Raw genomic sequence first — 72,089 nt, 5'->3', positions numbered from 1 at the left:
AAGGTATGAGCAGAGGGAAGAGATGATAGGATGGAAGAGGAGAGAGTAGCGGGGGAGAGAGAGCGAAGGTTGGGACGGCGCGATACCATCCGAGTAGGGGCAGTGTGGGAAGTGTTGGATGAGAGCGAGAGGGAAAAGGATACAAGGTAGTGGTCGGAGACTTGGAGGGGAGTTGCAATGAGGTTAGTGGAAGAACAGCATCTAGTAAAGATGAGGTCGAGCGTATTGCCTGCCTTGTGAGTAGGGGGGGAAGGTGAGAAAGTCAGTCTGTGTCACACATTATTGTATTAGAAAAGCTATTTGGGTGATTCCTGAAGAAACTAGAGCAACAACAAAAAAAATCATTATTTTGTGGATTTTCACCACATGTAATCCATAGAAGGGTCTGTTGAAGGAAGGATTGTTGACATATATTTTACATTTGTTTAACTTTTTTTTCGAGGGGGGTTAAATGTTTTGTTTCACAAATATTTTGTTCCACCAGCAGGGCTTTTATTTTGTATCTTTCTTTTGACATCCCCTTTTAGAGTTTTCTGTATTATTATGGACTATTACAAAACATACTCGTATCATAATGATATTTGGAAAATTCTCCATATCCTTTAAGATACCGTTTCGTCCGAGTACTCAGTACACCCTTATTCGACAGTATTAATTGAAGAATGGTTTAATCCACATGGAACTGTTAGACTTGAAAGTTATCGAAACAAATTTGTTTAGAATATCTACATAAATTCAGCAATCACATGTTTCTCATATTACTCTGTAGGCTTCTCAGTCTGAGAAGTGTTCCATCCTCCTGCTTCTCATATTACTCTGTAGGCTTCTCAGTCTGAGAAGTGTTCCATCCTCCTGCTTCTCATATTACTCTGTAGGCTACTCAGTCTGAGAAGTGTTCCATCCTCCTGCTTCTCATATTACTCTGTAGGCTTCTCGGTCTGAGAAGTGTTCCATCCTCCTGCTTCTCATATTACTCTGTAGGCTTCTCAGTTTGAGAAGTGTTCCATCCTCCTGCTTCTCATATTACTCTGTAGGCTACTCAGTCTGAGAAGTGTTCCACCCTCCTGCTTCTCATATTACTCTGTAGGCTACTCAGTCTGAGAAGTGTTCCACCCTCCTGCTTCTCATATTACTCTGTAGGCTTCTCAGTCTGAGAAGTGTTCCATCCTCCTGCTTCTCATATTACTCTGTAGGCTTCTCGGTCTGAGAAGTGTTCCATCCTCCTACTTCTCATATTACTCTGTAGGCTTCTCGGTCTGAGAAGTGTTCCATCCTCCTACTTCTCATATTACTCTGTAGGCTTCTCGGTCTGAGAAGTGTTCCATCCTCCTACTTCTCATATTACTCTGTAGGCTACTCGGTCTGAGAAGTGTTCCATCCTCCTGCTTCTCATATTACTCTGTAGGCTTCTCAGTCTGAGAAGTGTTCCACCCTCCTGCATCTCACATCTGCATGTAGTTATTGTACTCTGCTTGTAGTTATTGTACTCTGCATGTAGTTATTCTACTCTGCTTGTAGTTATTGTACTCTGCATGTAGTTATTGTACTCTGCATGTAGTTATTGTACTCTGCTTGTAGTTATTGTACTCTGCTTGCTGGACCCATGAAGCAAACTGTGTCACATCCCAGATGGAATGTCATGTTGTCCATGTTCTCCACCCCTCCTGCCACCTGACTACACATGAGAGCAGCTCCTACATCTCAGCAACGCACTCGACAGCTTTCATCTGTGCAGGGGACACATTGACTCTGTACCGGTACCCCTTGTATATAGCCTTTCTACTGTTATTTATTTATTTGATATTTTTCTATTTATTTTTTATTTGAGTTTTTATTTATTTTCTACTTCAGTTTATTTGAGTAAATACTTGCTTAACATTTATTTTTCTTAAAACTTAATTGTTGGATAAGGGCTTGTAAGCATTTCACTGTCTACACCTGTTGTATTCGGTGCATGTGACAAATAACTATTTTTCATATTCTTATGTTACCGTCATAAACACAAACAAATTATATTTTTGTGATAAAATATCTGAAATGTATTAATTACACTGTTAGAATGTTGCAGTCAGAATGGGGGAGGATCCCTCAAGACCTAGCGGTTCTAGTAAACTGAACAACCTTCTATTCAACTCCTTCTATTCAGCTCCTATTCAACTCCTTCTATTCAACACCTTCTGTTCAACACATTCTATTCAACTCCTATTTAACACCTTCTGTTCAACACCTTCTATTCAACTCCTATTCAACTCCTTCTATTCAACTCCTTCTATTCAACTCCTTCTATTCAACACCTTCTATTCAACTCCTTCTATTCAACACCTTCTATTCAACACCTTCTATTCAACTCCTTTAATTCAACACCTTCTATTCAACTCCTTCTATTAAACTCATATTCAACACCTTCTGTTCAACTCCTTCTATTAAACTCCTATTCAACACCTTCTGTTCAACACCTTCTGTTCAACACCTTCTATTCAACTCCTATTCAACACCTTCTGTTCAACACTTTCTATTCAACACCTTCTATTCAACTCCTTCTATTCAACTCCTTCTATTCAACACCTTCTATTCAACCCCTTCTATTCAACACCTTCTATTCAACTCCTATTCAACACCTTCTATTCAACCCCTTCTATTCAACTCCTTCTATTCAACACCTTCTATTCAACCCCTTCTATTCAACACCTTCTATTCAACTCCTATTCAACTCCTTCTATTCAACTCCTTCTATTCAACACCTTCTATTCAACTCCTTCTATTCAACTCCTTCTGTTCAACACCTTCTATGGAACACCTTCTGTTCAACACCTTCTGTTCAACACCTTCTATTCAACTCCTTCTATTGAACACCTTCTGTTCAACACCTTCTATTGAACACCTTCTGTTCAACACCTTCTATTGAACACCTTCTGTTCAACACCTTCTATTCCAACACCTTCTGTTCAACACCTTCTGTTCAACACCTTGGCTAGGAAGAGTCCCCTGCTCCCCCAGAGATGCTTGTGTTCCAAAAAGCTTGGCTAGGAAGAGTCCCCTGCTCCCCCAGAGACACTTGTGTTCCAACAGCTGCAGCTGAAGGGAGGTTGTGGGATTCCAGTTTTATTGATGTTCTCTGTTATGGACTTTACTTTTCTTGTCCTTGACTGTGTCTTCCTGAAATCTCTGTTGTTTTTACATTTGAAAGTCTAAAATTAAAGCTTTCCAAAAGAAGCAGGTATTTGACTGGTCCGTTTAATGGCCATATCAGTTATATGTCTGTTTCATATATGGTCACATCCTCTGGTGCACAGCTCAAATGGCAGCAGATCTACCAATAAACCAATGTCAAAATACCTGAGATATATTGCTGTGGAAGCTGGATGTATTTCTGATACACCCATTTCTGAACATGGCCATGTTGGGATTGGAAATGATCTGTTGCTTTGGTACACTTGTGACTCTGCCATCGACTGTATGGGATCAGATTGGAGGTTCAAGAACAGCTCAGCAGGTTTGATACCATCTCTATGAGGCAGGGTCATAAAGTAATCCTAAACGACTTTAGGCTGCATGTATTTCTGACACCCATGGTTGGAGAAGGTCACTGACGGGGGTAATAATTTGGACTACTTGTTTGTCCAAAGATCTGTACAGCTTGTTGAAAAATACAATAACTCCCCATTTAATCCGAGTGTTTCTCCTTGTAAATGTATTAGATTCATATTACATTTATCCCTCCGTTGACTTCACTCTGCATGCTGAAAGGTGAAGACCTCATACCTTTACTGTGGACCACAGAGAGATCCGATACAGGCCAGCACATTGTTTTGACCACCGTAGTCATAGACTGTTCTCTCTGCTGCAGCACGGCAAGCGGTACCGGAGCACCAAGTCTAGGTCCAAAAGGCTTCTTAACAGCTTCTACCCCCAAGCCATAAGACTCCTGAACAGCTAATCAAATGGCTACCCAGACCCCTCTTTTACACTGCTGCTACTCTCTGTTTATTATCTATGCATGGTCACTTTAACTCTACCTACATGTAAATATTACATCAATTACCTCGATTAACCGGTGCCCCCGCACATTGACTCTGTACTGGTAGCCCCTGTATATAGCCTCCACATTGACTCTGTACTGGTAGCCCCTGTATATAGCCTCCACATTGACTCTGTACTGGTAGACCCCTGTATATAGTCTCTACATTGACTTTGTACCGGTACCCTCTGTATATAGCCTCCACATTGACTCTGTTCCGGTACCCCCTGTATATGGCCTCCACATTGACTCTGTACTGGTAGCCCCCTGTATATAGCCTCCACATTGACTCTGTACCGGTACCCCCTGTATATAGCCTCCACATTGACTCTGTACCGGTACCCTCTGCATATAGCCTCCACATTGACTCTGTTCCGGTACCCCCTGTATATAGCCTCCACATTGACTCTGTACCGGTACCCCCTGTATATAGCCTCCACATTGACTCTGTACTGGTACCCCCTGTATATAGCCTCCACATTGACTCTGTACCGGTACCCCTTGTATATAGTCTCCACATTGACTCTGTACTGGTACCCCCTGTATATAGCCTCCACATTGACTTTGTACCGGTACCCCCTGTATATAGCCTCCACATTGACTCTGTACAGGTAGCCCCCTGTATATAGCCTCCACATTGACTCTGTACTGGTAGCCCCCTGTATATAGCCTCCACATTGACTCTGTACTGGTAGCCCCTGTATATAGCCTCCACATTGACTCTGTACCGGTACCCCCTGTATATAGCCTCTACATTGACTCTGTACTGGTAGCCCCTGTATATAGCCTCCACATTGACTCTGTACTGGTACCCCCTGTATATAGCCTCCACATTGACTCTGTACTGGTAGCCCCCTGTATATATCCTCACTATTGCTATTGTTATTTTACCGATGCTGTTTAATTATTTGTTACTTTGATTTATTCATTTTTTAAAACATAACTATTTTTTATTTAGCATGTTTTTTATTCTAAATTTCTTAAAACATTGTTGTTTAAGGGCTTGTAAGTAAGCATTTCACTGTTGTATTCGGTGCATGTGACAAATACAATTTGATTAGATTAGTCGACCATGAGGTCCTGACATTGCTGACACCGTAATAGATTTATAGTGAGATATGTGACCTGGAAAATAAGATCTGAATGAACCGAGCCAAGACTGGTGGTTTTGTGGATCCATGCAACAGCATCTGACCTTTCATATCCAGATTTAGATTTTTACTGGCTGTGACATTTTAATGGATGAATCATGTAAAATAAATGCTGACGTGAGCCAAAGCTCTGGGGTGTCTCGGGGAAGGCTCTGGGGCGTCTCAGGGAAAGCTCTGGGGTGTCTCAGGGAAGGCTCTGGGGCGTCTCAGGGAAGGCTCTGGGGTGTCTCAGGGAAGGCTCTGGGGTGTCTCAGGCAAGGCTCTGGGGCGTCTCAGGGAAGGCTCTGGGGTGTCTCAGGGAAGGCTCTGGGGTGTCTCAGGGAAGGCTCTGGGGCGTCTCAGGCAAAGCTCTGGGGCGTCTCAGGGAAGGCTCTGGGGTGTCTCAGGGAAGGCTCTGGGGCGTCTCAGGCAAAGCTCTGGGGTGTCTCAGGGAAGGCTCTGGGGTGTCTCAGGGAAGGCTCTGGGGTGTCTCAGGGAAGGCTCTGGGGCGTCTCAGGGAAGGCTCTGGGGCGTCTCAGGCAAGGCTCTGGGGCGTCTCAGGGAAGGCTCTGGGGCGTCTCAGGGAAGGCTCTGGGGTGTCTCAGGGAAGGCTCTGGGGTGTCTCAGCCAAAGCTCTGGGGTGTCTCAGGGAAGGCTCTGGGGCGTCTCAGGGAAGGCTCTGGGGTGTCTCAGGCAAGGCTCTGGGGTGTCTCAGGCAAGGCTCTGGGGCGTCTCAGGCAAGGCTCTGGGGCGTCTCAGGGAAGGCTCTGGGGTGTCTCAGGCAAGGCTCTGGGGCGTCTCAGGGAAGGCTCTGGGGCGTCTCAGGGAAGGCTCTGGGGCGTCTCAGGCAAGGCTCTGGGGCGTCTCAGGCAAAGCTTTGGGTTGTCTCAGGCAAAGCTACGTTGTGAGGACAGACTGAGTCATTTTTACGGAACAAAATGAATTGGATCAGGAGTTACTATCTGATCCTCCCAAGGCCCTGCTAAAATACATCAAATATGTACAATAACAGTTTTATAATGACAGTTTACTCAACTGCTTAATGACATCTGACAGTTGATAACAGTATATCAGGGGGCTTCAACTCCTGTTCTGGACAGCCCATCCACATGGTTTAAAGTTTTAATGTCACGTGCACAAGGACAGTGAAATGCCTTTCTTGCAGCTCTAAACACAACGATATAGTAATCAATATACAAATAAGAAATAAGAACACGACCAAGTAAGACATCATCATATATACAGGGACAGTTCCTGTACCATATTTACAAAGTGCAGAGATACTGGAGTGAAAGAGGTTGATATGTATAACGGTTAGTTGACAAGGCATCAGGATACAGTACAGGGCTTTGCGGGTGTTGACCTGATTGAAGACCTTACACACGTTGGCCTCAGAGAGTGATCACCCTATCCTCTGGGTCAGTGGCGGCCCTCACACCCTGCACCATGTTCTTATTGACCTGACTGAAGACCTTACACACGCTGGCCTCAGAGAGTGATCACCCTATCCTCTGGGTCAGTGGCGGCCCTCACACCCTGCACCATGTTCTTATTGACCTGACTGAAGACCTTACACACGCTGGCCTCAGAGAGTGATCACCCTATCCTCTGGGTCAGTGGCGGCCCTCACACCCTGCACCATGTTCTTATTGACCTGACTGAAGACCTTATACACGTTGGCCTCAGAGAGTGATCACCCTATCCTCTGGGTCAGTGGCGGCCCTCACACCCTGCACCATGTTCTTATTGACCTGATTGAAGACCTTACACACGTTGGCCTCAGAGAGTGATCACCCTATCCTCTGGGTCAGTGGCGGCCCTCACACCCTGCACCATGTTCTTATTGACCTGACTGAAGACCTTACACACGTTGGCCTCAGAGAGTGATCACCCTATCCTCTGGGTCAGTGGCGGCCCTCACACCCGGCACCATGTTCTTATTGTCAAAGCGTAAAATGCATTACGTTTGTCTGGTAGAGAGGCATCATTTGGCATATCATGGCTGGGTCTTCTTTTGTAATCCACAATGGACTGTAGGCCTTGTCACATTCGGTGGATGCTTTTTATTTTTTCATTTATTTAACTAGGCAAGAGTCAAGAAAAAAATTCTTATTTATAATGATGGCCTACCCCGGCCAAACCCGCCCCTAACCCGGTTGACGCTGGGCCAATTGTGCACCGCCCTATGGGACTCCCGATTACAGCCAGTTGTGATACAGCCCGGGATCAAACCCGGGTCTGTAGTGACTACGGTGCAGTGCCTTAGACCACTGCTCCACCCGGTCCCCTAATTGTGCTGTGTAATATGATTCCACCTTATTCCTATTGTCAGAAGGTGGGTGAAGCTGGTGCATGAAGTCAGGCACGGGAGAGCAGAATGAGTGAGCAATGTACTTTACTCAACAAGGCAACAATTATACTTGACTAAAATGGCAATGATAACACACGGGTGACCACAGCACCCGTCAAAAAAAAAAAACAGCCATCAAAATAAACCTAACTGAACATGTAATAATCCCGCACAACACCATGGGTGAAACAGAGGGTTTAAATACAGGAACATATAATTGTGAAATGGAAAACAGGTGTGTGAAAACAAAGACAAAACCAACGGAGAAATAAAAGTGGATCTGCGATGGCTAGTAGACCGGTGTGGTGGCATATTTCTGCTTTACCAAATGAGGAGAGTTACTAACTACACACCAGCCAGAGATATACTTAAACTACATCTTTAATAATAATAATAATACACTTTGCGATAGCATTTGACTTTCAACAATTCACTATTTCTAATGAACCATTTAGAAATACCAACAGAATAGTACAAAGATCTTTTATAGCCAAGATACACCACCCTCAACTTACATGACGAATCACAGATCTTAGGAACTGTTCACAAATAAATATTTTTTCTTCCCTTAGCCAGATAACATTCGCTAATAATTATCGTTGGGTTTGGTCCCTCAGACAAGGTTCTAATCTTATTCCTGGTACTTCATAGTACAAAACACCAACTCATGCAATGGCATATATCAATTATCAACTCCAGATACTCCCATCTCAAGTAAAACCCCTCTTGACCCCACTCCTGGACAAGCTCACTGAAGGGAGTGAGCCTCTAGGTCATACACCATACACTTACCAGGATAAGTGTAACATCAGAGATGACATCCAATGGTTCCAGACTCTGCCATACACCTCCCCCCAATGGGAAAAGGAGGGAGTGACTGGCGCACAGACATTGTGGAGACAAGTAATTGGTTCCCCATTAATCACGCCATCCCTTCCCATGGTTTAAGAATAGTTAAAGACACATTCACATATGAAGACAATGTTCCATTCTGTCCTCTTCCCTTTCTGATATTCTGCATAGCACCAGGGACATGTGAAAGACAAGCCTGACCTCTCCTCTCTAGGCCCCAGGTGACTGAGCCCCAGCTGAGGGAAAAGTGCAACTGACAACACTATAGTCCAATCTATGCATGGTCAGTAGATGTGCCAAGCTCATAGGTATGTCTCTATGAGCTTGGCACATCTAACCAATGGGATTTTTGCCCATTCCTCAAGCCAAAACTGCTGCAGCGCTTTGAAGCTGGATGGGTTCCGCTGGTGTAGAGCAATCTTTAAATCATACCACAGATTCTCAATTGGATTAAGGTCTGGGCTTTGACTAGGCCATTCCAAGACATTTAAATGTTTCCCATTCAACCACTTAAGTGTTGCTTTAGCAGTATGCTTAGGGTTATTGCCCTGCTGGAAGGTGAACCTCCTTCCCAGTCTCAAATCTCTGGAAGACTGAAACAGGTTTCCCTCAAGAATTTCCTTGTATTTAACGCCATCCGTCATTCCTTCAATTCTGACCAGTTTCCCAGTCCCTGCCAATGAAAAACATCCCCACAGCATGACGCTGCCACCACCATGCTTCACTGTGGGGATGATGTTCTCGGGGTGATGAAAGGTGTTGGGTTTGTGCCAGACATAGCATTTTCCTTGATGGCCAAAAAGCTCCATTTTAGTCTCATTTGACCAAAGTAACTTCTTCCATATGTTTGTGGAATCTTCCACATGCCTTTTGGTGAACACTAAAAGTGTTTGCTTATTTTTTTCTTGAAGCAATAGATTTTTTTCTGGCCACACTTCAGTAAAGCCCCTCTCTGTGGAGTGTGCGGCTTAAAGTGGTCCTATGGACAGATACTCCAATCTCTGTTGTGGAGCTTTGCAGCTCCTTCAGGGTTATCTTTGGTCTCTTTGTTACCTCTCTGATTGATGCCCTCCTTGCCTGGTCGGTGAGTTTTGGTGAGCGGCCCTCTCTTGGCAGGTTTGTTGTGGTGCCATGTTCTTTCCGTTTTTTAATAATGGATTTAATGGAGCTTTGTGGGATGTTCAAAGTTTCGGGTATTTTTTGTTATAACCCAACCCTTATCTGTACTTCTACACAACTTTGTCCCTGGCCTGTTTAGAGAGCTCCTTGGTCTTTAGAGTGCCACTTGCTTGGTGGTGCCCCTTGCTTAGTGGTGTTGCAGACTCTGGGGCCTTTCAGAACAGGTGTATATATGCTGAGATCATGTGACAGATCATGTGACACTTAGATTGCAAACAGGTGGACTTTATTTAACTATTTCTGTGACTTCTAAAGGTAATTGGTTGCACCATATCTTATTTTCAAGCTTCATACCAAAGGAGGTGAATACATAGTATGCACGCACCACTTTTCCATTTGAAATGTTTTCGAATATTTTACAATAATCCACATAAAAATCCATTTAAATGACAGGTTGTAATGCAACAAAATAGGAAAAATGACTGTTCCTGTCCTTACCCGTAGCCTAAGGGTTGTCTGCAAAAACCCTGTGTGTGTGTCTTGTTCCACCCCAGCACTCAGACAAACGGGTTCAGCTGGGGGTTTTCCAGACTGAAGGGATTTAATAGACTCAAAAAGTTATTGTTCTGTAAGTTGGTCTTCGCACACTGATCTTTTTATACAGTTTCATTTTTTTTGTATTATTTGGAAAGAATTCCTTACAGTAATTGTCATTAAGAAAGAGACAGAAAAGAAAACATCTGCTTAAAATATTTAGCTTCCTCTTTTAAAATATAATTTGCAGATTCAATTACTAATGCGTTTCTGCAAGTTATTTTTGGTAGCGTTCCTGTGTTGCAGATTCAGGAAAGATTTGGTGCATTTTTCTCCATATTCCATCCAGTTTGCTTTATTTTTGTAATAGATTACATTGGATCGTTCTTGAATAAGTTACTCCAGTTCTTTTTGTTTTTCCTCTAACTTATTTCGTATCTCTGTGGTATCGTTTTTGATACAAAAATATTTCATGTATGGTAGAGTGGGACCAAAGTAACATGGTGGCAAAATGAACCCCCATTTTCCTCAGAAGCTAGAATGGCGTAGCAAAGTCAGTACATTCATAACGTGGAGGACATCCTCCCTGCAAGAAAACAGTACAGTGCGACCATGTTTTGACAGATTTTTCAACAAAAAGTGGTTTTGAGCCATGTACAGTAAGTAAAAAACAGACCCAGAAGTATTTTTTTGTGTTGTAGAGTTGTTTAGTTGTTAAATGGTCTGAACTGTAATTTTCTTAACCCATCTAGTGACTCAATGACAGCATAGGTTTCAAGTATCATGTTAGCTAGTCTTGGGTGTTAGCCTGGGAGAAGTTACAGGAGAGACGGGTGGGACGAAAATAACACCTCGTAAACCGATGACCTGGAATAAAATACATGTTTTAGCACAGGCCATTTTCTCCTCTAGTTCATATTGCTTTTATAATGTTAGCAAAATATCAAACAGGTCACTGAATGTTTTACAATTATATAGGACTTCATTAGAATTATGCCTTAATCAATCGACTTCACGAGTCAGCTTGTCACGTAAGCTTAGTGGTTAAAATTATCTATATGATTCTGGTGGTCACTTCCCTTATGTTAAGTCATGGAAGCTTAATGATGATTTTGCGTTTGTGTTAAGGATAAAGATTTTTTTCTATCAAAACAAGAGGAGCGAGCACAGCAAGGAACAGCTGGAGCACACCTGATTGGTGCGGCTAAGCATGAATATTAATTGAAAATGGTAAATAACATTTCCTACTACATTACCATTAAAGCGAAAAGAGAAAACTATGGTTAATATAGCTATTATGTCATCTGTTTTTGGTCCGATTTAATATTGTAAGGCAAAATATTGTGGTTGCACAACATTGCGATGTTGGCGTATGGATCATATTCATAAATCACGAACCCAGAGCATTAATTATTCAAATCAACACAAACATGAAATAATGATTGATATTACATTTGTTGAAAGTAACAGCATTACAAACCAGAAGCATGGAGATAAGACAGCTGTTACTTCTGTCCCAAGGCCGTGTTACTCCCTTCCCGGTAGTGCTGTTCTCTGTCTATTTAATTTCAACTCATTTACCCTAGAAGTGAAATTACAGTTGCTATTGGTAGATGACATATATAAGTTGTTTGTCATAAAATATGGTGTCTCTGTTCGATCTCTAGTTAGGAAAAAAATAAAAGTGTTACTTTCGTCACGGCTTTTCCCTACAAAACCACAAATATCTTGATTCCAATGAAATGCTAGACTCAAATAGAGAGAGAGGCCAAGTCTTACTGATATAAAGAAGTGGTTCACTACACTCAGTTAGTGGAAATGTCAGACTGCATTTTACTGCACATCTAATAAAGTGCCAACACCAGTTGTACACACGTGATACGCATCCTTGATAAGTCACACTGCAAAAGGGGAAATTATTGGCCTAACCAACTACATGACAAGCTAATGTCTCATGGGAAGTGGTTTGTCTAATGTTTTAAAATACTATTTTATGTTTCTATACTACACTGAACAAAAATAATAACGCAACATGTAAAGTGTTGGTCCCATGTTTCATTCACTGAAATAAAAGATCCCAGAAATGTTCCGTACTCACAAAAAACATATTTCTCTCAAATTTTGTGCACACATTTGTTTACATCCCTGTTAGTGAGCATTTCTCCTTTGCCAAGATATTCCATCCACCTGACAGGTGTGGCATATCATGAAGATGATTAAACAGCATGTTCATTACACAGGTGCACCTTGTGCTGGGGACAATAAAAGGCCACTCTAAAATGTTCTGTTTTGTCACACAACACAATGCCACAGATGTCTCAAGTTTTGAAGGAATGTGCAATTGACATGCTGACTGCAGGATTGTCCACCAGAGCTGTTACCAGAGAATTTAATGTTAATTTCTCTACCATCGTTTGAGAGAATTTGGGAGTATGTCCAACCAGCCTCACAACCGTAGACCTCATGTATAGTGTTGTGTGGGCGAGCGGTTTCGCTGATGTCAACGTTGTGAACAGAGAGCCCAATAGTGACAATGTGGCAATGGTATGTGCAGGCATAAGCTACGGACAACAAACAGAATTGCATTTTTATCAATAACAATTTCAATGCACAATGATACTGTGATGAGATCTTGAGGCCTATTGGCATGCCTTTATTCTGCCGTCATCACCTCAGCATGACAATTCATGGGTCCATGTCACAAAGCTCTGTACTCAAAGCTGAAAATGTCCCCGTTCTTCCATGGCCTGCATACTCACAAGACATGTCACCCATTGAGCATGTTTGGGTTGCTCTGGATTGAAGTGTACGACAACGTGAGCATGCATGACCGACAGCATGTTCCAATATCCAGCAACTTCACACAGCCGTTGAAGAGGAAACACTCTACAGGCCACAGTCAACAGCCTGATCAATGCGAAAGGGAGATGTGTCGCGCGCTGCATGAGGCAAATGGTGGTCACACCAGATACAGATTGGTTTTCTGATCCATGCCCCTACCTTTTTTTTAAGGTATCGGTGACCAACAGATGCATATCTGTATTCCCAGCCATGTGAAATCAATAGGTTAGGTCCTAATGCATTTATTTCTATTTATTTCTATTGAGTAGTAGCCAGTCGTCCTCACTGAACCATCTGCCACCGCAGCTCTGGGCGCCAGAAAGCTCTCCACATATACAGTTCAGAGTAGTAGCCAGTCGTCCTCACTGAGCCCTCTGCCTCAGTACTACATTCCTACTGGATCTCCTATTCCTCTCAAGCTTCAGGTGACTCCTCAAATGAAGGAACCAGCAGCCAGGTGAAACAAGAAGCTGGTACTGTGTCCAGATGCATCATTCAAACAAAAACAATAGCCAGCAGCAGAACTCGGCGGTCCGGTTCTGTGAGCTTGTGTGGCTTACCACTTCACGGCTGAGCCGTTGTTGCTCCTCGATGTTTCCACTTCACAATAACAGCACTTACAGTTGACCGGGACAGCTCGATTAGGGCAGGTCTTTGACAGTGCCACGTTGAAAGTCACTGAGCTTTTCAGTAAGGCCATTCCACTGCCAATGTTTGTCTATGGAGATTACATTGCTGTGTGCTCGATTTTAAACACCAGTCATCAACTGCTGTGGCTGAAATAGCCGAATCCTCTAATTTGAAATAGTGCCCACATATAGTACCAGTCAAATGTTTGGACACACCTACTCAAGGGTTTTTCTTTATTTTGCTATTTTCTACGTTGTAGAATGTAGAACAGTGAAGTCATCAAAACTATGAAATAACACATGGAATCATGTAGAAAGCAAAAAAAAAAGTGTTAAACAAATCAAAATATATTTTATATTTGAGATCTTTCAAAGTAGCCACCCTTTGCCTTGATGACAGCTTTGCACACTCTTGACATTCTCTCAACCAGCTTCATGAGGTAGTCACCTGGAATGCAGCAAACGGAAATGGATTATGAATAGGTGTCACACCCTGATCTGTTTTACCTGTCTTTGTGCTTGTCTCCACCCACCTCCTGGTGTCGCCCATCCTCCCCATTATCCCCTGTGTATTTATATCTGTGTTCTTTGTTTGTAGGTTGCCATTTTGTTTTGTTTGTGAAACCAACCAGCGTTTGTTCCCCTGCCTGTTTCTTGCTCCTGTTTTCAAATCCTTCCCTGTTTTGACCATTCTGCCTGCCCTGACCCCGAGCCTGCCTGCCGTTCTGTACCCCACCTCTCTGGATTATTGACCCCTGCCTGCCCTGACCCTGAGCCAGCCTACCGTTCTGTACCCCACCTCTCTGGATTATTGACCCCTGACCCTGAGCCTGCCTGCCGTTCTGTACCCCACCTCTCTGGATTATTGACCCCTGACCCTGAGCCTGCCTGCCGTTCTGTACCCCACCTCTCTGGATTATTGACCCCTGACCCCGAGCCTGCCTGCCGTTCTGTACCCCACCTCTTTGGATTATTGACCCCTGACCCTGAGCCTGCCTGCCGTTCTGTACCCCACCTCTCTGGATTATTGATCCCTGACCCTGAGCCTGCCTGCCGTTCTGTACCCCACCTCTCTGGATTATTGACCCCTGACCCTGAGCCTGCCTGCCGTTCTGTACCCCACCTCTCTGGATTATTGACCACTGCCTGCTTTTCACCTGTCGTTTGCCCGCCAGGTTTTAGAAATAAAAGTTTGTTTCTTCAACACTGTCTGAACCTGAAACCTGAAACATGATAATAGACTCAGAAAGAGGAAGCGTTAACTACCTGAGAAAGGAAGGTTAGCTAGAAAGTCACAATCTGTACGCCACATTATTGTAGCTATTAGGGTGACTCCTCACCAAACTAGAAAAAATGCCTTGATTTGGGGGGATTTTCACAACATTTAATCCATAGAAGGGTCCTTTGGAGTTTGGTAGGATTGTTGACATATATTTGACATCTGTATCTTAAAGCATATTTGAGAAATAACATTGTGACCTTAATGACCCTGTTAAAAATCTGGTATGTGGTTCTCGTTAACGGCTGAACAGAACATGATGAGAGGCGGGCAGTGTTTTGTGTAACTCCATACAGGTTAATTTGCTACATTTCATTGGAATTGTCGACATATTGACTTAGATGTGATGGTAGAAAAATGTTTTATTGAACACTGAGCATTGATCAACGCTTCATAAGCAGCCGGTGGCCGCCAGCTTCTTACTGTTTTGCTACACTGTGCCTAATGAACACAACCCTGATTCTGATCCAACAAGTTGAGTACAAAATTATTTCGATGATTTCGATATTAAAGTTGACCGTGATTATGACTGTTTGATATAGTATGTATTGTTGGTACCTGGCCCTGTCTGTGGGATAAATTGCAGGACTATGAAGCAGAGGTTCCTACTACAGAGATCAAGGCTATTACCAAAGCAGCAGTAAACTGGGCAAACTTATTTTCAACACCTATTCAACTCATTCACATTATTAGCAGTTGATGTTACTCTTCAATAACACAGACCCCAAAGCAAATCAGGGGAAGAAAAATAGGTTTATTCAAAGAGGACAAATCATAGATGTTATGCATGTTCATTCTTCCCTGTCCTCAGTGATTCTCTCCTCAATGATTCTCTCCACAGAATAAAGGGACAGAGTGTAATGTATAACCTCCAACCCTAGCCTGTGGTTGACCAATTAGAATTCCTGGCAGTAAAACTGGGCTAATGTCCAAATAACAAGTATCCTGTTTCAGGTTTAATATATAGACCATTCAAACCAATGGAAACTTTCCACATGTAGCGATGAGTCCAGGACTGATATTCCTACACAGAGTTTGAACTGAAAAACAACTATTTCCATTGATCGTAAATTCCCTATTGACCTCTAGTCCTCTGTGTTGTGTATTATCTTAAAATATTCTTACAACATGCAGACGCACAATACTGGCCCAGCGTCGTCCGGGTTTGGCCGGTGTAGGCAGTCATTGTAAATAAGAATTTGTTCTAAACTGACTTGCCTTGTTAAATGAAGGTTACACACAGACAGGAACACTTTCCATTTTTCCCATGATTTAAATCAGTCTTCCAATTTGGGGACTAAATGTGAAGTGTTCCCACTTCTAAACATCGATTATTGGTGGGGCCATCTAGTGGAGTTTGTATGGTCATATCCTCTGGTGAAAATGGCAGCAAAACTGCCAAATAAGCAAAAGCCAAATACCTTAGATATATTGCTGTGGAAGCTGGATGTATTTCTGATACACCCATTTCTGAACATGGCCATGTTGGGATTGGAAATGATCTGTCGCTTTAGTTTGCTTCGACTGTATTGGGATCAAATTGGAGTTTCAAGAACAGCTCAGCAGGTTTGATACCATCTCATTGAGGCAGGGTCATAAAACATGAAGAAATCCCAAACTACTTTAGGCTGCCAGTTTCGGAACACGGTCATGTTTGGAGAAGGTCACCGACGGGGTAATAATTGTGGACTTGTTTGTCTAAAGATCTGTAAAACACAACAGCTCCCCATTTGATCCAAGTGTTTCTCCTTGTAAATGTATTAGATTCATATTACATTTATCCCTCCATTGACTTCACACTGCATGCTGAAAGGTGAAGACCTCATACCTTTACTGTGGACCACAGAGAGATCTGATACAGGCCAGCACATTATGTTGACCTTATTAGTCGACCAGAAGGTCCTCACATTGCTGACACCGTAATAGATTTACAGTGAGATATGTAATATGGAAATTAAAATCTGAATTAACCGAGCCAAGATTGGATGTTTTGTGGGTCCATGCCACAGCATGTGACATACCACATCCAGATTTAGATTTTTTGTGGCTTTGACATTTTAATGGATTGAATCATGTAAAAAAAATGCTGACATGAGCCAAGGCTCTGGAGTGTCTCAGGCCAACTACTTCACAGGTCATTTTACAGAACAAAATGTATTGGATCAGCAGTTACTATCTGATCCCCCCAAGGCCCTGCTAAAATACAAATGTACAATAACAGTTTGATAATGACAGTTTCCTCAACTGCTTAATGACATCTGTCAGTTAAGAACAGTATATGAGGGGGCTTCAACTCCTGTTCTGGACAGCCCATCTACATGTTGTGCAGGCTTTTATTCCACCCTAGCACTAACACAGTGGGTTCAGCTAAATCAAATTATCATAACCTTCAATTTATCCCTTAATTACTTGAAGTCAGGTTGGGATTCCTATGAGTTGGGAGCCATCAGCCAATGAAGAAGAATATAATTGACTACTCTAAAATGGAGATAGCCTCAATGGCACTGCCCATGATGTCACAGCCACTATTATGGCACAGATACGAATATGAGTCCTCTATCTATCTGTTGTTAACACGTGTATCCGCCCTCTCTAAAATAGTCCTGCCTAATCTCATCTCCTCCCACCTGCCTTTCATCTTTGAGGACTCATGTATTTCCATTGTTAGAGTGGTCACTCGAATATCTTGTCAATATAATACACAATCTTTGGCAAAATCAACTTGTTGTGAAGGGTCATGCCACCTAGTTAAACGAAGGTTACACACAGACAGGAACATTTTCAATTTTTCCCATGATTTAAATCAGTCTTCCAATTTGGCTAACTGAATGTGAAGTTTTCCACTTCTAAACATTGATCATTGATGGGTCTATCTGGTGGAGTCTGTATTGTCATATCCTCTCTCTCAAATGGCAGCAAATCTGTCAATGAAGCAAAGCCAAATGACCTTAGATACAGTGCCTTGCGAAAGTATTCGGCCCCCTTGAACTTTGCGACCTTTTGCCACATTTCAGGCTTTAAACATAAAGATATAAAACTGTATTTTTTTGTGAAGAATCAACAACAAGTGGGACACAATCATGAAGTGGAACCACATTTATTGGATATTTCAAACTTTTTTAACAAATCAAAAACGGAATAATTGGGCGTGCAAAATTATTCAGCCCCCTTAAGTTAATACTTTGTAGCGCCACCTTTTGCTGCGATTACAGCGGTAAGTTGCTTGGGGTATGTCTTTATCAGTTTTGCACATCGAGAGACTGAAATTGTTTCCCATTCCTCCTTGCAAAACAGCTCGAGCTCAGTGAGGTTGGATGGAGAGCATTTGTTTTCAGTTCTTTCCACAGATTCTCGATTGGATTCAGGTCTGGACATTGACTTGGCCATTCTAACACCTGGATATGTTTATTTTTGAACCATTCCATTGTAGATTTTGCTTTATGTTTTGGATCATTGTCTTGTTGGAAGACAAATCTCCGTCCCAGTCTCAGGTCTTTTGCAGACTCCATCAGGTTTTCTTCCAGAATGGTCCTGTATTTGGCTCCATCCATCTTCCCATCAATTTTAACCATCTTCCCTGTCCCTGCTGAAGAAAAGCAGGCCCAAACCATGATGCTGCCACCACCATGTTTGACAGTGGGGATGGTGTTCAGGGTGATGAGCTGTGTTGCTTTTACGCCAAACATAACATTTTGCATTGTTGCCAAAAAGTTCAATTTTGGTTTCATCTGACCAGAGCACCTTCTTCCACATGTTTGGTGTGTCTCCCAGGTGGCTTGTGGCAAACTTTAAACGACACTTTTTATGGATATCTTTAAGAAATGGCTTTCTTCTTGCCACTCTTCTATAAAGGCCAGATTTGTGCAATATACGACTGATTGTTGTCCTATGGACAGAGTCTCCCACCTCAGCTGTAGATCTCTGCAGTTCATCCAGAGTGATCATGGGCCTCTTGGCTGCATCTCTGATCAGTCTTCTCCTTGTATGAGCTGAAAGTTTAGAGGGATGGCCAGGTCTTGGTAGATTTGCAGTGGTCTGATACTCCTTCCATTTCAATATTATCGCTTGCACAGTGCTCCTTGGGATGTTTAAAGCTTGGGAAATCTTTTTGTATCCAAATCCGGCTTTAAACTTCTTCACAACAGTATCTCGGACCTGCCTGGTGTGTTCCTTGTTCTTCATGATGCTCTCTGCGCTTTTAACGGACCTCTGAGACTATCACAGTGCAGGTGCATTTATACGGAGACTTGATTACACACAGGTGGATTGTATTTATCATCATTAGTCATTTAGGTCAACATTGGATCATTCAGAGATCCTCACTGAACTTCTGGAGAGAATTTGCTGCACTGAAAGTAAAGGGGCTGAATAATTTTGCACGCCCAATTTTTCAGTTTTTGATTTGTTAAAAAAGTTTGAAATATCCAATAAATGTCGTTCCACTTCATGATTGTGTCCCACTTGTTGTTGATTCTTCACAAAAAAATACAGTTTTATATCTTTATGTTTGAAGCCTGAAATGTGGCAAAAGGTCGCAAAGTTCAAGGGGGCCGAATACTTTCGCAAGGCACTGTAACTGCATAGTCCCCGCCCCGCATAGACCCCCGCCCGTAAGTTTCCTTGATAAATCACACTGCAAAAGGGCAGACAATATATCACCTTAAAACACATCATTTGTATTGCTGCTATTTAAAAATGACATAGGATGTTGACAGGTCAACAATCACCGGTTATGTGTCAGTTGGTGATAACTAAGTTGTTGGATTAAATGTGGATGTATTTTTTATAAATGATTAAACTTGTATTTAATGAGCAAAAAGCATTCAGTCATGTCCACTTTGATCTGTGTGTAATCTAGATTTCTGTTTCAGGAAGGAAAAGAGTTCAAAGATGCAGACATCTATGAGATGAACCCCCCTAAGTACGACAAGATTGAGGACATGGCCATGATGACCTACCTGAATGAAGCCTCTGCGTTGTATAACCTTCAAAGTCACACCGCTAAAGGGTAGACTATTGGCCTAACCCACTAAATGACAAGCTATTGTCTCATGGGAAGTGGTTTGTCTAACATTTTAAAATACAACGACACAGTGCTCACTGCATTGTGAGAAGACCATGGCTGTAAAGTCAGTTGAGGTCTTTGTGGCCAAATGCACAGTTGTCTAGTTGGGTATGACAGCTGCACATATACCAGAGGGTAACTTCTGCCCAGAGCATGTTTGGAGCTTAGAGAAACATCTTCCTCAAATACAAAAACACAGGTCATATATCATGCAAGATCTTTGCACATTAAAATAACTTAATGTCATAAACGTTTAGTTTGCATGGTGCTAATTTTCTCTCCACCCACAAACACGGCAAGTAAATATATTGTCTATTAACAGTGGTATCGGTGCCAGAATTGGGCTGCGTTGGCAGGTATATCAAACAATAAACCCTGGCTTCAGTGAAGACAGAGAGCACAGTCCAAGAAATGAAAAGGCCTTGATGGGATCCTTCCAGATGGTCACCCTGCTCAACTAGTGTATCCAGCAGATATGGGGCTTCTTGTACTGATGTGCTGTGTGGACACTGGGCATAAAGAATGAATCAATATCAATACATAATAGTAGATAAGGTAATCCAAGCAATAACAATAACCCTAGAGAGGGAACAAATAAATATAGTGCCTTCGGAAAGTATTCAAACCCCTTGACTTTTTCCACATTTTGTTACATCACAGCCTTATTCTAAAATTGATTAAATCACTTTTTTCCTCCTCAATCTACACATCTATATCCCATAATGACATCACAATAGCCCATAATGCCAAAGTGAGAAACTGTTTTAGACATTTTTGCACATTTATGAATATAAGTATTCAGACCCAAAACAAGCCAAAGGAACCCAAAAGTACCTAAAAGAAAACAAAAAAGGCGTCCAAAATCATCAAACAGAATAAAATGATCCAGCTTTATATCCTTTTTGTAAAATGTTCCATGGTGATGGGGCAAAGCTAAAAGCACTCCTACCAAACTCTGTTCTTATGTTGGGAACGTTATATAAAATTATATCCTACCAAACTCTGTTCTTATGTTGGGAACCGTTATATAAAATTATATCCTACCAAACTCTGTTCTTATGTTGGGAACATGATATAAAATTATATCCTACCAAACTCTGTTCTTGTGTTGGGAACATGATATAAAATTATATCCTACCAAACTCTGTTCTTATGTTGGGAACATGATATAAAATTATATCCTACCAAACTCTGTTCTTGTGTTGGGAACATGATATAAAATTATATCCTACCAAACTCTGTTCTTATGTTGGGAATGTTATATAAAATTATATCCTACCAAACTCTGTTCTTATGTTGGGAACGTTATATAAAATTATATCCTACCAAACTCTGTTCTTATGTTGGGAATGTTATATATAATAACATTATATACACAGTGAACATGTGTTTTTATAAAATTCTTACTCAAAATACACCACATTTTTGTTACCTGAGAACAAACTTGCAAACCCCTTCTTCTCCCCCCCTGCTCTTCATTAAGTGCCTGTGTGTTATCAGAGTTCAACCTCCCCCTGCTCTTCATTAAGTACCTATGTGTTATCAGAGTTCAACCTCCCCCTGCTCTTCATTAAGTACCTGTGTATTATCAGAGATCAACCTCCCCCTGCTCTTCATTAAGTACCTGTGTGTTATCAGAGTTCAACCTCCCCCTGCTCATCCTGGACTTCCATTGGAATTCTTTGTGTCGTTTTGTTCCTAACTTATTAGGTTCCAGAACTGTAGAGTATGTCATATCTGTATCTACTCACGGTTTAATAACTGCCCTCTCTGAAATTTGTGTTAGAATAGGCAGCCTTCTATAAAACGCATGCTTTCTAAGATGGCCTCTTGTATTCCTATCTTTACACTGTTTAAATAAGTGCTCCGCTCTGCACATTACAGACCACAGGTCCCTTAATAACACATCATTCCAATAATCAAATCAAATCAAATGTATTTATATAGCCCTTCGTACATCAGCTGATATCTCAAAGTGCTGTACAGAAACCCAGCCTAAAACCCCAAACAGCAAGCAATGCAGGTGTAGAAGCACGGTGGCTCAGAAAAACTCCAATAAGGCTTGTTGTTCAGCTTGTAAACGTTCCTGACTTGGGGGTGTATTCTCTATTCACATCATTTTTTGACCATTTCAGAATATAGGATACAACAAAATGTTTCATACCCCACATCTAAATCAAGTTGTGTTTCTCCACACTGTCTTCCGATGAGTTCTCTCAGTGTTCTGCCATTTCAGGACAGCGGAAATCATTAGGCACATTTCTTTTCTTACATTTAGGCCTTTGCAGGATATGTATATTTTGCCCTGAGTGAAGCTCAGTAATCGCTCAGAAACTTCATGGCCAAACAGAAAAGGTCATAAATAAAGGTCATCGTTGAAGCCAGCTCAGCTGCTAAGAAGTTAACTTCAGAGTGTAATAAACGTTTGAGGCAGTTATATCGCTGTCAGCAATATGAGTGGATAAGATTATTGAAATACTGGACTGGTGATATGTGTCATAAGAATCCTACTGGACCGTTTTAGCCAACTGACATGTGAGACATATAAAAGTGCCTCCAGAATCTTCAATAGGAACATGGGTCATTCCACATGATCAAATCAAATTTTATTGGTCACGCACTTTTAGCAGATGTTATTGCGGGTGTAGCGAAATGCTTGTGTTTCTAGCTACACCAAGATTGGACTTTTCAATGTTCAATGTTCGCTTTGAACAAAAATATTTCAAAAGGGAACAGATTCATCATATCAAAACGAGAGTTCAGTTTACGTTGACCTTAAAATGAAAAACATGACATAATTAATAATCTTCCAACATGTATTTGTCATATTAACAAAACAACTAGCAATGATACAATTATGATGAAAACTTGGAGACATTTTGGGGTTAAGGAGGTTAAAATCTTCCTAGAAGTCACAGAGGGTTCACAGAGGGACATTCCTAAATGCATTTTGGGGTTAAGGAGGTTAAAATCTTCCTAGAAGTCACAGAGGGTGAACAGAGGGACATTCCTAAATGCATTTTGGGGTTAAGGAGGTCAAAATCTTCCTAGAAGTCACAGAGGGTGCACAGAGGGACATTCCTAAATGCATTTTGGGGTTAAGGAGGTCAAAATCTTCCTAGAAGTCACAGAGGGTTCACAGAGGGACATTCCTAAATGCATTATGCCACTTTAGCAAGTCTTGATTCATATTAGAAATCAGAGCATTTCATTTAATACAACAGGCTTTTAAAATGCAATATTTGTACACAATTTCTACATAAAATGTCAAAGGGATGTGAAAGGGACTCATTTCATGGAACGACTATCAAACTGAAGATAAATAAACTACATGACCAAAAGTATGTGGACACCTGCTCGTCGGGCATCTCATTCTAAAATCATAGGCATTAAAATGGAGTTGGTCTCCCCTTTGCTGTTATAACAGCCTCCACTCCTCTGATAAGGCTTTCTACTAGAACATTGCTGTGTGGACTTGCATCCATTAAGCCACAAGCAACGTGGACTCAGTCCATTACAGTATATGAGGTTCAGTGGAAGTTACATTGGGAAGAATCAAACTTTTGTTATCGTCATAATTATTAATAATGACATCTATCATTTACGTAAATTCAGTGAAATTCAATTCAGAGACAAATATGACATTAAAAAGTAATGTCATGGGAATGTGGTGCTCCTGGAAGTGGGAGGTGCTAGTGAGACACAGAAATAAACAGGTCTCTCATCCAATACATGTCCTTTCCCAGAGTGGTCCATAATTAACTTTTGCTTGGTTGGCACTTCCAACCAGATATAAGGAGGCTGAGGCCCCAGCATCCATAAGTCAGATACCTTCTTCCTCTGTGGTAAGACCTCTACATCTCCTTAGATGTTTACATTTGTCTCATCTTTGTACTCAGCATCTGAGGCAGTAGCTAACTGCACTGTTTGAATTGACTTCTGCATGTCTCTTGTAAGATTTGACCATAACGCAATCAAGTGGCACTTATAAAAATATATATATATTTGTATCATGTGTTATACTTTAAATGTGTTTTATTTCAAATCTGTAACTTTCATTTACAGTCAAAAGTGGTGCTCCTGCACTTGAAAGGGTGTTCTAGAATGTAACTGGGTTTCCAGGGGAATTTATTTGCATTCCTGACAGAATGTGTAGTAAAGTGAGTTGGTGTTCTAGAATGTATCTGGGTTTTCAGGGGAATTTATTTGAATTCCTGACAGAATGTGTAGTAAATTGAGTTGGTGTTCTAGAATGTAACTGGGTTATCAGGGGAATTTATTTGAATTCCTGACAGAATGTGTAGTAAAGTGAGTTGGTGTTCTAGAATGTATCTGGGTTTTCAGGGGAATTTATTTGAATTCCTGACAGAATGTGTAGTACAGTGAGTTGGTGTTCTAGAATGTATCTGGGTTTTATGGGAATGTATTTGAATTCCTGACAGAATGTGTAGTAAAGTGAGTTGCCACTAGGAAAATTAAAGTTACCAGTTGCACCTGTAGTTGAATTTGACATGTAATGATTGAGTTAAATGTTTTCTAGCCCTTCAGGGGATAAATGATAAGGCTTTAGACTGGTGTGTTTTCACAACACTCTAATGTGTCACAGGGTCCTCCAAGAAGTACACATTCATCTGTAGGAGGGGAAAAAGAAGGTGAGACATGGTTTGACTCTTCACATAAAAAGTGTGAGAATATTCTGAGCGATACCGCTCACATAACTCTGTTGACTGGGGAGGAAGCACCACAGAGTCAATCATGTTTCTTGTTTTATCTCTTTCCTAGTTATCCGTCACCATGAGTACGGACGCAGAGATGCAAATCTACGGCAAGGCTGCCATATACCTTCGTAAGCCTGAGAGGGAAAGGATTGAGGCACAAGCCGCACCCTTTGATTCAAAGAACGCCTGCTACGTGACAGACAAGGTGGAGCTGTACCTTAAGGGTTTAGTCACTGCCAGGGCAGAAGGGAAATGTACTGTAACAGTTACGAGACCTGACGGAAGTAAGGAGGTAAGTCTGATCTGAAAAGTATTCAAGTTTAATTTTGTGAATTTACTCTATTTCTTTAAAAAATCACTGAAAATCCAAACAATGTCTATAAGGCAATAAGAAATCAGTTACAAAAAAAAAGATTAAGAAACATTACATTATGTTTTACAGACAAAGTATCACCTTAAAACACATACTTTTAATTGCTGCTATTTAAAAATGATATAGAATGTTGACTAGTCAAGAATCACCAGTTATTTGTCAGTGGGTGATAACTAAGTAGTTGGATTAAATGTGGATATATATTTTTTAAATGATTCAACTTGTATTTAATGAGCAAAAAGCATTCAGTCATGTCCACTTTGATCTGTGTGTAACCGAGATTTCTGACTGTTTCAGGAAGGAAAAGAGTTCAAAGATGCAGACATCTATGAGATGAACCCCCCTAAGTACGACAAGATTGAGGACATGGCCATGATGACCTACCTGAATGAAGCCTCTGTGTTGTATAACCTCAAAGAGCGTTATGCAGCATGGATGATCTATGTAAGAAACCTGCACATACAAACACACACATACATGAACATAATAAATATATACATACAGTACTACACATACATGAATGGTAGAAACCAAAACATATCAATACAGTCGACCCACATCAGTTTACCAAAGTACACCCACATCATCACATCAATCCAGGTAAATGTCAATCTGACTTTGTTATTCTCCTAAATTAATTATGCTTTCATCCAGACCTACTCTGGGCTCTTCTGCGCCACGGTGAACCCCTACAAGTGGCTCCCTGTGTACGACGAAGAGGTTGTCAACGCCTACAGAGGGAAGAAGAGGATGGAGGCTCCACCCCATATCTTCTCCGTCTCTGACAACGCCTTTCAGTTCATGATGATTGGTACGAAATCTCATGGATGGATGGATGGATGGATGGATGGATGGATGGATGGATGGTTGGTTGGTTGGGTGGTTGGTTGGTTGGTTGGTTGGATGGATGGATGTATTGTTTGGTTGGATGGATGGACGGATGGTTGGTTGGTTGGATGGACAGATGGTTGGTTGGTTGGATGTATTGTTTGGTTGAATGGACGGATGGATGGATAGATGTCCATAAGTGCATATGGAAAGATAGATCCATCCATCAATGGAAATTAAAAACTGCCTCAGTCAGGTATCTAATGTTTTCTAACAGTTTCTAACAATATTTGATTTTCACTAAGCTATCACTACAATGGAACATTTTCAAAAATTAAATTCATGATGATGCTATGAATTAAATAATGTCCCCATAATGTTGCTTGAGTATGATAAGTAATGTGTTTTTTGGTTCCAGATAAGGAGAACCAGTCCATCCTGATTACGTAAGTTGTTTACTAAAATGTCACTTGAGGAAGTGTTTCTATTGTAATAAGTTGGGTCACTTGGTGTGATGAAATACATGACAATATGAATAGATTAGAGCATCAGGCTATGTGTAATAACGAGTCGATGAGTGGAACTATTTGTTATTGATTTACTTATCTTAGAAAACAGGTATTTTTCAATGCTATTTCTTGGTGAAAGCCAATCTGACACTCAAACATGTAACTAAAACCCCTCTTTCTCTGTCATATAAACCAGCGGAGAATCCGGTGCAGGAAAGACTGTCAACACCAAGCGTGTCATCCAGTACTTTGCCACCATTGCAGTGTCTGGTGGCAAGAAGGAAGCAGACCCCAACAAAATGCAGGTAAGTTGTTCTTATGTTTGCCTTCTCATCACATTTCAGTTTGGTTTTCTGAGCAAACTTTTTTTCCAGCTGTGAATCATGTTTCAAGAAATTTGTTCAAGTCATAGAGAAAAACAAACTTTACCACTTTACCAGTTTTTGAGCAACTTGTGTTTGTCTCAATCAGGGGTCTCTTGAGGATCAGATCATTGCAGCTAACCCTCTGCTGGAGGCTTACGGTAATGCCAAGACAGTGAGAAACGACAACTCGTCTCGCTTTGTAAGTATGAAGGGCGACTGTGGAAGTTACCTTATATTGGAAACATGTATTTCAGTAGTTCCCTTTTGTTAAATCAATAGATGTCCAACAAACTGTATAATTTAAAAGGGTCTATCAAAGTAAAATGTTAGATTATTTTGTTGACCTATTTCTGACCCCCATGCTCTACTACAGGGTAAATTCATCAGGATTCACTTCCAAGCTGGCAAACTGGCTAAAGCTGACATTGAGACCTGTGAGTTGGCTTTGATTATTTCTCAATGCTTTCCTAAGTTCACAGATAAAATGTAATTATATAATCTCCATTTTATCGCTCTCTTTCTCTCTCAGACCTGCTGGAGAAGTCCAGAGTGTCCTTCCAGCTGCCCGATGAGAGAGGCTACCACATATTTTTCCAGATGATGACAGGCCACAAACCTGAGATAGTTGGTATGACAAAGTAGAGGTTCATGGGAAATTATTTCCACCCCCATCTGTGGAACTTGTTAAAAATATTCATAGTCCACACTAATAATACTATTACAATGATTACATCCAAGGTAACAAGGCATCTATACATTTGGAAGGTCTCTGGGAAATATCTCTCAAGTAATGCACTGTGATGCACTAGTCCACATCTCAGTCTCCTCTTTTGATGCTATTTATTATATACTACATGTATTATTGAGTCCTTCTATTGAGTAAAGAAGGGAGAGACACTGTAAAGTTAGAACAGCAGAATTCTAAGAGATTTAACTGACAAGCTGTTCTCCGTTGTCCACAGAATTGGCGCTCCTCACCACCAACCCCTACGACTTCCCCATGTGCAGTCAGGGTCAGATCGCTGTGGCCAGCATCGACGACAATGAAGAGCTGGATGCCACAGACGTGAGTTAAACAAACAGTCACGTAAAGCATCCCCAAGAGAGCTAAGTGCCTTGTGGAACTGTGTAACAAACTCCTTTTGTGTTTCCATCACTAATGTGTTGGCATCGAGTAATCTCTATTCATCACATTCGTTCTGGAGTGAGCCGAGAACTGTAGTGTAACTGAGCAAACTACCATTCAGTTAATCTCTGTTGTACTTCGTCTTTAATGTCAGGATGCCATCACAATCCTGGGCTTCACTAATGATGAGAAGATTGGCATCTACAAGCTGACAGGAGCTGTAGTGCACCATGGAAACTTGAAATTCAAGCAGAAGCAGCGTGAGGAGCAGGCCGAGCCAGACGGCACAGAGGGTGAGTCCCACTCATAGATATACAATATGTAGAGCATTAGTCCCATTCCCCAACATAGAAATAGAACACCTAAGACAGACAGTGCCACATGAAAGTCAGGCAGGAGATCATTTTTGGGGACCAAATTACCACCTTCAGTTATGATTTGAGAAAACAATTTGTCAATGTGACATCCAAAACAAGTGATCTTGTGTCCCTGAGTCTGTTGTTGTTGGTTCTTTCTCCAGTGGCTGATAAAATCGCCTACCTGCTGGGCCTGAACTCAGCTGAGATGTTGAAGGCTATGTGCTACCCCAGAGTGAAGGTCGGCAACGAGTATGTGACCAAGGGACAGACTGTGGCTCAGGTAATGTGGCCAAACATGGCATCTACCTTTTTCTGAGAGAGTAATTATTTTCGGAACGAGTGCATTGCTTTAATTGAATAGTGATGTTTTCTCCCAAGCTCGTATAACCTTATCACTGGACATGGTCAATATCTAATGTATTAATTTGAGGTATTATCATTGCAGGTTAATAACTCAGTCATGGCTCTGGCCAAGTCCATCTATGAGAGGATGTTCTTGTGGATGGTCATCCGTATCAATGAGATGTTGGACACCAAGAATCCAAGGCAGTTCTATATCGGTGTGCTTGACATTGCCGGGTTTGAGATCTTTGATGTGAGTATGAGAGCAGAACAAGACAATTAGTTGTGATTGAGATGGATAAAAAACTTGTATGATGAAATGATCCCTTTTAAAATTCCATCAACAGTACAACAGCATGGAGCAGCTGTGCATCAACTTCACCAATGAGAAACTGCAACAGTTTTTCAACCACACCATGTTCGTCCTGGAACAAGAGGAGTACAAGAAGGAGGGAATCGTCTGGGCCTTCATTGACTTCGGCATGGACTTGGCTGCCTGCATTGAGCTTATTGAGAAGGTAAGATGTCTGTGAGGATTATAATGGACCGTAACAGCAAAGCTCATATGGAGCGCTGTGTGATATATTATCACAGTGGTAGAACATATACAGTATTTAAATCACTGGGGCTGCCAATCGAGTCAAAAAAATCCATAATACAAACTGTGTTGTGATAATTACGTTGTTTGCTCTATAACCAGGCAGCAGGTAGCCTAGTGGTTAGAGCGTTGGACTAGTAACCGAAAGGTTGTAAGATCAAATCCCCGAGCATTATAATGGGCCATAACAGCAAAGCGCCTAGCGACCGTTATTATCACAGTGGTACATTGCATCTGACTGTTGAGATCTCAATATGTTCCCTGAATCCCAAAATGAATATCATCCTATAATAGCATGTTTGCTAAACTAATAAATATGATCTTAAATCATGCTAATTTGATATACATCTCTTTTCGTAAAGCCATTGGGCATCTTCTCCATCCTTGAAGAGGAGTGCATGTTCCCCAAGTCTTCAGACACTACCTTCAAGGACAAGCTGTACTCCCAGCATCTTGGCAAAACAAAGTCGTTTGAGAAGCCCAAGCCTGCCAAAGGCAAGCAAGAAGCCCACTTCTCCCTGGTGCACTACGCCGGTACTGTGGACTACAACATCACTGGGTGGCTGGAGAAGAACAAGGACCCCCTGAACGACTCAGTTTGTCAGCTGTACGGGAAGTCAGGAGTCAAAATTCTGGCTGCCCTGTATCCCCCTCCCCCTCCTGAGGGTAAGACTGGCCTCACGTCACAATATGACTTAAATGTAAATGTAATATTTAACTAAATACTAGTTATAACTCAGAACCAAATGTTCTTTAAAGTCTTTCAATGTATGACAATTTCTTAGGGTTTATCACTGGGCTGATTTACTAATACACTTGGTTAATTTAATAAAACAATAGATGTTATTTAACACAATCTCATTGGCAGCATTTGCCTCTAGATAAGTGTGAAGTTAACCAGAGATTCTCTGGTTTATACAGTGGGGCAAAAAAGTATTTAGTCAGCCACCAATTGTGCATGTTCTCCCGCTTAAAAAGATGAGAGAGGCCTGTAATTTTCATCATAGGTACAAATATGACAGACAAAATGAGGGAAAAAATCCAGAAAATCACATTGTAGGAGGGTATATAACAAAGTATTGAGATAAACTTTTGTTATTGACCAAATACTTATTTTCCACCATAATTTGCAAATAAATTCAGAGATTCTCTGGTTTATAATTAGTGTGCTTGTTGAAGACAAGACAAGACTCTAGATTTCTTACATACTTATTCCACCCGCTCTAGGAAATGTACTTTTCTAGTTATATTTAACTTTTCCCCTTTTTAACAGATAAAGCCAAGAAAGGAGGCAAGAAGAAGGGTGGTTCCATGCAGACTGTGTCCTCCCAGTTCAGGGTGAGCTTTTGAAATGTGTAGATTCAGTCCTTTAAAAGGTGCATTGATTATCATAAATGGTGTCTGTGAAAATGGTTTGTAACCCCCTTACAGGAGAACTTACATAAGCTGATGACCAACTTGAGGAGCACTCATCCTCACTTTGTGCGCTGCCTGATCCCCAACGAGTCAAAGACTCCAGGTACAGGAAATATTGAGTTAAATATGTCATCTTATCAGTATAATATCAGTAACCTTAACGATCCCAATCTATAACCTGTTTATTAGTATTAAAAGAGACTTGTTTTGTTTTACCAGGTCTGATGGAGAACTTCCTGGTTATCCACCAGCTCAGGTGTAATGGTGTACTGGAGGGTATCAGGATCTGCAGAAAGGGATTCCCCAGCAGAATCCTCTATGCTGATTTCAAACAGAGGTACATTCACACAAACACACACACACACACACACACTGAGCCACCCGGGAGGCCCCAAATTTGGCATATTTTAAAACTGTCTTCTCATTCAGGTACAAAGTACTGAATGCCAGCGTCATCCCTGAGGGCCAGTTCATGGACAACAAGAAGGCTTCCGAGAAGCTGCTTGGGTCCATTGATGTGAATCATGAGGATTACAAGTTTGGACACACCAAGGTCAGTCAAAAACCCCCAGAAAAATCTGACAACAAAACACAACTTGAATAATAATTTAAACCCGTACCATATAAAATCTCTGCAGGTGATCTATCCATCCTTTTGTTCTTTCTTCTTCATTTAACTAATGGAAAATGTGGAAAAACGTTGTAGTGTTTTTCTTCAAAACAAAACATTGTGTTTTTTCTTCAGTAATGCAACACAAGTATAGAAGAGAAACTAAAGTCATTATCATGTGCATTGTGTTAGAGTGGTATGGCTGCAGTTATCTGTATCTGAGTACATTATTAATATATATATTTTTTTTCACCTTTATTTAACCAGGTAGGCAAGTTGAGAACAAGTTCTCATTTACAATTGCGACCTGGCCAAGATAAAGCAAAGCAGTTCGACACACAACGACACAGAGTTACACATGGAGTAAAACAAACATACAGTCAATAATATACAGTATAAACAAGTCTATATACGATGTGAGCAAATGAGGTGAGATAAGGGAGGTAAAGGCAAAAAAAGGCCATGGTGGCAAAGTAAATACAATATAGCAAGTAAAACACTGGAATGGTAGATTTGTAATGGAAGAATGTGCAAAGTAGAAATAAAAATAATGGGGTGCAAAGGAGCAAAATAAATTAATTAATTAATTACAGTAGGGAAAGAGGTAGTTGTTTGGGCTAAATTATAGGTGGGCTACGTACAGGTGCAGTAATCTGTGAGCTGCTCTGACAGTTGGTGCTTAAAGCTAGTGAGGGAGATAAGTGTTTCCAGTTTCGGTGCTTTTTGTAGTTCGTTCCAGTCATTGGCAGCAGAGAACTGGAAGGAGGGGCGGCCAAAGAAAGAATTGGTTTTGGGGGTGACTAGAGAGATATACCTGCTGGAGCGTGTGCTACAGGTGGGAGATGCTATGGTGACCAGCGAGCTGAGATAAGGGGGGACTTTACCTAGCAGGGTCTTGTAGATGACATGGAGCCAGTGGGTTTGGCGACGAGTATGAAGCGAGGGCCAGCCAACGAGAGCGTACAGGTCGCAATGGTGGGTAGTATATGGGGCTTTGGTGACAAAACGGTTTGCACTGTGATAGACTGCATCCAATTTGTTGAGTAGGGTATTGGACGCTATTTTGTAAGTGACATCGCCAAAGTCGAGGATTGGTAGGATGGTCAGTTTTACAAGTGTATGTTTGGCAGCATGAGTGAAAGATGCTTTGTTGCGAAATAGGAAGCCAATTCTAGATTTAACTTTGGATTGGAGATGTTTGATATGGGTCTGGAAGGAGAGTTTACAGTCTAACCAGACACCTAGGTATTTGTAGTTGTCCACGTATTCTAAGTCAGAGCAGTCCAGAGTAGTGATGTTGGACAGGCGGGCAGGTGCAGGTAGTGATCGGTTGAAGAGCATGCATTTAGTTTTACTTGTATTTAAGAGCAATTGGAGGCACGGAAGGAGAGTTGTATGGCATTGAAGCTTACCTGGAGGGTAAGTGTCCAAAGAAGGGCCAGAAGTATACAGAATGGTGTCGTCTACGTAGAGGTGGATCAGAGACTCACCAGCAGCAAGAGCGACCTCATTGATGTAAACAGAGAAGAGAGTCGGTCCAAGAATTGAACCCTGTGGCACCCCCATAGAGACTGCCAGAGGTCCGGACAGCCGACCCTCCGATTTGACACACTGAACTCTATCAGAGAAGTTTTTGTTCTTAACTGACTTGCCTAGTTAAATTTAAAAAATATATCCTCTTAAATATAACATTTTCGGCTTTGGAGAAGGCACGAGAGATTGGCTAAAGCCATGCCAGCTAGCTTCAAAAGGCAAGGCAATCATTTGAGAAACCAAGGCTGTCGAGTCTGCCGATGAGGATGTGGTGATTGACAGAGTCGAAAGCCTTGGCCAGATCAATGAATACGGCTGCACAGTAATGTTTCTTATCAATGGCGGTTAAGATATCGTTTAGGACCTTGAGCGTGGCTGAGGTGCACCCATGACCAGCTCTGAAACCAGATTGCATAGCAGAGAAGGTATGGTGAGATTCGAAATGGTCGGTAATCTGTTTGCTGACTTGGCTTTCAAAGACCTTAGAAAGGCATGGTAGGATAGATATAGGTCTGTAGCAGAACAGCTGCATATCACGGGGGCTGTTCGATGCTAATGCAGAACGCCATAGGATGTTTTTCTGTTGGTTAAGGGCAGTCAGGTCTGGGGAGAACCAAGGGCTATATCTGTTCCTGGTTCAAAATTGCTAGAATGGGGCATGTTTAGTTAAGATGGTTAGGAAGGCATTTAAAAAAAATATCCAGGCATCCTCTACTGACGGGATGAGATCAATATCGCTGAAGTTTTTCAGGGAGCGTTTGACAGTGATGAGTGGAGGTCGTTTGACCGCTGACCCATTACGGATGCAGGCAATGAGGCAGTGATCGCTGAGATCTTGGTTGAAGACAGCAGAGGTGTATTTAGAGGGCAAGTTGGTTAGGATGATATCTATGAGGGTGCCCGTGTTTAAGGCTTGGCGAGGTACCTGGTAGGTTAATTGATAATTTGTGTGAGATTGAGGGCATCAAGTTTAGATTGTAGGATGGCTGGGGTGTTAAGCATGTTCCAGTTTAGGTCGCCTAGATGGAGGGCAATCAGTTCACATATGGTGTCCAGAGCACAGCTGGGGGCAGAGGGTGGTCTATAGCAGGCGGCAACGGTGAGAGGCTTGTTTTTAGAGAGGTGGATTTTTAAAAATAGAAGTTCAAATTGTTTGGGTACAGACCTGGATAGTAGGACAGACCTCTGCAGGCTATCTTTGCAGTAGATTGCAACACCGCCCCTTTGGCAGTTCTATCTTGTCTGAAAATGTTGTAGTTTGGGATTAAAATGTCAGAATTTTTGGTGGTCTTCCTAAGCCAGGATTCAGACACAGCTAGAACATCCGGGTTGGCAGAGTGTGCTAAAGCAGTGAATAGAACAAACTTAGGGAGGAGGCTTCTAATGTTAACATGCATGAAACCAAGGCTATTACGGTTACAGAAGTCGTCAAAAGAGAGCGCCTGGGGAATAGGAGTAGAGCTAGGCACTGCAGGGCCTGGATTCACCTCTACATCGCCAGAGGAACAGAGGAGGAGTAAAATAAGGGTACGGCTAAAAGCAATAAGAATTGGTCGTCTAGAACGTCTGGAACAGAGAGTAAAAGGAGGTTTCTGGGGGCGATAAAATAGCATCAAGGTATAATGTACAGACAAAGGTATGGTAGGATGTGAATACAGTGGAGGTAAACCTAGGTATTGAGTGATGAAGAGAGATATATTGTCTCTAGAAACATCATTGAAACCAGGAGATGTCATTGCATGTGTGGGTGGTGGAACTAATAGGTTGGATAAGGTATAGTGAGCAGGACTGGAGGCTCTACAGTGAAATAAGCCAAGAAACACTAACCAGAACAGCAATGGACAAGGCATATTGACATTAAGGAGAGGCATGCTTAGTCGAGTGATCAAAAGGGTCCAGTGAGTAGAGAGGTTGGTTGGGGGTCACGGCGATTTAGACAGCTAGTCAGGCCATCGGTAGCAAGCTAGCATAGGATGGAGGTCTGTTATTAGCCACCTCTTGCGTTCCGTCAGTAGATTAGTGGGGTTCCGTGAGGTAGAGGGGATTAATCCAAATCACACAACAACAAAAAATCAATAGATATAGTTATAGAGGCCCAAGAAGAAAAATAATAATAATAATAAAAATAAATGAATTGTCCGATTGTCTTTTCAGATAGCAGCCGATAAGACAGCTTATGGTTAGCGGGCCACAGATGGGCGTTCAGGTAACGTTGCGACGGAGGAGCCAGCCGGATAATTCCTTCGGGTAGATAACGTCGGCAGTCCAGTTGTGAAGGCCCGGTGGGGCTTCGCGTAGGCAGTAAAACGGGTCCGGATAGGTGACTGCAGCCCAGGAGTGATTGATGGAACTCTTCAGCTGGCTAGCTCCGGAATAATTGATGTTTGCTCCGCAATCGACGAAAGCCAATAGTCACACGGATAGCAGCTAGCTAGCTGTGAGATCCAGGTATGAATGTCCAGAGTTCGCGGTTGAAATCCAGGGACATGGAGAGAAAAATTGGTCCGGTATGTTCCGTTCCGAGCCGTGCTGCGCCGTACAAAACTGGCGATAGATTTTCGAGCTAAAGGATAGCTGACGACCACAAACCGTGGTTAGCTGACTACTAACGATTAGCCAGTAATGAAGCTAACTAGCTTCTGATTAGCTTCTGATTAGCTTCTGGATTAGCTTCAGGGAGTTTCTGGCTAGCTTCTTGGAGGATTACAGATTTGAGGTAAATAATACTTTTTTATAAATATAAATTGGTGAGGCGGGTTGCAGGAGAGTGTTTTGAAGATGAGTTTATGGAAAATTGAAAATATATATAAAAAGGTATGTGAAAAAAGTTGTAAATATATATATATATATACGGGACACGTCAAGACGAGGACAAAAGACGTCTGAACTGCTATGCCATCTTGGAAATAATCTACAACTGTACAATAACTAACAACTTGGAAACAACCTATCCCATGGTTTGTTTGTAACCATTGCAAAGTTATTGTTGTTTAAATCAATCAAGTGGTGTTGTTCCCCTCTTTTGATTCAACCATTTCTATCTGTCACCATCTGTGGTTCCATTGACCATGTTAACCTGTGTCTCAGGTGTTCTTCAAAGCCGGTCTGCTGGGTGTCCTGGAGGAGATGAGAGATGAGAAGCTGGCTGCTCTGGTCGGCATGGTCCAGGCTCTCAGCCGTGGGTTCCTCATGAGGAGAGAGTTTAGCAAGATGATGGAGAGGAGGTGAGGAATAGTAGACATTTTGGCAAAGCTTTCTGTCAACCACTTGTATCTAATGCATTATGATTACATACTGTATATGCTGTGAGTTGTTCAGAATGAGAAAGTACATCTTATAATGGTCTACTACAGCTTTTGGGTTCATTCATTTAGTCCAGAAATGGATGTAGCAACTAAGGATTCTAGCTTTATAGCTGCAGTTTGGGATTTGGCTGTTCAATTGTCATTTAATGTGTGATATTAACCCATTCATTTTTGAAGAATATAAAAATGTCTCATGAGCTTAGCATAATCTGTCAGTCCTTGCATTTAGAGCAGGGGTGTCAAAGTCAAATGGACGGAGGGCCAAATAAAAAATTTAGCTACAAGCCGAGGGCCGGACTGTTCGAATGTTCATTGAAAAATTTTTAAATGACGCATATAGTCTAGTGAACCTAATTGAACCTACTGAAAACCTAACAAATATATTCCAATATGATCAGATAAATAAAGCAATATTTTCTTATGGCTCTGTCAGTAATCTTTAATTTTCAACAGACACAAAAGACAAATTTCCTTTATATAAAAATCCCCATAACATGAACATTAAATGAAAGAAACCGGTATTCAAGGCACCATCAGTAGCCTATATTTTCTATTTTAGCAAAAGTGGGCTAAATTTACTTCAAAGAAAAAAACAATAATAGCAATTTTCTATCATCCACTCAACTGAAATATTTTTAAAATATAATTGGATTGAAATACAATAAAATAAAGTGCAAAAAATAAAGTGCAAAAATGAAAATTGACAACTGGGCAATGTCAGAAATGTCGGTGCTCTCATCCACAGCCAAGGAATATGCAATGAAATATTTTCCCTTTTTCACAAGCTGCTCTTTTAGATTGATGGACAACTGGTCTACTCTCTCGGCAATGGTGTTTCTGCTCAGACTCACATTTAAAAAGAGTTGCCTTTTTTCTGGGCAAACTTCGTCACAAACTTTAATCATGCAGTTTTTGATGAAATCCCCCTCCGTAAATGGCCGGGCTGATTTAGCGATCTCTTCTGCCAAAATAAAACTGGCCTTGACAGCAGCCTGGCCTTGTGATTTGGCTTTTTTGAACAGAGCCTGTCGAGATTTGAGGCCTCGTTTTAATTCCTCTGCCTTTTGTAGCCTTTGTTCCATGTCCATATTCTTGTTTTTGTCCGCGTGTTTCGTTTCATAATGTCGTCTCAGATTATACTCTTTCAGTACCGCCACACTTTCTCCACACAGAAGACACACAGGTTTTCCAGCTACCTCCGTGAACATATACTCCGACTCCCACCTTGTTTGAAACCCCGGTTCTCAGTGTCCACCTTCCGTTTTGCCATTTTTGATGGGTATCTGAAAGTTAATTTTACTGTGATGCTGACGACTGCTGTGCCAATAAATATTGAAATGAAGCAGCCTACTGCTCGGTGCGTCACCGTTGCATTGTGGGAAATGTAGTATTGGTGCGTGTAAAAGATCTGCGGGCTGCCGGCTTGCTGCGGTCTGCGGGCCGGTTCTAATAATAAATCAAGATCATCCCAGGGGCCGTAAAAAACCTTCTCGCGGGCCGGATGTGGCCCGCGGGCCTTGACTCTGACATATGTGATTTAGAGTCTTTGAATTTAAGAGGGGTTACATTTCCCTAGCCCCTTTCAGCTGTATACAAAAAGTGATGGGGTTCCATTTAGTTATTCTTGGATTCCCAGATTGTAGCTTTATGAAACATCCCACTGGTCATTTCAACCCCCAAATTAAATGTGATGACATTGAAACAACCTGGATTTAAAAAAAAGTTATCAATATAAGGGAATTTTGATTTTTTTTCCACTCAACTTTGAACCTAAATCCAATAACATGGTGACATTTCTGTTGTTTTCACGTTGAATTCACGTTAGACCAAATATACATCAAAAATAGACATTGAACTGGGATGTCACTCACCATCTGTCCTTTCTGTTGAACAGAGAGTCTGTCTTCGCCATCCAGTACAACATCCGCTCATTCATGAATGTCAAAACCTGGCCATGGATGAAGTTGTACTTCAAGATCAAGCCCCTGCTGCAGAGCGCTGAGACTGAGAAGGAGCTGGCCAACATGAAGGAGAACTATGAGAAAATGAAGACAGATCTGGCCAAGGCTCTGTCCACGAAGAAGCAAATGGAGGAGAAGTTGGTGGCCCTGACACAGGAGAAGAACGACCTGGCGCTCCAAGTAGCATCTGTGAGTCAGCAACGACCTTCAGGAGGGCACATTTACATATACATGAATACACACACATACACACGCATATGAACACACTAAAGTATGTGGCCAACTGACACATTTTCATTGCCAGTGTTATATACTTTGTAAAATCCATTAATTTCTTTTGATTTGCTCGACCTTCAATACACAAAGTGAGGTCTCTGATTTTGTTTCTCCTGTTCTGAAACCAGGAAGGAGAGAGTCTGAACGATGCTGAGGAAAGGTGTGAGGGGCTCATCAAGAGCAAGATCCAGCAGGAGGCCAAGCTCAAAGAGACGACCGAGAGGCTGGAGGATGAGGAGGAGATCAATGCTGAGTTGACTGCCAAGAAGAGGAAGCTGGAGGATGAGTGCTCTGAGCTGAAGAAGGACATTGATGACCTGGAGCTCACCCTGGCCAAAGTGGAGAAGGAGAAGCACGCCACTGAAAACAAGGTCTTGTGTCTTACTATAGACAGTCTAACCAAACAATAATCCAAACATTAAACAACTCAAAACACAGCTTAACAGAAATGGAATTCAAGTTGTATTGTGGGTGCAGGAAATATTATGACACAATAGGGAATTTCAGTTGCGGGGTACTTCCAACATTCATTGCATGTTCTGCTCCCCTCATTTATGACTTTCACTCAGTACACTGGCATGGTGAACACTGACATCTAGTGTTGAATCTATAGTACAGTCAATTTTGATGAAATGTTTTATCTAAATGAAATGAATGCAATATATAACAAACTAAATCTCCCCTTTATGGTGAAGTATAATTATGTTGTGGCCATTTTCAGGTTAAAAACCTGACAGAGGAGATGGCGTCTATGGATGAGAGTGTTGCCAAGCTGACCAAGGAGAAGAAAGCCCTCCAAGAGGCCCACCAGCAGACACTGGATGACCTGCAGGCAGAGGAGGACAAAGTCAACACTCTGACCAAGGCCAAGACCAAGCTGGAACAGCAAGTGGACGACGTGAGTTAACATTTTGGCCATGATAGTGTGTAAGATGATATTATCTTCAGTTGTTAAGATTTTAACAATATATGTGTTTTTATCTTCTAGCTTGAGGGTTCTCTGGAGCAAGAGAAGAAGCTCCGTATGGACCTTGAGAGATCCAAGAGAAAGCTGGAGGGAGATCTGAAACTGGCCCAGGAGTCCATAATGGACCTGGAGAATGACAAGCAGCAAGCTGATGAGAAAATCAAGAAGTAAACACAAACAAATGAGAACAGTATTACCTACTATAATGGTTGTTCTTGACTAACTATTGTAATTATGAATTATTATTTACATGTGACTCTTTAAAGCAAAGTGAATGGTATGATCCTCTGCCTTTAAACTATTGAACCAAAAACAACTCTACAGTCAACCTGTTTGTGTTTCTTAGGAAGGAGTTTGAGACCACCCAGCTCCTCAGCAAGGTTGAGGATGAGCAGTCTCTGGGAGCTCAGCTGCAGAAGAAGATCAAGGAACTCCAGGTACAGTACAGGATATAAGCTCCAGTACAGAAAAGCACAGACTTGAATCATTTCCTGAAAAACATTATTCTGGAAGCAAACATTTTTCCAGGTGGCTTCTGATGGCTGAGTAGGTTGGAAGATGGTGGTTCTTAACATTGAGGTTTTGGCTCCTGAATGATACACTGTCTACTGAATATATTAGTGTAATTGGCTTCGTATTAAACACATTTATGCAAAATATACATACTTTTATTATTTTGTTGAGTTTCAATTGTTTCAACTGTATTGTAGTGTTCATCCCCCTGCTCCTACCCCTGTTCTAGGCCCGTATCGAGGAGCTGGAGGAGGAAATTGAGGCTGAGCGTGCTGCCAGGGCTAAGGTTGAGAAGCAGAGGGCCGATCTCTCCAGGGAACTTGAGGAGATCAGCGAGAGGCTGGAGGAGGCTGGAGGCGCCACTGCTGCTCAGATTGAGATGAACAAGAAGCGTGAGGCTGAGTTCCAGAAGCTGCGTCGTGATCTTGAAGAGTCCACCCTGCAGCATGAGGCCACAGCCGCCGCTCTGCGCAAGAAGCAGGCCGACAGTGTGGCTGAGCTCGGAGAGCAGATCGACAACCTGCAGCGCGTCAAGCAGAAGCTGGAGAAGGAGAAGAGCGAGTACAAGATGGAGATTGATGACCTCTCCAGCAACATGGAGGCCGTCGCCAAGGCGAAGGTGAGTAGTGATGTTTTGGTCAAGCAGTATAGAGGAGAGTCAACTACATTACCATTCAAGTGAACTGAAGTTGACAGGAGTCCCACATATAAAGTAATGATGGAACGTGTTTCACTAACAGGGCAATCTGGAGAAGATGTGCCGTACTCTTGAGGACCAGCTGAGTGAGCTCAAGACTAAGAATGATGAGAATGTTCGCCAGGTCAACGACATCAGCGGACAGAGAGCCAGACTCCTGACAGAAAATGGTACCATCAACAATGATCAACAACCCAATCCTTTCCTTCAGTAAAACACAATAACGTGTTGGGGGCTGTATCCACATAATTTATACTGTACTATTGCCCTATGATACCTCAGAATCCATTTTCAATCTTAGAAAACAGTGACCCTATTAACAAGATGTTCCTCTGTCCCTGCAGGTGAGTTTGGTCGCCAGCTGGAGGAGAAGGATGCCCTGGTGTCTCAGCTGACCAGAGGAAAACAGGCCTTCACCCAGCAGGTGGAGGAGCTGAAGAGGGCGATTGAGGAGGAGGTCAAGGTAAGGGACCCAAAATGGACTCCACGTCCACAGAGTTTAGAGCTTTTTCTTCATATAGATGTGACTGTGACTACGCAACCCTCTGAGACTCCTACGGTCTCTCCACCCTCAGAGACTCCTACTGTCTCTCCACCCTCAACTCCTACTGTCTCTCCACCCTCAGAGACTTCTACTGTCTCTCCACCCTCAGAGACTCCTACTGTCTCTCCACCCTCAACTCCTACTGTCTCTCCACCCTCAGAGACTCCTACTGTCTCTCCACCCTCAGAGACTCCTACTGTCATTTGTTTGACTCTCTCTCTAATCTGTCTTTGTCTTCGTCTTTCTTTCTCACAGGCTAAGAACGCACTGGCCCACGGTGTTCAGTCTGCCCGCCATGACTGTGACCTCCTGAGGGAGCAGTTTGAGGAGGAGCAGGAGGCCAAGGCAGAGCTGCAACGCGGCATGTCCAAGGCCAACAGTGAGGTGGCTCAGTGGAGGACTAAGTATGAAACTGATGCTATCCAGCGCACAGAGGAGCTGGAGGAGGCCAAGTGAGTTACACGCAACAGAAAAACTCAGATATGGTGTGGATGGTGAGGGTGGTAGGAGGCTCTGACAAAATGTTACGTCAATATGTATTGTCTGTCAAAATAAAAAATTACACCATAAAACCACCCTCTGTTGTCCAACAGAAAAAGCTGGCCCAGCGTCTTCAGGATGCTGAGGAGACCATTGAGGCGACCAACTCCAAGTGCGCCTCCCTGGAGAAGACCAAGCAGAGGCTGCAGGGAGAGGTGGAGGACCTCATGATTGATGTTGAGAGAGCCAACGCATTGGCCGCCAACCTTGACAAGAAGCAGAGGAACTTTGACAAGGTGAAAATTAATAAACCTATATTTTCTCATCAATTTTGTAATTGTTGCATATTTCTAATTTAATAACTCTTCATCTATGACTTCTCATGAAAATCCTATGGATTCTCCTAGGTTCTGGCAGAGTGGAAGCAGAAGTACGAGGAGGGCCAGGCTGAGCTGGAAGGAGCTCAGAAGGAGGCTCGCTCTATGAGCACTGAACTCTTCAAGATGAAGAACTCCTACGAGGAGGCTCTAGATCATCTGGAGACTCTGAAGAGAGAGAACAAGAACCTGCAACGTGAGCATTTGACAGCAGTTCTATTTCATTCATGTTTGACTAGTGTTTTGAAAATGGAGGGAACTGCAATCAAAATGAAAATTACACCATTTCAGAAAAGCCATGTTCAGTATAATTTGTATATATTTTACTTGTAGTTGGTATTCCTTTTAACATTCCAAATAAGTGGTCGGCGATTAGATGTGCAAGATCCTATGAAGAGCTGTTAATTAATTAACTGTTTATATGATTTAATGTCAAATTCTGCGCATTGGCATATCCACTGAAAACCCCCAAAGTCTAAACGTCTTGTGTGTGTGTGCAGAGGAGATCTCTGACCTGACTGAGCAGATCGGAGAGACTGGCAAGAGCATCCATGAGCTGGAGAAGGCCAAGAAGACCGTGGAGACAGAGAAGTCTGAGATCCAGACCGCTCTGGAGGAGGCTGAGGTACAAACTACAGCTGTTTGATGGGGAAAGCACTGTTACGCTAGCCAATGCCAGCTACAGTCCAATAATCCCTGTATTGGAGTTTATTGTAGTCATTTATATTTAATTCCTACATCCAAATGTATTGAACACAATTGGCCTGACTGCTTCTGTTTGTCCAGGGAACACTGGAGCATGAGGAATCCAAGATTCTGCGTGTGCAGCTGGAGCTGAATCAGATCAAGGGTGAGGTGGACAGGAAGATCGCAGAGAAGGACGAGGAGATGGAGCAGATCAAGAGGAACAGCCAGAGGGTGGTTGACTCCATGCAGAGCACCCTGGACTCTGAGGTCAGGAGCAGGAATGATGCCCTGAGGGTGAAGAAGAAGATGGAGGGAGACCTGAACGAGATGGAGATCCAGCTGAGTCATTCCAACAGGATGGCCTCTGAGGCCCAGAAACAGCTGAGGAATGTCCAGGGACAGCTCAAGGTAAAGGGACTGGGACATCAGGCTCAAACACCTGAACATGGAGAGGGATTTGTTTGTGAATCTGTAGAAAATAATAGAACAGAGGAATTGAATAGAGTGAACTATGTGCTGTAGAAAGGTAGGGATACTGTGGAAATTCTTACCAATGAATATTTCTATCACTGATTGATCCTATGTGTGAACATTTCTATCAGCCATCCTATCACCTCTACTTCCACAAGTCCTAATGAACGTATGTCATTGTGAACCCCAGGATGCCCAATTGCACCTTGATGACGCCGTCCGTGTCGCAGAGGACATGAAGGAGCAGGCAGCCATGGTGGAGCGCAGAAACGGTCTGATGGTGGCTGAAATCGAGGAGCTGAGAGTTGCTCTGGAGCAGACAGAGAGAGGCCGCAAAGTGGCTGAGACTGAGCTGGTAGACGCCAGCGAGCGTGTTGGACTACTGCACTCCCAGGTATGGGTCAAAAGCCATTTCTAATGAAACTCAACCAAGCATACAGTTTAAACACACCTGGAATTTGACAGTGCTTGCCTTAGATTTTTAGAATTTCAGTCTTGTGACTTGCAAGTAATCTTGAGAGTCAAACAAATCATCTTGTGTCCTTCTTAAGAACACCAGCCTTCTGAACACCAAGAAGAAGCTGGAGTCTGACCTGGTGCAGGTGCAGGGAGAGGTGGACGACATCGTCCAGGAGGCCAGGAATGCAGAAGAGAAGGCCAAGAAGGCAATTACTGATGTGAGTCCTTGATTTACATCAACTTAATTGGTCCCTAAGGTCCAATGGTAGCTGGGCTGGTTAAGAACCACAAAGATCTGAGAGGGACGTTATGATTGGTGCATAAATGAAACAAACTACTTTTCCAGGCGGCCATGATGGCTGAGGAGCTGAAGAAGGAGCAGGACACCAGTTCTCACCTGGAGAGGATGAAGAAGAACCTGGAGGTCACAGTCAAGGACCTGCAGCACCGCCTGGATGAGGCTGAGAATCTGGCCATGAAGGGAGGCAAGAAGCAGCTCCAGAAACTGGAGTCCAGGGTGAGTTACCAGCAGGGTGAATTTGGGGATGGATTAAAAAACAGTTTGCTGGAACAGTATTTGATCATGTAAAATACACAGGAGCATTATGTCATGACTTTTTCTCACCTTGATCAGGAGTTCACAAACTTCTTTGCATCAGGGACCCCTTCATAATATCAGAACCCAACTCTTACTTCACAGTTTTACTATGACTTCAGCAGTGCATGGTTGGACTAATCAAGTTTTGGCCCCTGGGAAAGAACATAAAAACATTACTCTCTAGAAAATTGTGCTTTTCCACTGGAGCATTTTGTAATTACTTTCTCTCTCATTAACCCACCTAGACCAGGGGTTCCCAAATGTCTTTGCATCAGGGACCCCTTCATAATATCAGAACCCAACTCTTACTTTAGAGTGAGATATAAACATTATCCACACAGTTTTACTATGACTTCAGCAGTACATGGTCGGACTAATCAAGTCTTGGCTGCTGGGAAAGAACATTTGACAGTCGCCTCTTGGCATCAGAGGGAATATTTTCCCGTTTTAAAGCATAAATTACAGTGTAATTATGTTCAAAACAAAGAACATTGGGAATATGTTATTCTTATGTTATGGAGTTGAGAAGAATTGGAGCCAAGACCTTCAAATAAAGTCAAGATATAAACATTTATTTATCTAGTCGTTTCATTTAGGCTTGTACAACTCTTTCAAACTGCAATTTAATTAATAGATTCAATAATAATAATAATACAAATTTCTGATACATAAACCCACATTCATCCAATTCATCTCATAGTAATATTTGAGTTACATCTAGTTACAGTTGTTTAATTTCTCTCTCCAGATCGCTATCAGCTACATGTCTCATTCACTCTGCTGCAAAAGGGCCGTTACTAGGGAAGCTAGCGTTGCTATGCAGGGCTACAACCTTGAAGGCTAAAGGCTAAATTAGCTTGTAGGCTACAGGATTTTCTTAAGTTCATAAAAACATAACATCTTAACAAACATTACTCTCTATAATATTGTGCTTTTCCACTCGCTTACCTTCAAAATAATGACATACAAATGTATTTATGTCGGTGCTTCTGTCTTGCTGTGGACTCACTTGGCAAACTTCGCAATCCCCCATAACAGAAGCAAACTCATAACATTAAAACAGACGAGTGGCGGCCTCTATTGGCCATACTGGTACTGCAACATGCACTGCTCAATGCACAACAAAATCGGTCAAATCAAACAAGAGTCCTATATATTATAACTACAAGAAGAATTGAGTTTAAAAATATATATATATAATTTTTGGAATAATGTGCCTTCCAGTATCCCTGTGAGCCTCCCAGGCCCATGTTGTACACCTAAGGGTTTAGAACATAAATAGTGGATTCATAATATTACATTGTATTGTATTGTACCTTCTAATCTTGTTCCACAGATCCTTGGTAGTTTCATCTGTCGTTGCTAGCAATATTCATGAACAAATTTAAGTGTAAATTCCACTTTGGGAACCACTTGGAAAAGTACATAATGAAAGACAACAATTGTGCCTCCTTGACTGGGTAGAAGACTCATCCTCTGTTTTACAAAAATGTGTTTCACCACCTCAAATGCCTAAATGTATTTGTTCCACAAAGGTGCGTGAGCTCGAGACTGAGGTGGAGGCTGAGCAGAGAAGAGGTGTAGATGCAGTAAAGGGAGTCCGCAAGTATGAGCGCAGAGTCAAGGAGCTCACTTACCAGGTAAGAGAAAGTGTCAAGTTTGTGAAGAATGAACTAACACAGACAGGTTTGTGTATAAAACTATTGGGGCATTGATTCTTTGCTCTTCTCCCACAGACTGAGGAGGATAAGAAGAACGTTAACAGACTTCAGGACCTGGTGGATAAGCTGCAGATGAAAGTGAAGGCCTACAAGAGGCACGCTGAGGAAGCGGTGAGTCACTGACACAACTTCATGTCCATACAACTTAGTTTGACGTGTTGCTACAGCAACAACACATCAGTCAACAATGACAATTGACAGTGCAAGTAAATGCTGATGAAATGATGCACATTTCTAAATGCCTCGTATTCGTTACAAACTTACAGGAGAGGGGTTGAATATTAATTAGCTGCACCAGGGGCTGGTCAAGTGATCGTGCTGGAGGCAGTGGTTTGATCCCCTGTTCTGCCACTCACTTCCTCTGCTGTATCATCTAGCTCCCTGTATACATTGTTATCCTAAATCTCTTTTTTTGTATTTAAAATAAAAACAAAAAAAAACTTTAAAGTCATCAGAATATTAATTTGCTACCTGAAGCATCAAACTTTTTAAATGCTGATGTTCTGCTCTCCCTCTTTTCCTCACCCAGGAGGAAGCAGCAAACCAGCACATGTCTAAGTTCAGGAAGGTTCAGCATGAGCTGGAGGAGGCTGAGGAGCGTGCTGACATCGCTGAGACTCAGGTCAACAAGCTCAGAGCCAAGACCCGTGACTCTGGAAAGGTACAGAACTGCTTCTAAACCTGTACCTGACTCATGTTCAGATATGACCACATCAACACCACCTATGATTCAGTCTCCTCAGAGGTCAATACAGACCTTATACACTCAACTGTATTGAAGATCTCTAAGAAGAACATTTCAGGAAGGGCTAAACAATCTAATGAGAGTTAATTCAGTTGGTACTTCAACATCAAATATCCAAGCTGAGCATTGAGCACTAAAGACTTGATCCATTATATTATATCCATATATTTATCATGATCATTATTATTACTGATCCATTATATTATTTATTTTCTTACAGGGAAAAGAAGTTGCTGAATAAACAAGACCAAAGAATTGAAGATCAAAGTCTTACCATTTTCCTGTGTTGCATAAAATATGATTTTCATGGTGAAATGTTGAGCATTGATTAAAAACATGTGGATCTACATACACTTCCTTTGTGACTGTGGACTTATTACTCAGCAAACAGCTTTTTAATACTATAAAAATATTGTACTTTAAATAATGGAGCAATCTGGGATTCCAACAACAATGAGGTAACATTTTTTGGTAAACCTCTAAGGGATGAGAAATTTAAACACAATCCAATTCTCAGACTGAGCTATGGATGTAAGGACCGATCATCCATAACATCAAAATTATAGCTTTAACTCTTTACATTCAGTGGAATTTTAGTGATATTGTCAGAACAAAGTTCTCAGAAAACAACGAACCAGAGTTTTGCATTTGAATTTTGTCACAGATTATGCAAATATTAATCTGTTGTGGACACACTGCATAAACATAAATGGTGATAGAGCATCTGACCAAATTACTGAAGATTTTAGTTCTGGGTTTTACTGATATTATATCCATATAAATGAGAAAATAAATTACACGTGATGTTGTTTTATCATTTTGCAATAGGCCAGATATAATTTCTAAGGGATATTTTGGTAATACACATTACAAACACGCGTTTTTACATTATAAACAAAATAATATACCATCTACATAGGTCAAACACATCTACACAGTAATACACAACAGTTTGTACAACGCTACTCAAACCAGAGCATTCCGGACCAGAACATCCATATCCACGGATTCCTACCGCAAGCTCTGGACCTTTTCACCTGGATCATCGCAGCTAGCTAGCTGCTACTCGAGTGACTACTCCTGGCTAACATCTGTCCCGAAGCAAGCACCAATTATCCTGGAGCTAGCCCATGCTAGGCCCATTCTCCCGGCTAGCTGAAGCGGCCCATCAGCCACTCCTGTGCTACAATACCCGGACCCCTTCTACTGCCGGTACGGGGCACGGAACCCCGGATTACGACGTAATCTGCTCGAGGGGGTACTCAACTGGCCCCTACATCGCGACATCCTCTGAATGCCTCACTGCTAGCCTGCTATCCACGGCCCGCTAGCTTCTAGCCGCGGCCTGCTAGCTGTCTAGATCATATTGGACTGTTAGCTGAATAGATCCATCGGCCAATTTAAGCCACTCTACCTATTTTGCCAATTGGACTTGGACCCCTCTGCTACTCGAAACCCTACTAATCCTTCATGACTGGTCTATCGACCTCACCGCACGCGGGGGCTAAAACAGACTTTCCTCCGTCGAGACGTCCCCCTAAGGCCGTTCTGCTAGTTTGCTAGCCCCGGCCTGCTAGCTGTCTGAATCGCCGTGTCCCCAGCCCAAACACTCACTGGACCTCTATGATCACCCGGCTACGCATGCCTCGCCCTAATATCAATATGCCTTGTCCATTACTGTCCTGGTTAGTGATTATTGTCTTATTTCACCATAGAGCCTCTAGCCCTGCTCAATTTGCCTTAACCAACCATTTAGTTCCACCTCCCACATATGCGGTGACATCACATGGTTTAAACGTCTCTAGAGACAATATCTCTCTCATCATTACTCAATGCCTAGGTTTAACTCCAATGTACTCACATCCTACCATACCTTTGTCTGTACATTATGCCTTGAATCTATTCTATCGCGCCCAGAGACCTGCTCCTTTTACTCTCTGTTCTGAACATAATAGACAACCAGTTCTGATAGCCTTTAGCCGTACCCTTATCTTACTCCTCCTCTGTTCCTCTGGTGATGTAAAGGTTAATCCAGGCCCTGCAGTGCCTACCTCCAATCCTACTCCCCAGGTGCTCTCATTTGTTGACTTCTGTAGCCGTAAAAGCCTTGGTTTCATGCATGTTAACATTAGAAGCCTCCTCCCTAACTTTGTTTTATTCACTGCTTTAGCACACTCTGCCGAGTCGTGTCTGAATCCTGGCTTTGGAAGACGACCAAAAAAACAAAAATATCCATCCCTAACTATAACATTTTCCGACAAGACATAACTGCCAAAGGGGGCGGTGTTGCAATCTACTGCAGAGACAGCCTGCAGAGTTCTGTCTTACCATCCAGGTCTTTTCCCAAACAATTCGAGTTTCTACTTTTAAAAATCCACCTTTCCAGATACAAGTCCATCACCGTTGCCGCTTGCTATAGACCACCCTCTGCCACCAGCTGTGCCCTGGACACCATATGTGAATTGATTGCCCCCCCATCTATCCTCAGAGATCGTGCTGCAAGGTGAGCTGAACTGGAACATGCTTAACACCCCTACAATCTAAGCTTGATGCCCTCAATCTCACACAAATTATCAATGAACCCACCAGGTACAACCCCAAATCCGTAAACACGGGCACATTACATTTTACATTTAAGTCATTTAGCAGACGCTCTTATCCAGAGCGACTTACAAATTGGTGAATTCACCTTCTGACATCAGTGGAACAGCCACTTTACAATAGTGCATCTAAATCATTTAAGGGGGGTGAGAAGGATTGCTTATCCTATCCTAGGTATTCCTTGAAGAGGTGGGGTTTCAGGTGTCTCCGGAAGGTGGTGATTGACTCCGCTGTCCTGGCGTCGTGAGGGAGTTTGTTCCACCATTGGGGGGCCAGAGCAGCGAACAGTTTTGACTGGGCTGAGCGGGAACTGTACTTCCTCAGTGGTAGGGAGGCGAGCAGGCCAGAGGTGGATGAACGCAGTGCCCTTGTTTGGGTGTAGGGCCTGATCAGAGCCTGGAGGTACTGCGGTGCCGTTCCCCTCACAGCTCCGTAGGCAAGCACCATGGTCTTGTAGCGGATGCGAGCTTCAACTGGAAGCCAGTGGAGAGAGCGGAGGAGCGGGGTGACGTGAGAGAACTTGGAAAGGTTGAACACCAGACGGGCTGCGGCGTTCTGGATGAGTTGTAGGGGTTTAATGGCACAGGCAGGGAGCCCAGCCAACAGCGAGTTGCAGTAATCCAGACGGGAGATGACAAGTGCCTGGATTAGGACCTGCGCCGCTTCCTGTGTGAGGCAGGGGCGTACTCTGCGGATGTTGTAGAGCATGAACCTACAGGAACGGGCCACCGCCTTGATGTTAGTTGAGAACGACAGGGTGTTGTCCAGGATCACGCCAAGGTTCTTAGCGCTCTGGGAGGAGGAAACAATGGAGTTGTCAACCGTGATGGCGAGATCATGGAACGGGCAGTCCTTCCCCGGGAGGAAGAGCAGCTCCGTCTTGCCGAGGTTCAGCTTGAGGTGGTGATCCGTCATCCACACTGATATGTCTGCCAGACATGCAGAGATGCGATTCGCCACCTGGTCATCAGAAGGGGGAAAGGAGAAGATTAATTGTGTGTCGTCTGCATAGCAATGATAGGAGAGACCATGTGAGGTTATGACAGAGCCAAGTGACTTGGTGTATAGCGGGAATAGGAGAGGGCCTAGAACAGAGCCCTGGGGGACACCAGTGGTGAGAGCGCGTGGCGAGGAGACAGATTCTCGCCACGCCACCTGGTAGGAGCGACCTGTCAGGTAGGACGCAATCCAAGCGTGGGCCGCACCGGAGATGCCCAGCTCGGAGAGGGTGGAGAGGAGGATCTGATGGTTCACAGTGTCGAAGGCAGCCGATAGGTCTAGAAGGATGAGAGCAGAGGAGAGAGAGTTAGCTTTAGCAGTGCGGAGCGCCTCCGTGATACAGAGAAGAGCAGTCTCAGTTGAATGACTAGTCTTGAAACCTGACTGATTTGGATCAAGAAGGTCATTCTGAGAGAGATAGCGGGAGAGCTGGCCAAGGACGGCACGTTCAAGAGTTTTGGAGAGAAAAGAAAGAAGGGATACTGGTCTGTAGTTGTTGACATCGGAGGGATCGAGTGTAGGTTTTTTCAGAAGGGGTGCAACTCTCGCTCTCTTGAAGACGGAAGGGACGTAGCCAGCGGTCAGGGATGAGTTGATGAGCGAGGTGAGGTAAGGGAGAAGGTCTCCGGAAATGGTCTGGAGAAGAGAGGAGGGGATAGGGTCAAGCGGGCAGGTTGTTGGGCGGCCGGCCGTCACAAGAAGCGAGATTTCACCTGGAGAGAGAGGGGAGAAAGAGGTCAGAGCACAGGGTAGGGCAGTGTGAGCAGAACCAGCGGTGTCGTTTGACTTAGCAAACGAGGATCGGATGTCGTCGACCTTCATTTCAAAATGGTTGACGAAGTCATCTGCAGAGAGGGAGGAGGGGGGGAGGGGGAGGAGGATTCAGGAGGGAGGAGAAGGTGGCAAAGAGCTTCCTAGGGTTAGAGGCAGATGCTTGGAATTTAGAGTGGAAGAAAGTGGCTTTAGCAGCAGAGACAGAGGAGGAAAATGTAGAGAGGAGGGAGTGAAAGGATGCCAGGTCCGCAGGGAGGCGAGTTTTCCTCCATTTCCGCTCGGCTGCCCGGAGCACTGTTCTGTGAGCTCGCAATGAGTCGTCGAGCCACGGAGCGGGAGGGGAGGACCGAGCCGGCCTGGGGGATAGGGGACATAGAGAGTCAAAGGATGCAGAAAGGGAAGAGAGGAGGGTTGTGGAGGCAGAATCAGGAGATAGGTTGGAGAAGGTATGAGCAGAGGGAAGAGATGATAGGATGGAAGAGGAGAGAGTAGCGGGGGAGAGACAGCGAAGGTTGGGACGGCGCGATACCATCCGAGTAGGGGCAGTGTGGGAAGTGTTGGATGAGAGCGAGAGGGAAAAGGATACAAGGTAGTGGTCGGAGACTTGGAGGGGAGTTGCAATGAGGTTAGTGGAAGAACAGCATCTAGTAAAGATGAGGTCGAGCGTATTGCCTGCCTTGTGAGTAGGGGGAAGGTGAGAGGGTGAGGTCAAAAGAGGAGAGGAGTGGAAAGAAGGAGGCAGAGAGGAATGAGTCAAAGGTAGACGTGGGGAGGTTAAAGTCGCCCAGGACTGTGAGAAGTGAGCCGTCCTCAGGAAAGGAGCTTATCAAGGCATCAAGCTCATTGATGAACTCTCCGAGGGAACCTGGAGGGCGATAAATGATAAGGATGTTAAGCTTGAAAGGGCTGGTAACTGTGACAGCATGGAATTCAAAGGAGGCGATAGACAGATGGGTAAGGGGAGAAAGAGAGAATGACCACTTGGGAGAGATGAGGATCCCGGTGCCACCACCCCGCTGACCAGAAGCTCTCGGGGTGTGCGAGAACACGTGGGCGGACGAAGAGAGAGCAGTAGGAGTAGCAGTGTTGTCTGTGGTGATCCATGTTTCCGTCAGTGCCAAGAAGTCGAGGGACTGGAGGGAGGCATAGGCTGAGATGAACTCTGCCTTGTTGGCCGCAGATCGGCAGTTCCAGAGGTTACCGGAGACCTGGAACTCCACGTGGGTCGTGCGCTGGGACCACCAGATTAGGGTGGCGCGGCCCACGCGGTGTGGAGCGTTTGTATGGTCTGTGCAGAGAGGAGAGAACAGGGATAGATAGACACATAGTTGACAGGCTACAGAAGAGGCTACGCTAATGCAAAGGAGATTGGAATGACAAGTGGACTACACTTATCGAATGTTCAGAACGTTAAGCTTACGTAGCAAGAATCTTATTGACTAAAATGATTGAAATGATACAGTACTGCTGGAGTAGGCTAGCTGGCAGTGGCTACGTTGTTGACACTACACTAATCAAGTCGTTCCGTCGAGTGTAATAGTTTCTACAGTGCTGCTATTCGGGGGCTAGCTGGCTAGCTAGCGGGGGCTAGCTGGGCTAGCTGGCTAGCTAGCAGTGTTGATTACGTAACGTTACGTTAAAAGAACGACAATAGCTGGCTAGCTAACCATAGATATCATCCTAATCAACTTGCCCTCCAAATACACCTCTGCTGTTTTTAACCAAGATCTCAGTGATCACTGACTCGTTGCTTGCATCCATAATGGGTCTGCGGTCAAACGACCACCCCTAATCACTGTCAAACGCTCCTTAAAACACTTCAGCGAGCAGGCCATTCTAATCGACCTGGCCCAGGTATCTTGGAAGGATATTAACCTCATCCTGTCAGTAGAGGATGCCTGGGTATTCTTTAAAATGCCTTCCTCACCAGTTTAAATATGCATGCCCCATTCAAAAAATTTAGAACCAATAACAGATAGCCCTTGGTTCTCTCGAGACCTGACTGCCCTTGACCAGCACAAAAACATCCTGTGGCATTCTGCATCAGCATCGAATAGCCCCTGTGACATGCAACTTTTCAGGGAAGTTAGGAACCAATATACACAGGCAGTTAGGAAAGCTAAGGCCATCTTTATCAAGTAGAAATTTGCATCCTGTAGCACAAACTCAAAAAGATTCTGGGACACAGTAAAGTCCATGGAGAATAAGAGCACCTCCTCCCAGCTGCCCACTGCACTGAGGCTAGGAAACACTGTCACCACTGATAAATCCACTATAATTGAGAATTTCAATAAGCATTTTTCTACAGCTGGCCATGTTTCCACCTGGCTACCCCTACCCCGATCAACAGCCCTCCACTCCCCACAGCAACTCACCCAAGCCTCCCCCATTTCACCTTCACCCAAATCCAGATAGCTGATGATCTGAAAGAGCTGCAAAATCTGGACCCCTACAAATCAGCCGGGCTAGACAATCTGGACCCACTCTTTATAAAATCATCTGCCGAAATAGTTGCAACCCCTATCACTAGCCTGTTCAACCTCTCTTTTGTATCGTTTGAGATTCCCAAAGATTGGAAAGCTGTCGCGGTCATCCCCCTCTTCAAAGGGGGAGACACTCTAGACCCAAACTACTACAGACCTATATCCATCCTTCCCTGCCTTTCTGAGGTCTTCGAAAGCCAAGTTAACAAAATACCCGACCGTTTCGAATCCCACCGTACCGTCTCCGCTATGCAACCCACCGTACCGTCTCCGCTATCCATCCTTCCCTGCCTTTCTGAGGTCTTCGAAAGCCAAGTTAACAGATTACCGACCGTTTCGAATCCCACCGTACCGTCTCCGCTATGCAACCCACCGTACCGTCTCCGCTATCCATCCTTCCCTGCCTTTCTGAGGTCTTCGAAAGCCAAGTTAACAGATTACCGACCGTTTCGAATCCCACCGTACCGTCTCCGCTATGCAATCTGGTTTCAGAGCTGGTCATGGGTGCACCTCAGCCATGCTCAAGGTACTAAACGATATCATAACCGACATCGAAAAGAGACATTACTGTGTAGACGTATTCATCGACCTGGCCAAGGCTTTCGACTCTGTCAATCACCACATTCTTATCGGCAGACTCAACAGCCTTAGTTTCTCAAATGATTGCCTCGCCTGGTTCACCAAGTACTACTCTGATAGAGTTCAGTGTGTCAAATCGGAGGGCCTGTTGTCCGGATCTCTGGCAGTCTCTATGGGGGTGCCACAGGGTTCAATTCTCTGGCCGACTCTCTTCTCTGTATACATCAATGATGTCGCTCTTGCTGCTGGTGATTCTCTGATCCACCTCTATGCAGACGACAGACACCATTCTGTATACCTCTAGCCCTTCTTTGGACACTGTGTTAACAAACCTCCAGACGAGCTTCAATGCCATACAACTCTCCTTCCGTGGCCTCCAACTGCTCTTAAATACAAGTAAAACTAAATGCATGCTTTTCATCCGATCGCTGCCCGCACCTGCCCACCCGTCCAGCATCACTACTCTGGATGGTTCTGACTTAGAATATGTGGACAACTATAAATACCTAGGTGTCTGGTTAGACTGTAAACTCTCCTTCCAGACCCACATTAAGCATCTCCAATCCAAAATTAAATCTAGAATCGGCTTCCTATTTCGCAAACAAAGCATCCTTCACTCATGCTGCCAAACATACCCTCGTAGAACTGACCATCCTACCGATCTTTGACTTTGTCGATGTCATTTACACTCGACTCAACAAATTGGATGCAGTCTATCACAGTGCCATCCGTTTCATTGATTAAATTTGATTGACTTACATGGTAATACACATCTACAAAGCAATGCACATTAACAACCAAATAATACACAATATAAACAGTAATACACATTATCAACAAAATAATACACAACATCAACACGGTAATACACAACATCAACACGGTAATACACAACATCAACACGGTAATACACAACATCAACACAGTAATACACAACATCAACACGGTAATACACAACATCAACACGGCAATACACAACATCAACACGGTAATACACATCATATACACGGTAATACACAACATCAACACGGTAATACACAACATCAACACAGTAATACACAACATCAACACAGTAATACACAACATCAACACAGTAATACACAACATCAACACAGTAATACTCATTATAAACATGGTAATAAACACAATAATACACATAAACATGCAGTAGTCTTTTGAAAGTTTCAGATGGATAAATTGACCTTTTATGAGGATTGTACTTTGTTAAAGAGATAGTCCTACACAATACTTCAGGGTCATTTCCCCAAATCCTTAGAATGGGCTCGATGATTATATCATCAAATTTGTTAAAATGCAGTCATTTAAGATATACTGAATAAAAATATAAACGCAACACGCAACAATTTCAAAGATTTTACAGAGTTACAGTTCACATAAGGAAATCCGGTAATTGAAATAAATAAATTAGGCTGTAATCATTGGATTTCATATGACTGGGAGTAGATATTCATCTGTTGGTCACAGATACCTTTAAAATAAAAGGTTGTGGGCGTGGATCAGAAAACCAGTCAGTGTCTGTTGTGACCACCATTTGCCTCATTCTGCGCGACACAACTCATTCGCATAGAGTTGGTAGGCTGTTTAGTATGGCCTGTGGAATCTCCAATGGCTGTGCGAACTTGCTGGATATTGGCGGGAACTAGTACACGCTGTCATACACGTTGATCCAGAGCATCCGAAAACATGCTCAATGGGTGACATGTAGGCCATGGAAGAACTGGTACATTTTCAGCTTCCAGGAATTGTGTACACATCCTTGCGACATGAGGCCATGCATTATCATGCTGGCGGCAGATGAATGACAAGACAATGGGCCTCGGGATCTCGTCATGATATCTCTGTGCATTCAAATTGCCATCGATAAAATGCGATTGGCCATACCTTATGCCTGCCCATACCATAACCACACCCCCACCATGGGGCACAATGTTCACAACATTGACATCAGCAAACCGCTCAAATGTTTTTGAACAACATAGCAATTGTATAATTTTGTACTTGACTGAAAGCGCATGTCAAGCGTCAAATGAAATGGCGGGGCATTCCTTTGATCTAGAAAAAATCAAAGAGTTAACTCCTGAACATTTTTATTTTTGAAAAGGACACTCCTGACAATATCCAAAGGGTTTAGAGAATTTAATGTTGTAACTGTGACGTTTCAGAACTTTGTAATTGTCGTACTGTAAATGTTAGAAAAGTTGCTAGCTTAGAACTAGCTCCGGTTAGCTATTAGCTAGATCCTGTTAGCTATTAGCTAGCTCCGGTTATCTATTAGCTAGATCCTGTTAGCTATTAGCTAGCTCCGGTTATCTATTAGCTAGATCCTGTTAGCTATTAGCTAGCTCCGGTTATCTATTAGCTAGCTCCGGTTATCTATTAGCTAGATCCTGTTAGCTATTAGCTAGCTCCGGTTATATATTAGCTAGATCCTGTTATCTATTAGCTAGCTCCGGTTATCTATTAGCTAGCTCCGGTTATCTATTAGCTAGCTCCGGTTAGCTGTTGGCTGACTCCGGTCAGTTGGTATGAAGGTTTACCATCTGTAAATAGCCCATCCAACCAACCAACTACCTACCTCATCATCCCCACATTTGTTTTTGTCTTTCTGCTCTTTTGCACACCAATGTTTCGACTTGCACATCCTCATCTGCACATATATTACTTCACCACTATTGGCCTATTTATTGCCTTACCTCCTAGCTTCATTTGCACACATTGTATACAGATTTTTCTATTATGTTACTGACTGTATGATTGTTTATCCCATGTGTAACTCTGTGTTGTTTTGTCGCACTTTATCTTGACAAGGTCGCAGTTGTGAATGGGAACTTGTTCTCAACTGGCCTAGCTGGTTAAATAAAGGTGAAAAAAAAATACATTGAAATATTTTCCTTCTACGTACGCACATATCTACTGCAGTGATCCCCTGCCTGTTTCCTAAAGCGCGCACACACACACCGTAGTCCATAACTACTCCCTGCCAGCCCAGGGAAGCCCTTGTTGACTACTGCCGTGATCACACCTTTCCTAAAACACTCACACCTGTTGTCTATAAATATGCTAACCAACCAACTGTCGGGAAAGCCTTCACTACATGCTGACTCGGTCAGGGTGGAGAGGTTAACTGTGGTTATTATTACTGTTTGTTTTAGCAACGCTTTAGGCTCCTCCGATTCCCCTCCAGGATCTCTTTCAGGCACCTCCACTAACCTTTTCAGTGGTAGGCAACAAAGCCCACTTGCGAAGCCTCTTCTAACCTTGGTGTTTATCGCCCTCTAGTGGAGAGTAGTTACAATTCATGTTTGGAGATTTCATATAAATAACAAGGCCCATGAGGTGGGTCATGGTCATTAAAACATTTTGCACTGGAAAATAAAAAACATCTGCAAATCTTGAAACATCATGGAAATATATAGAAAACATTTGTAGTTAAATAATTTCTGGACAAAAATATAATCCTGATGTACCTTTGTTTAATCGCCTTTACCTGGTTGTAATCTGGTTAGTTGACCAGTTTACAACTAGAAAATGGCGTCACTAAACCGAATGTTCAGTCTGTGAAAATGTGATGCAGGACAAGTCTCTCGCTGTCTCTCATCTTAAAGGAAAAAAATTGAGGCAACAAGCTCATAATTTCTCATGATATCCTGCTAAACATAAACAGCATGATTCTATCTGTCTCTCTGTGACCGCCGATAATTGCAGAACGAAGTTGCCTACAAAGTTGTCTTCTGTAGTATTATCTAAAATAAGGGCGGCAGGGTAGACAAGTGGTTAGAACATTGGACTAGTGACCGGAAGGTTGCAAGTTCAAATCCCGAGCTGACAAGTTTCTTCCCCTGAACAGGCAGTTAACCCACTGTTCCTAGGCCGTTGTCTTTGCGTCACATGCCACCTGGAAGGAATGGTAGCAGGGCTAACTGACAGCTTTTCTGGGGCGGCAGGGTAGCCTAATGGTTAGAGTGTTGGACTAGTAACAGAAAGGTTGCAAGTTCAAACCCCCAAGCTGACAAGGTACAAATCTGTCGTTCTGCCCCTGAACAGGCAGTTAACCCACTGTTCCTAGGCCGTCATTGAAAATAAGAATTTGTTCTTAACTGACTTTCCTAGTAAAAAAAATAAAAAATTCACCGGCTGTTAAGATAGATTTATGTTTTATACTTAAATGTTGTATAAACCTCATATCTTCTTCGTGTAAAAGCACATGGATGTGTGTGAAATGAATAAGCAAAAGCTTTGGATTTTGTCATATGTGAAAACGTGTCTCTTGAATGTTGTCTAACGTCAGTAACTAATGACCTAGTTAAGGATGCATCATGCAATAACAAAAATAAACCTTAAATTATCTTCTGGTCATCCAGTTGATCTATTTTAAGTAACGTGGATATAAAGTCTAAGATCTTTGGTAGGCTGATGCGGAATTACAGGAAGTAATCACCAGCCAGCTGGTTAGTTTAGCATAGGGCTAAATGGGCCATGTAATCTTATGGGGACAGCTATACATGTAACATTGTATCAAGTCCAACTATGTCATTGATTTTAATTGTCTGATATGCATTTTGAGACAGAGTTTTAGTTTCAACTTCGTCTCTTTCTAATGTTCATAAGTATAGACCCGGTGTGATTCTGTAGCAGCGGATCAAGTCATACCTTTTTGTTTTGACTTCCTACAAGCCTTTCGGGCTGGTGTTTACAGAACATTTGGAGGCTGGTGTTTACAGAACATTTGGAGGCTGGTGTTTACAGAACATTTGGAGACTGGTGTTTACAGAACATTTGGAGGCTGGTGTTTACAGAACATTTGGTGCTGTCTGATTAGGATATAAAGGGCCCGTCTCCAAGAGGCTGGTGTTTACAAAACATTTGGAGGCTGGTGTTTACAGAACATTTGGAGGCTGGTGTTTACAGAACATTTGGAGGCTGGTGTTTACAGAACATTTGGAGGCTGGTGTTTACAGAACATTTGGTGCTGTCTGATTAGGATATAAAGGGCCCGTCTCCAAGAGGCTGGTGTTTACAGAACATTTGGTGCTGTCTGATTAGGATATAAAGGGCCCGTCTCCAAGAGGCTGGTGTTTACAGAACATTTGGAGGCTGGTGTTTACAGAACATTTGGTGCTGTCTGATTAGGATATAAAGGGCCTGTCTCCAAGAGGCTGGTGTTTACAGAACATTTGGTGCTGTCTGATTAGGATATAAAGGGCCCGTCTCCAAGAGGCTGGTGTTTACAGAACATTTGGTGCTGTCTGATTAGGATATAAAGGGCTTGTCTCCAAGAGGCAAGTTATACATTTTCTCTATCTTTATTATCTGAGATTAATGTGGACGCTACCATGATTACTGGTAATCACAACTTAATCGTGATTTATAATTAGTGAGAAAGTTACAATAGGTATGTGACAAATATAAATCTAATTAACATTTAAACTGCAATTTTTCACATAAATAATAATTATGAACTGAAGTCACTATTCAGATATGGTAGTGTGTAAGAACAATACTAGGGGGCAATGCAGTTCAATCTACTGCAGTCCTGACTAGCTACCAGCTGGCTCTCACTTTACTGCTGTCCCCCACCCACTCAACAACGTTTTAGGCTCTCTGCTGTGTCTCTCCTCCATGTTCTCAGTACGTCATGTCCCACTTCTCATCCGTGTGATGGCTCTTTACAGTGATGTATAACAGTGTGTTAATAGACGTCCAACAAGCTGTAATAACTTTTCTATTTGTAATGTAATAACACTGGTAAATCTAATAAAACTGGTAAATGTAATAACTTTTCTATTTGTAATGTAATAACACTGGCAAATGTAATAACACTGGGAAATGAAGTAACTTTTCTATTTGTAATAACACTGGTAAATGTAATAAAACTGGTAAATGTAATGACTTTTCTATTTGTAATGTAATAACACTGGCAAATGTAATACATTTTCTATTTGTAATGTAATAACACTGGCAAATGTAATGACTTTTCTATTTGTAATGTAATAACACTGGCAAATGAAATAACTGTTCTATTTGTAATGTAATAACACTGGTAAATGTAATAACTTTTCTATTTGTAATGTAATAACACTGGTAAATGTAATAACTTTTCTATTTGTAATGTAATAACACTGGCAAATGTAATAACTGTTCTATTTGTAATGTAATAACACTGGCAAATGCAATAACTTTTCTATTTGTAATGTAATAACACTGGTAAATGAAATAACTTTTCTATTTGTAATGTAATAACACTGGTAAATGTAATAACTTTTCTATTTGTAATGTAACAAAAATAGGTCAATATAAATAACTTGCCGGTAAACGTAATGACTTTTTCTGCTAATTACCGGTGGTTATTACATTAACTGGCGTTTACATTTTTTATGAATAATGTAATAAGTTCAGCCAATGAGTTTAGCTCAATTTGGTACACATACCACCACCTACTATTACAACACAAACAGGCTCATGCACATCATACAGGAATACTCATACATAGACACTCACAAGCACGCACTGAAATGTGCGCGTGCGCACACACACACACACACACACACACACACACACACACACACACACACACACACACACACACACACACACACACACACACACACACACACACACACACACACACACAGAGAGAGAGAGTAGCAGGACTGAGACCAGACTCCTCTACAGCTCCAGTACTGAGACCAGACTCCACTACAGCTCCAGTACTGAGACCAGACTCCTCTACAGCTCCAGTACTGAGACCAGACTCCTCTACAGCTCCAGTACTGAGACCAGACTCCTCTACAGCTCCAGTACTGAGACCAGACTCCTCTGCAGCTCCAGTACTGAGACCAGACTCCTCTGCAGCTCCAGTACTGAGACCAGACTCCTCTACAGCTCCAGTACTGAGACCAGACTCCTCTGCAGCTCCAGTACTGAGACCAGACTCCTCTGCAGCTCCAGTACTGAGACCAGACTCCACTACAGCTCCAGTACTGAGACCAGACTCCTCTACAGCTCCAGTACTGAGACCAGACTCCACTACAGCTCCAGTACTGAGACCAGACTCCTCTACAGCTCCAGTACTGAGACCAGACTCCTCGGCAGCTCCAGTACTGAGGCAAGACTCCTCTGCAGCTCCAGTACTGAGACCAGACTCCTCTGCAGCTCCAGTACTGAGACCAGACTCCTCTACAGCTCCAGTACTGAGACCAGACTCCACTACAGCTCCAGTACTGAGACCAGACTCCTCGGCAGCTCCAGTACTGAGACCAGACTCCACTACAGCTCCAGTACTGAGACCAGACTCCTCTACAGCTCCAGTACTGAGACCAGACTCCACTACAGCTCCAGTACTGAGACCAGACTCCACTACAGCTCCAGTACTGAGACCAGACTCCACTACAGCTCCAGTACTGAGACCAGACTCCACTACAGCTCCAGTACTGAGACCAGACTCCACTACAGCTCCAGTACTGAGACCAGACTCCTCTACAGCTCCAGTACTGAGACCAGACTCCACTACAGCTCCAGTACTGAGACCAGACTCCACTACAGCTCCAGTACTGAGACCAGACTCCTCTACAGCTCCAGTACTGAGACCAGACTCCACTACAGCTCCAGTACTGAGACCAGACTCCTCTACAGCTCCAGTACTGAGACCAGACTCCTCTGCAGCTCCAGTACTGAGACCAGACTCCACTACAGCTCCAGTACTGAGACCAGACTCCTCTACAGCTCCAGTACTGAGACCAGACTCCTCTACAGCTCCAGTACTGAGACCAGACTCCTCTACAGCTCCAGTACTGAGACCAGACTCCTCTACAGCTCCAGTACTGAGACCAGACTCCACTACAGCTCCAGTACTGAGACCAGACTCCTCTGCAGCTCCAGTACTGAGACCAGACTCCTCTACAGCTCCAGTACTGAGACCAGACTCCTCTGCAGCTCCAGTACTGAGACCAGACTCCACTACAGCTCCAGTACTGAGACCAGACTCCACTACAGCTCCAGTACTGAGACCAGACTCCTCTGCAGCTCCAGTACTGAGACCAGACTCCACTACAGCTCCAGTACTGAGACCAGACTCCTCTGCAGCTCCAGTACTGAGACCAGACTCCTCTACAGCTCCAGTACTGAGACCAGACTCCTCTACAGCTCCAGTACTGAGACCAGACTCCTCTACAGCTCCAGTACTGAGACCAGACTCCTCTACAGCTCCAGTACTGAGACCAGACTCCTCTACAGCTCCAGTACTGAGACCAGACTCCTCTACAGCTCCAGTACTGAGACCAGACTCCACTACAGCTCCAGTACTGAGACCAGACTCCTCTGCAGCTCCAGTACTGAGACCAGACTCCTCTGCAGCTCCAGTACTGAGACCAGACTCCTCTACAGCTCCAGTACTGAGACCAGACTCCTCTACAGCTCCAGTACTGAGACCAGACTCCTCTACAGCTCCAGTACAGTCATCTTGATTTATATCTGAAGCATCATTTTATCCTTTGCTTGTTTGTAGAGAGAAAAAGAGCGAGAGACACACATTGTCACTGACTGAATAATACCCCAGTTGGCAACATCTGGCTTAGTGAAGCCTGTTTCTAGTTTTTAACCAGTTTTCTAGTTGTTTATATTTCAACAAACCAGATTACAACCAGGTAAAGGTGATGAAACAAGGAGCAGTATAGAATGTCCAAGTCGTGGTCTGGTAAACAATCAGAAACATTGTGGAGACGGGATAAAGTCAGCAGGATGAGGATTCATTAGCAGATCTCTGGTCATAAAAGGTTCATAGGGATTATTTTTTTGTCTAGAAAGGCCAAGGACTGATATGAAAACCACACAACAACAAAAACAATATACAAAACATAAGTACAAAAAGGTTTGTTAAAACATAATAAAAACGACTAACTATAAAGGTCCAATTATCGAACACTGGCACGCCACAGGATATCTTGACCCTGGTAGACGCACTGTCACGACTCCCGCCGGAGTCGGTCCCTCACCTTGTTGAGGCGGCGTTCGGCGGTCGACGTCACCGGTCTTCTAGCCTTCGCCGCTCCACCTTTCATGTTCCATTTTGTTTTGTCTTGTTTTCCCACAAACCTGGTTTTACATCCCCTCATTTCTCTACTTGTATATTCTCCTCTGTTCCCCCCATGTCTGTGTGGGGTACTGTTCGTTCGTTACTTGTGTGAAGCTTCAGGCTGGTTTTGAGCCGGGTATTGTTGTAACCCGTGGTTTTGTTATTTGTACCTGTTTGTGTAGCTTGTGCGCATTCGCTTTTTCCCTTGGGCCGGAGTGTTGTGACGCAGTTGCGTGCTTTTTCCCTTGGGCCGGAGTGTTGTGACGCAGTTGCGTGCTTTTTCCCTTGGGCCGGAGTGTTGTGCCGCAGTTGCGTGCTTTTTCCCTTGGGCCGGAGTGTTGTGACGCAGTTGCGTGCTTTTTCCCTTGGGCCGGAGTGTTGTGACGCAGTTGCGTGCTTTTTCCCTTGGGCCGGAGTGTTGTGACGCAGTTGCGTGCTTTTTCCCTTGGGCCGGAGTGTTTTGAGGCAGTTGCGTCCAGCTGTTTTCCTCTGCCTGAATAAAGTGTGCCTGTTCACTCATCTCTGCTCTCCTGCACCTGACTTCCTTCGACCAGTTGCGCCCACTCTGACATGCACCGTCATTTGCATAAACAAATTGTTCTTAACTACATAGCCAATGATATGTATAATCATGAAAACCGTAATAATGCAATTTAGAAAAGTAATATTTCATGATATCAGCGGATGCGTTAGATTGAGACATGCAGCCCATGCAAAAAAAAAACTGAAAAAGTATCTCTAGCTTAAATTGATGGATTTTGATGTATATTTGTTTTATGTTAGATTTCCGCAGAAATTGTAGGCGAAGGGTTAATGTTTTGTTTTCCAGTGCTAAATGTTTTGAATATGTTTTTGTTGCATGCCTTATTAATGAACATGAGCTGCCTCATGGGCCTTGCTAATTATTGCAAATCTCCAAACAACGTTTAGTATAGCTCTTCTCCAATAGAGGGCGCTAAACGCCCAAACTAGAAAACGCTACAAAAGGGGCCTTTCTTTTTCCTGCCACTGCAAAGGTTAGTGGAGGTGCCTGAAAGAGATCCTGGCGGGGAATCAGAGGAGTCTAAAGCATTGAGGAATCGGAGGAGCCTAAAGCATTTGGGAATTGGAGGAGCCTAAAGCATTGAGGAATCAGAGGAGCGTAAAGCATTTGGGAATCAGAGGAGTCTAAATCATTGTCAAAACAAACAGTTAATAATACCACAGTTAACCTCTCCACCCTGAATGTCTGTGAGTCAGCATGTAGAGAGTGTTTTCCCTGACAGTTGGTTGGCAGGCATATTTACAGACAACATGTGTGAGTGTTTTAGGAAACTGGGGATCAACGGCTGTACTCAACAAGGGCTTCCCCTGGGCTGGCTGGCAGGAAGTATTTATGGACCAACGTGGTGTGTGTGCTCTGTAGAGGGATCACTGCAATAGATACGTGTGTGTAGAAGGAAACACAATGGAACATCTTTCAAAATGTCTACCTTAAGTGTATGATTATTGCCTTTTAACTGTGTTCTATGCCTGCCAGAAATAATTGCCCTTCTGGGCTGAATGACCTTCATTGCATTACATTGAATTGATTGTTTGTAATTTATGTTACTTATAATGCAGTTATGATGTGAAATCTGTCCTGTCATCTTGATGCATGTTCCCCATAGCCTTCATTCAGAACGACAGATTTGTACCTTGTTGGCTTGGGGATTTGAACTTTCAAACTTTTGGTTACTAGTCCAACGCGCTAACCACTAGGCTACCCTGTCACCCCAAGTTTATATAACAAAGTATTGAGATAAACTTTTGTTATTGACCAAATACTTATTTTCCACTTATTTTTCTAATTTTGTCTGTCATAGTTGAAGTGTACCTATGATGAAAATTACAGGCCTCTCTCATCTTTTTAAGTGGGAGAACTTGCACAATTGGTGGCTGACAAAATACTTTTTTGCCCCACTGTAACTAATACATTGAATGCACAAAACATTAGGAACACCTGCTCTTTCCACAACAGACTGACCAGGTGAAAGCTATAATCCCTTATTGATGTCACTTGTTACATCAATCAAATGTATTTATAAAGCCCTTTTTACATCAGACGATGTCACAAAGTGCTGTACAGAAACCCAGCCTGAAACCCCAAACCGCAAGCAATGCAGATGTTCAAAGGTTCATAGATGACCAAAGATATCCACTTCAAGTGACAGCTATAATCCCTTGTTGATGTCACTTGTTAAATCCACTTCAAATCAGTGTAGATGAAGGGGAGGAAACAGGTCAAAGAAGGATTTTAAGCCTTGAGACATGGATTGTGTACGTGTGCCATTCAGAGGGTGAATGGGCAAGACAAAATATTGAAGTGCCTTTCAACGGGGTATGGTAGTAGAAGCCAGGAGCACCGGTTTGTGTCAAGAACTGCAACGCTGCTGGGATTTTCGTGCTCAACAGTTTCCTGTGTGTATCAAGAATGGCCTACCAACCAAAGGACATCCAACCAACTTGACACAACTGTGGGAAACATTGGAGTCAAAATGGGCCAGCATTCCATTGGGACACTTTCTCCACATTTACATTACATTTACATTTAAGTCATTTAGCAGACGCTCTTATCCAGAGCGACTTACAAATTGGTGAATTCACCTTCTGACATCCAGTGGAACAGCCACTTTACAATAGTGCATCTAAATCATTAAGGGGGGGGTGGTGAGAAGGATTACTTATCCTATCCTAGGTATTCCTTGAAGAGGTGGGGTTTCAGGTGTCTCCGGAAGGTGGTGATTGACTCCGCTGTCCTGGCGTCGTGAGGGAGTTTGTTCCACCATTGGGGGGCCAGAGCAGCGAACAGTTTTGACTGGGCTGAGCGGGAACTGTACTTCCTCAGTGGTAGGGAGGCGAGCAGGCCAGAGGTGGATGAACGCAGTGCCCTTGTTTGGGTGTAGGGCCTGATCAGAGCCTGGAGGTACTGCGGTGCCGTTCCCCTCACAGCTCCGTAGGCAAGCACCATGGTCTTGTAGCGGATGCGAGCTTCAACTGGAAGCCAGTGGAGAGAGCGGAGGAGTGGGGTGACGTGAGAGAACTTGGGAAGGTTGAACACCAGACGGGCTGCGGCGTTCTGGATGAGTTGTAGGGGTTTAATGGCACAGGCAGGGAGCCCAGCCAACAGCGAGTTGCAGTAATCCAGACGGGAGATGACAAGTGCCTGGATTAGGACCTGCGCCGCTTCCTGTGTGAGGCAGGGTCGTACTCTGCGGATGTTGTAGAGCATGAACCTACAGGAACGGGCCACCGCCATGATGTTGGTTGAGAACGACAGGGTGTTGTCCAGGATCACGCCAAGGTTCTTAGCGCTCTGGGAGGAGGACACAATGGAGTTGTCAACCGTGATGGCGAGATCATGGAACGGGCAGTCCTTCCCCGGGAGGAAGAGCAGCTCCGTCTTGCCGAGGTTCAGCTTGAGGTGGTGATCCGTCATCCACACTGATATGTCTGCCAGACATGCAGAGATGCGATTCGCCACCTGGTCATCAGAAGGGGGAAAGGAGAAGATTAATTGTGTGTCGTCTGCATAGCAATGATAGGAGAGACCATGTGAGGTTATGACAGAGCCAAGTGACTTGGTGTATAGCGAGAATAGGAGAGGGCCTAGAACAGAGCCCTGGGGGACACCAGTGGTGAGAGCGCGTGGCGAGGAGACAGATTCTCGCCACGCCACCTGGTAGGAGCGACCTGTCAGGTAGGACGCAATCCAAGCGTGGGCCGCGCCGAGATGCCCAACTCGGAGAGGGTGGAGAGGAGGATCTGATGGTTCACAGTATCGAAGGCAGCCGATAGGTCTAGAAGGATGAGAGCAGAGGAGAGAGAGTTAGCTTTAGCAGTGCGGAGCGCCTCCGTGATGCAGAGAAGAGCAGTCTCAGTTGAATGACTAGTCTTGAAACCTGACTGATTTGGATCAAGAAGGTCATTCTGAGAGAGATAGCGGGAGAGCTGGCCAAGGACGGCGCGTTCAAGAGTTTTGGAGAGAAAAGAAAGAAGGGATACTGGTCTGTAGTTGTTGACATCGGAGGGATCGAGTGTAGGTTTCTTCAGAAGGGGTGCAACTCTCGCTCTCTTGAAGACGGAAGGGACGTAGCCAGCGGTCAGGGATGAGTTGATGAGCGAGGTGAGGTAAGGGAGAAGGTCCCCGGAAATGGTCTGGAGGAGAGAGGAGGGGATAGGGTCGAGCGGGCAGGTTGTTGGGCGGCCGGCCGTCACAAGAAGCGAGATTTCACCTGGAGAGAGAGGGGAGAAAGAGGTCAGAGCACAGGGTAGGGCAGTGTGAGCAGAACCAGCGGTGTCGTTTGACTTAGCAAACGAGGATCGGATGTCGTCGACCTTCTTTTCAAAATGGTTGACGAAGTCATCTGCAGAGAGGGAGGAGGGGGGAGGGGGAGGAGGATTCAGGAGGGAGGAGAAGGTGGCAAAGAGCTTCCTAGGGTTAGAGGCAGATGCTTGGAATTTAGAGTGGTAGAAAGTGGCTTTAGCAGCAGAGACAGAGGAGGAAAATGTAGAGAGGAGGGAGTGAAAGGATGCCAGGTCCGCAGGGAGGCGAGTTTTCCTCCATTTCCGCTCGGCTGCCCGGAGCTCTGTTCTGTGAGCTCGCAATGAGTCATCGAGCCACGGAGCGGGAGGGGAGGACCGAGCCGGCCTGGAGGATAGGGGACATAGAGAGTCAAAGGATGCAGAAAGGGAAGAGAGGAGGGTTGAGGAGGCAGAGTCAGGAGAAAGGTTGGAGAAGGTATGAGCAGAGGGAAGAGATGAAAGGATGGAAGAGGAAAGAGTAGCGGGGGAGAGAGAGCGAAGGTTGGGACGGCGCGATACCATCCGAGTAGGGGCAGTGTGGGAAGTGTTGGATGAGAGCGAGAGGGAAAAGGATACAAGGTAGTGGTCGGAGACTTGGAGGGGAGTTGCAGTGAGGTTAGTGGAAGAACAGCATCTAGTAAAGATGAGGTCGGCGTATTGCCTGCCTTGTGAGTAGGGGGAAGGTGAGAGGGTGAGGTCAAAAGAGGAGAGGAGTGGAAAGAAGGAGGCAGAGAGGAATGAGTCAAAGGTAGACGTGGGGAGGTTAAAGTCGCCCAGGACTGTGAGAGGTGAGCCGTCCTCAGGAAAGGAGCTTATCAAGGCATCAAGCTCATTGATGAACTCTCCGAGGGAACCTGGAGGGCGATAAATGATAAGAATGTTAAGCTTGAAAGGGCTGGTAACTGTGACAGCATGGAATTCAAAGGAGGCGATAGATAGATGGGTAAGGGGAGAGAGAGAGAATGACCACTTGGGAGAGATGAGGATCCCGGTGCCACCACCCCGCTGACCAGAGGCTCTCGGGGTGTGCGAGAACACGTGGGCGGACGAAGAGAGAGCAGTAGGAGTAGCAGTGTTATCTGTGGTGATCCATGTTTCCGTCAGTGCCAGGAAGTCGAGGGACTGGAGGGAGGCATAGGCTGAGATGAACTCTGCCTTGTTGGCCGCAGATCGGCAGTTCCAGAGGCTACCGGAGACCAGGAACTCCACGTGGGTCGTGCGCGCTGGGACCACCAGATTAGGGTGGCCGCGGCCACGCGGTGTGGAGCGTTTGTATGGTCTGTGCAGAGAGGAGAGAACAGGGATAGATAGACACATAGTTAACAGGGTACAGAAGAGGCTACGCTAATGCAAAGGAGATTGGAATGACAAGTGGACTACACGTCTCGAATGTTCAGAAAGTTAAGCTTACGTAGCAAGAATCTTATTGACTAAAATGATTGAAATGAAACAGTACTGCTGGAGTAGGCTAGCTGGTAGTGGCTGCGATGTTGACACTACACTAATCAAGTCGTTCCGTCGAGTGTAATAGTTTCTACAGTGCTGCTATTCGGGGGCTAGCTGGCTAGCTAGCAAGGTTGATTGCGTTCCGTTACTTTAAAAGAACGACAATAGCTGGCTGGCTAACCTAGAAAATCGCTCTAGGCTACACAATTGTCTTAGATACAAAGACGGCTATGTAGCTAGCTAGCTACGATCAAACAAAACAAACCGTTGTACTGTAATAGTTACTACAGTGCTGCTATTCGGGGGCTAGCTGGCTAGCTACGTTAGAAGAACGACAATAGCTGGCCAGCTAACCTAGAAAATCGCTCTAGACTACACAATTGTCTTAGATACAAAGACGGCTATGTAGCTGGCTAGCTACGATCAAACAAATCAAACCGTTGTACTGTAATGAAGTGAAATGAAAATGTGATACTACCTGTGGAACGACGTGGAATGTTGACCGGGTAGTTGGAGTTCAATTCGGTAGAGGTTGGCTAGCTGTTGGCTAGCTAGCTAGCAGCATTTCCTACGTTAAGGACGACAAATAGCTGGCTAGCTAACCTCGGTAAATTAAGATAATCACTCTAAGTCTACACACTCTAAACTGCACAATTATCTTGGATACGAAGACAACTATGTAGCTAGCTGACACTACGCTAATCAAGTCGTTCAGTTGAGTGTAATAGTTTCTACAGTGCTAGTGGACAGTGGATGTTAGCTAGCTGCTTAGCTAGCTGCTGGGCAGATACGTTAGGACGACGAAATAACGAACCGGTCAAATTTTTGCAGCGTTCAAATACTACTCGCTGAACACGAATAGATAAATATTGGACATCATCCTCTTTACCTTAAATCGTTCGGCATCTTTACCAAACCTCTTGAAATCAAATTTCGCTCCGGCTCCGAGTTTACGAAACAAGTCGAAGGCGTCCATTGAAACAGCGTGGAGACGAGAAAAAAGGCATGACGACTCGATCCCAGTCTAGTTAACTCCACCTTGTAGAGTCCATGCCCTGACAAATTGAGGCTGTTCTGAGGGCAAAAGGGGGGTGCAACTCAATATTAGGAAGGTGTTCTTAATGTTTTGTACACTCATTGTACAGTCAACTTCAAAATTATTGGCACCCTTCATGAGGATTTGTACAATAAATAAAACAAATACTGAGCAATATTGTACGCTAAAAATAATGGGAACATTTGATTATTTATTGTAATTATTCGGAACATACCGAGGCTCAAACTCAGGACCTCTATCTCACAAACACATGACCTCTATCTCACAAACACATGACCTCTATCTCACAAACACATGACCTCTATCTCACAAACACATGACCTCTATCTCACAAACACATGACCTCTATCTCACAAAAACATGACCTCTATCTCACAAACACATGACCTCTATCTCACAAACACATGACCTCTATCTCACAAACACATGACCTCTATCTCACAAAAACATGACCTCTATCTCACAAACACATTACCTCTATCTCACAAACACATTACCTCTATCTCACAAACACATGACCTCTATCTCACAAACACATGACCTCTATCTCACAAACACATGACCTCTATCTCACAAACACATTACCTCTATCTCACAAACACATGACCTCTATCTCACAAACACATGACCTCTATCTCACAAACACATGACCTCTATCTCACAAACACATGACCTCTATCTCACAAACACATGACCTCTATCTCACAAACACATGACCTCTATCTCACAAACACATGACCTCTATCTCACAAACACATGACCTCCTGAAGAGTCTTGACCAGTCGCACCACCAAAAAGCTGACAGTTCAGCAGCACAAGTGGAGACACTGCAGGCTGAGGCCTGAGTTTCAGCTCCCCATCTGCTACACAAGCAATAACAAGTCTGTACCCGATTAGGAAAAAAGCATTTTAATGTATTCGGTAATGTTACACTTATCCAGATTTACCAGAGGGTTCAAATTGCATTGAGTTAGAGGCTAGATCACTTTGTCAGCATAGCGGAGGCTTCAGAGTTTTATGAGAAGGCTATAAATAGAATCCACAGTGGCGGGAGAGGTTGGAATGAAGGCCCAACAGTCAGCCAACACAGACTAGACACATGGTGTCAGAAGGCAGTCATGGAGCAGTGAGCATTTACCTACTCTGTCAGATTACTTTAGTTGCAGGTTTTGTGAAATCTGTGGTTCTGAAACACAATGGCCACCCTCCATGCTGACAACATTGAAGACGCATGCAAGTAGGCCAGTAGCAGGCCAGTAGCATACCAGCCTGCATACCACTGCTGGCTTGCTTCTGAAGCTAAGCAGGGTTGGTCCTGGTCAGTCCCTGGATGGGAGACCAGATGCTGTTGGAAGTGGTGTTGGAGTGCCAGTAGGAGGCATTCTTTCCTCTGGTCTAAAAATATAAATCCCAATGCCCAGGGCAGTGATTGAGGACACTGTCCTGTGTAGGCTGCCTTATGTTGGATGGGATGTTAAACTGGTGTCCTGACTCTCTGAGGTCATTAAAGATCCCATGGCACTTCTCGTAGGGGTGTTAACCCCCGGGGTCCTGGCTAAATTCCCAAACCATCACGGTCACCTAATAATCCCCAGTTTACAATTGGCTCATTCATCCCCCTCTTCTATTCCCCAGGTCGTTGCTGCAAATGAGAACGTGTTCTCAGTCAACTTACTTGGTAAAATAACAGATAAATAAGTTAAAAAGTTCTCAGAATGCCTGTATTTGATGTTCATTAACATATCAGCTAACCACATCATATGGTGTAGAAATCTGACATGGCACACAACCAATAAGAGACTCTGGAATCATGATCCTATGTGACCTGAAGAGAAAGGTCCTGCCCCAAGGCCTTGGAGTGTGAGGGCAAGTTGATCAGACACATTGGTTCCACACTGATGTCACTTCAATGTTGTGATTTTGAACATAATTAGTGTTGAATAAGTTCTGAAAGAAGAGGAAGCATTTTTGAGAAAGGAAGGTTAGATAGAATGAAAGGTTAGCTAGAAAGGAAGGTTAGCTAGAATAGAAGGTTAGCTAGAAAGGAAAGTTAGCTAGAATGGAAGGTTAGCTAGGAAGGAAGGAAGATTAGCTAGAAAGGAAGGTTAGCTAGAATGGAAGGTTAGCTAGAATGGAAGGTTAGCTAGAATGGAAGGTTAGCTAGAAAGGAAGGTTAGCTAGAAAGGAAGGTTAGCTAGAAAGTCACAGTCTCTATGCCACATTATTGTAGCTATTAAAAAGCTATTGGGGTGATTCCTCAAGAAACTAAAACAAAAACATACCATTCTTTTGGGGATTTTTTATCAATTTAATCCAGAGAAGGGTCCTTTGAATTAAGGAT

General features: G+C 43.4%; 1 pseudogene; it reads left to right on the top strand.

Moving 5' to 3' along the window:
• Positions 1-24,569: 24,569 nt before the first annotated feature.
• LOC135530003 (myosin heavy chain, fast skeletal muscle-like) lies at positions 24,570-46,748 on the top strand (annotated as a pseudogene).
• The last annotated feature ends 25,341 nt before the right edge of the window (positions 46,749-72,089 follow it).

The sequence above is a fragment of the Oncorhynchus masou genome, unplaced genomic scaffold (assembly GCF_036934945.1).
Source record: "Oncorhynchus masou masou isolate Uvic2021 unplaced genomic scaffold, UVic_Omas_1.1 unplaced_scaffold_1232, whole genome shotgun sequence".
Taxonomy (NCBI): Eukaryota; Metazoa; Chordata; class Actinopteri; order Salmoniformes; family Salmonidae; genus Oncorhynchus; species Oncorhynchus masou.
This window is presented reverse-complemented; position numbering and strand designations above follow the sequence as displayed.